This window comes from Eulemur rufifrons, chromosome 19 (genome assembly GCF_041146395.1).
Source record: "Eulemur rufifrons isolate Redbay chromosome 19, OSU_ERuf_1, whole genome shotgun sequence".
In the NCBI taxonomy this organism is placed as follows: Eukaryota; Metazoa; Chordata; class Mammalia; order Primates; family Lemuridae; genus Eulemur; species Eulemur rufifrons.
In genome coordinates this window covers 100,357,945-100,429,510 of record NC_091001.1, presented here as the reverse complement: position 1 = coordinate 100,429,510, position 71,566 = coordinate 100,357,945, and the positions used below count along the sequence as shown (strand labels likewise).

At 46.0% G+C, this 71,566-nt stretch overlaps 1 protein-coding gene across 1 annotated transcript; it reads right to left on the bottom strand.

Moving 5' to 3' along the window:
• Positions 1-16,511: 16,511 nt before the first annotated feature.
• On the bottom strand, positions 16,512-54,871 carry APOB (apolipoprotein B). The gene is made up of 29 exons (XM_069495043.1): positions 54,699-54,871; positions 54,395-54,433; positions 53,219-53,334; positions 51,848-51,993; positions 49,527-49,680; positions 48,675-48,830; positions 47,179-47,303; positions 46,450-46,535; positions 45,085-45,304; positions 44,110-44,337; positions 43,777-43,894; positions 43,519-43,665; positions 42,566-42,777; positions 42,050-42,287; positions 41,333-41,509; positions 39,780-39,971; positions 38,692-38,859; positions 38,007-38,218; positions 35,041-35,223; positions 34,308-34,429; positions 32,459-32,669; positions 31,704-31,879; positions 31,393-31,580; positions 30,767-30,912; positions 28,337-28,710; positions 20,282-27,835; positions 19,766-19,880; positions 19,503-19,662; positions 16,512-18,541 (listed from the first exon to the last, which is right to left on the bottom strand). Exons 1-29 carry the CDS (start codon positions 54,775-54,777, stop codon positions 16,949-16,951), a joined length of 13,635 nt encoding a protein of 4,544 aa, XP_069351144.1. The 5' UTR covers positions 54,778-54,871; the 3' UTR covers positions 16,512-16,948.
• Positions 54,872-71,566: the final 16,695 nt, after the last annotated feature.

The following is a 71,566-nucleotide window of genomic DNA, read 5'->3' as shown; positions in this document are numbered from 1 at the left end:
TTCACCACTTACTGGCCGTGTGTCTTTGAGCAATTTATTGAACCCGACTGAGCCTCAGTTTTCTCATTTGTCAAATGGGGATAATATTAATCACACCAGCTTCACAGGGTTGCAGTAAAGATTCAACGAAGAAAATATAGGCAAAATACTGCTCCCACGACTGCTACCCAGCATGTGCTCAGAGAACACTAGCTTTATTACTGTCAGCGTCACTGGTGCTACATTTGCTCTCTGCCTAATTCTGGCGTGGGCAGTGCACAGATGCAGGGAAAGCTAGCTGCGTGCTTTAAATAGCATCTGGGAAGAATCCGTCATGTTTTGGAGATGCCAGCCAAAGAACATCTCACTTCCAGCCAAGCACCTTGTTTGTCCAGCTCCAGAACGTGACCTATTTATCAGAGACAAATTCACCCCAGCCCCCTTTTTCTTATTTACTTCTCAAGAAGTGCAGCCAGAGGAGGAAATTAAGTTGTGGCTTGGTTGAAGCCCAAGATGCAGACGTTTTCCTTTTTGATAGGCGCGTCTGCCCTTCCAGTGGCCCCGTGAAGCGCGCAGGAACTGAGAGGCACTTATGGGCGTTGGAGGAATCGATACCCTTTGAAAGAGGGGCCGAGGGTAACACAAACGTCACGTGATCTCTGCTGCGCACAGAGCAGAAGGAACAAACCAATTAACCAATGGAATGTGGAGCATCCAGGGAAACTGCGGGGCTCTGAAAGGCCAAGAAAAGCAGCAAAATGGTCCCTCTGTGGACAAGAGTCTGCTGCTGCTGCTAAGCGTGGCTAGAACTAAAGTTCTAGTGGCTTTGACGGGCTCTGGATCATTCTCTCAAGTTCTTATTTTCTTTCCAGGATGGGCACATTCCGCTTTGATTAGATAAGTTCCTATACTGGGGCCCAGATGCCAAGCCCAATCCCTCCCTTTCTGGAACCGTGAGTCCCTGTCCACTGGCGGCTTTGCTTTCCTGCTGCCTTCTTGGCAGGTGCGCCTGGATCTGCCGGATCTGCCTCCTTTGCTGAATTGCCAGCTCGGCTGAGGACGCCAAGTCCTACCCAGATTTGAATCCCTGGAACCGGAGTAGACTTTTAGTGGGTGCCTAGCGCACCTGGTGAAGGGTCTTTGGGAAAGTTGAGCAACCATCCATTAGCAACGTCTTCCACAGCCAGGGCCACACACAGCATAGGCTGACCAAGAACTAGCGCTCAGTAAGGGGTTTAGATATGTATGTCGAGCAAACAGTCAAATAAATGAACAACAATGAGAACAGACAGGTGAGCGTCTTGCGGAAGGTCACACAGGCGGTTTGTGGTAGCGTATGGACTGGACAGCTGTCTTTGGGTTGGCAGCTATGAATCCTTTCCCCTTGTGTGGTTTGCTCTTGCTCCTGGCTCACAGGATGGGGGCTGATGGAAATCACCCACAAAAGGGGTGGGGGAGAGAATCTGGTACAGGCTGAAGTTCTTTCTCCAGCTCCTGTTTGATCTGGTCAGAAACAGATGCACAGATCTCTGCTGAAAAGAGACAGATTAGGCCAGGGAGACCCCAGGCTTCTCTACCACTCCAACAGAGTCTGATGCAAGTTTCAACCAGGGATTGTTAGTCACATGTACTCTCCATCTAGAAATCATTTGTTAATCAATGAGTGCACTTTTTTTTTTTTTTTGGTATGCTGAATCACATCTGGAAATGATCTAGCCCCCATAAATTGATGCTGGGAAGATGATTTAAAAACTCTGATTGTGCCCAAATGAGTATGGAAATGTTGAATAAGGAGCTGGGGTCTTGGGATGCCTGTGAGGCACATTCTTGCATCCTCAGGGCCTGGACCTCACTTTGGACAAAAGGGACCACGTGGAGGGTTAGGCAGGTGCTGGTTCAGTTCTGTTTCCCATTCTGGTGGAGCACGAGCCCCTGCTCCCCTGCTCGCCCTTCTCCTTTCTGTCTGGAGCAATAGTTTCTATTGCTTGTTTCCCAGGGTGGAGGGAGGGCAGGGAGAAGAGCATGTGGACGACACAGTGTTGGAATCTCACAGAAGCACCATGACAATCCTGGGACACAGGGACTGTGATTCTTCTTTGCCCTCAGAGAGGTTAAGTCATCCTCTGAATTATTGCGAGCCTAAAATCCCTTGGCTGTGACTTGTGCACGGTCACAAAACAAGCCAGAGTCATATGGACTCCTGGTGCAGTGCTTTCTGTGCACTGAGCTCTTTGGAATCCTTCATCTCCTGAGCAGGTCCCTGGGGTGGCCCTTCCTGGCATGGGACCACTCCTAGAGATTTGGAGGAAGTAGACCCAATAGCCATTGTGCTCTGGGAAGGAACCCATGGACGGGGGCCAAGAGGGAGTGTTCCCTATTATTTCAAACCCCAGAGAATGTCCAGAATGAGCCCATTCTGGAAGTCAAGGATGATTGTAATTTCTTTTCCTACAGCTGTTGAGTCGGTGGTGTCCTCAGGCAGGGACTCAGTATCCCCCATTCTCACCAATGCCCAGGGACCCAGGCTCAGGTCCTCAGTGTCCTAAGAATACCAATAAGGTGACAGCTTGTTGAGCGTTTGTGGTGCACCAGTTATTGGACTTGGTGGTTCATAAGTGTTACCTCGTTTCACCCCCACAATGATTTTATGGGGTAGTTACTACTGTGGTCCCTCTTTTACAGATGAAGAAACTGACACTCAGAGTCTCAGGAAGCTCCCAGAGTGACCAAGTCAGCTACATGGTGGAGCACACTGTCTAACTCCAGACCTGCACATGCCACTATGCTACAGTCTTCTCAGGCCCTTCCCTGACTATGTTGTAGAAGAGAAATGGGTAAAGGAAGTACCATAGAACCTTTCTGAAATTGTTATTTTTAAAAACATTTTCCAAACTGGCCCAACATGTAAACAGGAGATAAATCCCAAACATTCCAGACTTTGCTGTCCTGTGTCCTCCTCCTGACTTCGTAAAGAAAGACGAGCGGAAACCACATGGTAGAGTCTGGGTTAACGGGCTGCTTTGTTGCCACATGACTCCCTTCCAGCCGGAGAAGTGCTGGGTGTGACCTGCATGTCCCAGTTGGCTTGCTGAGTGGGCCTGGGGACGACTTGCTCATGGCAGAGCACCAGAGAGGGATGAGTAAGGGGGGCAGAGGACCATCCATGGTCTGGGCAGAGGATGGAGCTCTAGGCTAGATGAGAAGTCTCTCATCCTCGGAAAACACAGGGCTTGACAGTCCTCTTCGGATGCAGGAGGACTCCTCGGAGCTTTGCCACATGCGCTGACTTAGCAAGCCTGCATGGCCCACAGAGTTGGGTGAAAGTGCACCTGCCTGGGCCCTGCTACTTCACCTGCCTGGGTGTGGCAGGGGACGGGAGATGGGCAGGACCCATGGATGTTCACGAAAGGGCCCAAAGCAGAGACCCTGCCTTCGATGAGCGGATGCTTCTAGAGGCAAAAAAAAAAAAAAAAAAAAAAAACCAAGTCAGTAAGTTAATGGGGCTGTTTCTGCTGTGCCTGGTCCTGGGCTGGTGTGCAGATGCTGTGAGGCGCGGTCCCCGCATGCAGAGGGGGCAGAGTCTTCCCAGACTGCAGGCAGGTGGGGGGACCCAGTGGAGAGTGGAGAGTGGTCCGGGGTGGCTGCCCTGCGCATGGCTCCCAAAGCACGGAAATTTGGCTAGAAGGGTTTCCAAACAGCCCTGTTGGTCTTGGCAGTCAGGCCCTGTGCCTTCCACTCATCAGTGTCACCTCTGGAGTTCCCAGGGGCCCCTACATGGAATGAAACAGAGACAACACGTGTGCAGCTGAGAGCGAATTTCTCCAGCAGGCGGGATCCCAGACAGGCCTTCAGATGGATCTTCGGGTGGGGTGACAACTCCTTGGGGAACTCAAGCCTGGGGCCTGTGTGGGGGAGGGTGCGCTTCTCCAGCAGAGACCAGGACTGCTGTGCAGCCACCACACTCAGACACTGCAGGCCTGTCCTTGGAGGCTCAGCTGCTCTCCTGGCAACGACATCAGAGTCTCCTAAAGTTACTCTGATAAACGGTCCAAGATGGGAGGGACGTGAGCAGTCTGAGGCCGCACATGCTTTGCTGTTGGTCCACGAGAAGTCAGAGGCTGACAGCCATAATTTCACTGTGAGACAGGACTGCTCTGTAGGTAGAGCTCCTCCAGGCAGAATCAAGAGATTTGTGTTTGTTCTGTTCTCTCCTGTTTACCCAAAAGAGCACCCGGCCCCTAGTAGGTGCTCACTAAGTGTTTATCGAATGAAAGAATACGTCCATCTCCCCTACTGTGTCTGTCTCTTAGCACCAGGTGACACTGGCTGGAGCAGGAGGCAGGGCCAAGGGAGTCCCCACGCATGCTCAGAGCTGACGTGCAGATTGTTTGAGAGCAAAGTGCTGTGATGCGGTTTTGGGGGGAAGTTCTATAACTGTTCCAGGAAGCCCACCCTCCCTGGGTGTCTTGGAGCACCCCATGGAGAGCAGCAGGCCAGCTGAGGAGTGTCCGGGCCCAGAAGGCTCCTCATCTCTTTTCTGACGAGAGGCTGAATGTGTGGGCTTGCCAGGAGCTCGGAGCTGCTGGAATCCCCCCTGCCTGCCCGTGATTGGCACTTTCTCTTCTAGTTGAGGTGACATCTATCAAGCAGAGCACCAGTGTGTGCCAGCCCTGTATGGTGGCAAGGACTTGCTCTTGGCCCTTTCTCTCAAGGACTAGCCATCCGACCATGCAGCTGAGCTCCTCTCTGCCTCCAGGGCTCAGTCCTTGCTCTCACGGGAGCAGCTAAGAGGGTGCCAGGGAGCGGGACAGAGAGAGTTTCAGGGGCAGAGGCTGACAGTGAGACTGGAATGGGGTGTCTCTGGCAGCTGCCGGGAGGCACCAAGAGGGAGGATGAGCCGGGGGTATGCACGTGTGGGGTGCATCTCTTCATGTGTGTGCATGCATGCGTACATTCATGTAGATATGCGTATCTGCCTCTGTGTGTGTGTGTATGTACAAACCTATGTCTGTACATAGGCATCTCTGCATTTGTGTGTCCCATGTGTGCACATGTAGGGCCAGAAGTCAATGTAACATGTGCATCTACATGCCTGTGCCTGTGATATATGCTCAGGTTGCCATCACCAAGCGGCAATACTCAGGACGTTTAACACCCAGCGTGCCATGATCGCTGACCAATCAGAATGGACAGTCAGTAACTCAGTATTGGCTGGAGTTACGGGAGGCCCAGAGGGTCCCATGGGAGGGGCCAGAATGACTTCTGTATTGGGGGATATGTTTGGGGAGCTTGGGGAAGCCCCTATGTACCAATTGATCCAAATGTATTTCAGTATTTTAATAGCTGGTGTGGCCTTCCTTGTGCTGATGGGAAGAACATCAGTTGTGCTGTTACCAAAAGTCAGCTTGGGGTGAATAATTAGGAAAATATGTTCTGGTGAAGGTGGGTGCAATTTTCAACAAAAGGAGTGACAGGATTGGATTTCCATGTACTCTATTGGCTCTAGACAAGTTATTTAATCCCCCTGAAAAATGGGGATGCCTGTACCCACCTTTATGTAAGGCTGGTGTAAGGATGAAATGAGCTGGCGCCCCTGCAGTGTGCCAAGCACGGGGACGACGTTCATATTACTAGTGTCATCAGTTTTAGTATAAAAATGGCACAGTAAATGTCTCCAGCTACAGTTTGGGCGGCCACACAATCCTGGATTTTACAACCAATTGACTGTTTGTAAGTTGTAAAAGTGAAGCTGCTTAACTTTTCTGAGTCTCAGTTTCCCCCCCTGTGAAATAAAGACCACAGGATGTTATGGTGGCTTTGTGGCAGCAGCTCTAACACCGTCTTGCACTCAGTGATCTGCAGATGAGTTCTGGTGACGATGATGATGGTGATGATGATGGTGATGGTGGTATAGAGAGTACCTCCGCAGTCTGCCAGAATCTGAGGGCCTTTAGGACCACTTGGTTCAGCTGGTTCAGTGTACAGAGGAGATTGCTGTGGTCTGGGGGGGTGGGTCGGGGGACTGACCTCAGGCCTCCCTGGGTCTGTGTGTGAGACCTGCGGGGCCCACTGAGGCTTGAGAAGACGCCAGTGGGGGATGGGCCTTCCCCACTGTGCTGAGTCCTGGGCTCTACGCTGACTTTGGGATTTGGTGAGACACTAGTGCGGCATATACCTTTCACTACTTCTGATAGACTCGCATGATGACGTGCGCTGTGGCAGACACCCTCGGTGGAACCAGGGCTCCTAGTGACTCTAGGGAGAGGGGAGGAGGGAGGATGGGAGGAGGAAGGAAGGGAGGAGGAAGGAGGGCACCGAGCTCCTTCCCTGGTGGATGGGGCGACCGCTTGGCTAGCTTGTCCATGGCCTGCTCCCCTGAGAAACCTCCTCTCCACATTTCAAGGCCTGCATAGATGCTACCTCTAAATTAGTGGCAAGACAGAAACTCAAGGCACAAGGCCTCCTAGGACCAGGCATCAAACATTACAGAAACCTATTGTGACTTTGGTGAGTGGCAAGGGAGGTAGAACCTGATGGCTCATGAGGTATTTGGTTGGTCGTCAGGGGACAGCAAGTTTCTGGAGGCGGATCACAACATAATAACAACACCAAGCAGTTACACAGCATTTTCATCGTGTCAGACACGACTCTCAGCAATGCACCCATATGAACTCCTATAATCCTCACAAAACCGTCTGAGGTAGGTACAGTTATTATTCAGTCTTGTCGATGCAGAAAGAGAGGTGCAGAACAGCTCAGTGACCTGCCCGGGGTCCCATCCTGACATGCCAGTGCAGGAGAGAGCTGGAATTAGAACTCAGGCGACCGGCCTGGAGACTGTTCTTTCTGCATCCTCAGCTGGAGGCTGGGACGGAAGGACAAACCTCTTCTTTCCCTTTGCTGAGATTTGGGCTGAATGCTGGGAAATTGGGAGCACGGACGTTTCTCCAGGCGAAGAGAGCAGCCCGGGAGCTTGGAGGACTGCCTGGCGGCTGGGGCTGCATTCCACGGTTGCCTGGAGCCTCTGGGGAAGGCTGGGGGCGCCATTAATCACACGTGACCCCTCATGGGGACCGGCCCATGTCGCCCTGCCTCTCCTCCCTCACTTGCCATATTGTCACTGAGAAAGAGACAGGAGGGGAGCACAGTCTTCCCTTGGAGGGTGGGCTCCTGGCACCCTTGAAGCCCCAGAGTTGATCAACAGGTTTGGCTGAGCCCCCGTCGTGCGCTACGGAGGGGACCCGAGGCCTGGCCCAGGGGGTGCACAGGCCAGAGCAGCAGGAAGAGAGAGGGCTGATGGCTCAGAGCAGAGGGAGGTCCCTGTGGGGTAGAGGGCTGGGGGTCAGAGAAGGTGCCCCCAGAGGAGGACTCTGTGAGTTAGGGACAATAGGGGGCAAAAAGGTGGCGTGTCACTGGGGAAGGGAAGGGAAGGGGTCGGGGCCTGCTGGCAAAACCCTGGGAGCCACATTTGCTGAGTGCTTTTCCTCAGGGGTCAGGAGGGCTGGCTGCCACACAAGGGCACGGGCACCTGCCTGCCGGTGCTGGCTGCAGAGCCCGCCGTCCGTGCGGGGCTGGGCAGAGGGCAGAGTCTGGCTCGTTCCTTATTCATGTGTGTTCACCGAGCCCCTCCATGGGCCCCACGGGGCAAGCCCCCAAAGCACCCGGCAGGCCCTTCAGGTAGATGCATTGAGGGAACTAAAGAACAAGTGAGTAACCAGGTGTCTCCCTACCCTGACTTAGTGTCCCAGCAGTGCCCACCTGGGCAGAAGACCGGCCGAGCTTGGAGGAGTTAGGTGTGGCCTCTGCCAGCCCCCAGAGATCCCTGGATTCATGTCTGGGGGACATGGGGCTGTTCTGGTGGTGCTGCAGCAGGGGGGGAGGTCTCAGCCCTGATGGGCACCCCCTGCTCCTCAGCTCCTGGGGAGGGGACACCACGGGCCCAGCCCCGGTTTGCACTGACCTCAGCCGGGGTGGCGGCAGTGGGGAGGGCAGAAGGGCTGGTTCTCAGGGGTCTACAGGCTTGGAACTTAACCTCTCCCGGGGCTGTCTTCTACTCTCGCCTCCAGCTTTATGTTTTTCAGAACCATTCACTTGATACTTTAGTGCTTAACTCAACAGCCATAGAAAATATGCTTCTTTTACTTTTTTCATCTTTTTGACCTAAGATCATGTTGGTGCCAATTTCCTTTAAAATAATTCACTACCTGTGGGCCACTGGTGTGAAATCCCAGCGGTAGCCCCCACCGACCCTCCCTCCGTAATTCCACGGCCTCCCCTCGCTCACGCCCCACCCGGGGATCCTTGGCCTCTGTGTTTATACACTAATGTTTTTTCTCACACATTCATTGTGCAGCTTTCCTTAATTTGGTGTCCCGCCGGGCACCAGCGGGAAGCCACTCAAACATTATGTCAGTGATCTCAAAATTGAACCCCAGGGCTTTCTTCTGCCAGCAGATGTGTGGCACACTTTATTAACTCAAGTACCCACGAGTTGAAAATTTCATTAGTTTGAGGGGAGGGCTAAGTCCCATCAAGAGACCTGGTCTGGACAGATTCTTTGTGTCAACCTGACCCCTAGCAAAACGGATTATTGTTCTAAGTGAGACAAGTGACCTAATGTTCTGCCTATTATGCACACATGGTCTGTAACCTTTTAAAATACGAGTGTGGGAAAACAGCACATTCTGCCACATCCCTGACCGCAAATTCCTGACAGGTGGCAGCCGGCCTCTTAGCAACGCCACAAGGAGCCTGGAATTATCCGGGGGCCACGGTGGTTCCCTCAGGCCAGGTACAGGGTGGGGTCAGGAGACCACCTGCTGGGAGGAGGGTGCCCACAAAGGCAGAGCTCAGGCTTCAGTGCCACCCTGTGACAGGCCAGGGGACAGCCTTGGGTGGGCGGTGGCAAGCCAGAGCAGCCCACCTCCCAAGCCCCGTCAGTGCGGGTCTGGCCTGGGGCTTTCCAGAAGGACTGGGAGACTCAGGGAAGTGCTACTGTGCTTGCTGGGCAAAGAGAATTTGCCAGGCTCTGTGCTGGGTGTGGAGTGAGGCCACATCCCTGCTGAGAACACCCCGTGCAACCCTCCTGCTCACCTGGGCCCCCGCCCGATCCCCCTCTTCTGAGTGGCCTTATGTTCTGCCTGTTAAGCACACAGAACCTGTAACCGCTTAAAATACAAGGAGGGGAGAAGGGCACTTTCTGCCCCCTCCCTGACCACAAATTCCTGACAGGTGGCAGCTGGGCTCTGTGGGAAAAGGAGGAACATGCTCAGCTGGGTTCAGCGTCTCCCAGGGCCTCCACAGCAAGGCCCTGAGCAGCCTGTGGAGGACACAGGTGCCCCAGCTGCGGCCTGAGTCCGTGCAAAGGTTGGGGGTGAGAAAGGGGTGGGACTGAGGGGTCGGGCAGGGGTACACTCCCCACGTGGAGCGTGGCTGGAGCAGGATGGCAGGTCCAGCTGGGGGACAGGGAGGGCTCCTGGGAAGGAGGGCTGAGTAAGGCTGGAACAGGCCAGAGGAATGAAGTGAGGAGGAGTTCCAGAAAGGAACGGGGCAAGGTGTGGCTCCTGCATGGAGTTTCTGAGAATGCTAAGAGGTGGCTGTGATCGTCCACAGCACTCTTGCTCTGGGCCGTGTGTGGGGCTCAGACGTAGGGCGTTCCGGGGCTGAGAGAGACTCCCCCCAGAGAGTGCTAAGGCAGCCTTTCTGGTGGCACCTCGGTCTCCAGCAGGGTCTGCTGTGGGGACCCACCTTCTGACACACCCATCTCTACAAGGGTGGACGAGAACGCCTGGAGACCCAGGGGTGCAGCCTCAAAGCCCCAGCTCGGCTGTCCCCGGAGGCTCCGCGCCTGGCCTCCCAGAGAGCTGAGGGTAGGGCTGCACTAGCCCCTACCTTCTGACAGACACAAAGCAGAGCTGGTTGTAAAAACTTAATTAAATGAAATATTTTAACAAGAAATTCCAAGAACAGAATGCCCTGCTCGTAAGCGAGCCATCACAGAAATAAAAGCTGACGGGAAGCGTGTGTTCTGTCCAGCAAGAGAAAGTTTCTGCAAGAAACAAGGTGGTGCAGGGAGCCGCCTGCATTGGACAAGCGGGTGAGCGGGCTGGTCTCTGAGTCAAAGCCCAGCAGGGCTGGGGCACAGCCCCGGGTCTGGGACTCCTCAGCCAGGGAATGCATGGACTCCTGACCGTAATTCGAGCCCTCGACAAACCTTTACTGAGCACCTGCTGTGTGCTGGGCTGTGCGTGAGGCTCTGGGTGTACAATGCCTTCAGAGTTCACCAGGTGCTCCTGTGAGGAGATACTTTGCAAGATGAAGAGACGGAGGCTCAGGGAGGTGACGGGACTGGGTACTCCTGAGGCAGAACTGGGACTAGGACATAGGTCTGCCGATCCTGAAGTCCAGGCTCTTTTACCACCTGACCTACTCTCTCCACCACAGCTCAGTTAGAAGAGGCACTAAAGAGGAAACCTGACTGCGTTTGCAGTTCCACTGAATTGCAGCGGTCCCTGAGCAGGGCCACCTCCAGGCCTGGAGTGTGCCATTGTACCCTCCTGGGGGAGCACAGTCAAGTCCTGTCCTCGCAGCAGAGGACCCTCAGCCCCAACCTGAGGAGAGGGCCTGCAGACCAGAGTGTTCACACGGCTTGCCCGGTGAACTTCCTGGAGGAGGTGGCACTTGAGAGAGGCCTGAATATTTCCTGGAGTCAGGGGATGGTGTGTCTGGTGGAGAAAGGAGGGAGCCAGGCCTGGGAGTGGGGAGCACATGAGAGGTGAGAGTGGAACCTGGGTCAGGGAAACTTTCCCTCTGTAAGTGTCACAATGACGAGGTGACAGTCTGGGGCGTGTGTGAGGGAAATGCACTGCACACACAAGCCAAGGACCTTGGTTGATTTCTCTTGGTTGGTTATTTCCTGGACTAGAAGTCTTTCTGTAACTCCTGCCACCTGGTGTACCTATTGCATACCCTCTTCCAACGGCCTCCGTAGGACCTGGCTCCGTACCAGCTCTATCTAAGCAAACTCCATCAAAAACCATGAAATCTGCAAAGAAGACCCATTTTAGGTAGAATGGTTCACAAAGTAAGAGGAAACTCGGTTTTCCAAGAATATTCCCCATCAGGTTCTCTTATATTGTACATTTCAAATATTCTTTGATTTATCCAAGTGAATCCTCAAACTTTCCAGGATCTCGTGAGTGTGTAAAGTGGGGCAGGGCTGTGCTTGGCTCAGAAATCACCTTGTGAGAAGTGACTGTCTTTTGCAGCAGAAAAATTGCTTTGAATTCTATTGCCTACCGTCCCCCAAGGACGCAGTGGCCCCATGGGGAGAAGCTGGGTGGCCCCTGGAGAGGGAGAGGGGAGTTAGGGTTGGCCCGTGCTCGGCTTGGATTCTCCTCTGGCTCTGGGCTGCATGTGCACCCCATCCCAGCACTGTGGTTTTGCCCCATACACAGCTGAGGGGAGATTCTGCACTGCCAGTTTACATCTGTACCTGAAAAGAAGTCACCCCTGTATGGACAGAGGGACCTGTGAATGGGGAGGCAGGGTGCCAGGGAGGGGGGTCCTGGGGAGGAGGGTAAAACACCCAGTCCGCCAGGAAAGCGAGGACCCAGTCAGCCTCGTGGGACTTCAGCCCCTTCCTCTTCCCATCCAAACCCTTTCCTGAGAGGAAAAGCCTAGACGTGCCACTTTTGTGTTCGTTGCCAGCCAGTCAGGGGACAGCAGCCCACACAGTGCTGAGTGAGTTGTCTCAGCCACGTCCACGCAAGGGGATGAATGTTTCAGCAAACTCAGGGATCCCCCAAGAGGGAGCGCTTCGGCTACCCAGCCGCACGGTGAAACACAGGAGAAAACTGACAGGGACTTTGCGGAAGCCTTGGACAGGCCTGCTTGATTTCATTTTGGAGCAACACGGGCCAGGAAGACTAGATCACAGCAAGCACCTGGCCTGGGCTCGCTGCAGCAGAGATCAGAGGGGTCTTCAAGGACTAAGAGACATTCTTTGATGGGCCTTGAAGGATTTCCCCAGAAAAGAACCAGTCACGGAAATAAAAAAGTTCAGATAGTATAGCAGGACCCAGACTCACGCAGTTCACCTGTAGTACATTGTCATTCCTTGAGTTCCCATTCAGCAGATGAAGTAGCTGAGGATCCGAGAGGCGAAGTGACTCTCCCCGGGCCCCATAGCTAGTGAGTGGCACACTTAGAACTCACACCCAGGTCTCCCTCTCGAGTGTGGTCTGCCACCTCCTGCCCCCTCTCTCTCCATGATCCCAGGGTCCCTGGAGTCCTCCTCTTTTGGGCCCCTCCAGACTGAGGGTCACATCCAGCCTCCCGTGGCAGAGCCTTGTTCATTTCTCTGTCCTGAATGCTCAGGAGAATGCCTGGCCCAGAGAATGGGCTTAATAAACAGCTACTGAAGTCATAGTTTTCCCTTGAAAGGGGGAGTTAATTCATCCCAAAATCCCAGGTGAAGAGGGAAGGGAAGCACAAAATAATTTAAGTGCTTAATATGTGCTATGCACTTACAGGTTTTTCTTTCTGCTTTTAAAAAAATAATTAAATAAATAATATAATTAAATCCATCAGTAGCATAATAAACACCTATAAACTCAACCCCCAGCATGAGGGTCACCCGCATACATTGACCTGTGAGTCCTCCCCCTCCTTTCCCTGTCTCTCTCCACCAGACGTGACCTGTCCTGCAACTTGAGTTTATCATTCCCTTGCTTTAGAGCTGCAATTCTAGAAAACAAAGTGTTTGGTTGCGGTTGCTTTTAACTTTATTACAAGAGTATCACGCTGCATTTCATCTTCTGGGACTTGCCTTTTTAATCCCTATCCTACTGTGGCGAGTTTCCTCTCGGTAGTCGTGTGTATGATTGTAATCGCACGCCACGCATTTGACTGCTGACCATGCAACACAATCAGTGTGCCAGGCTCAATGCGCACTATCTCGTTTACTCTCTATAGCAGCTCTCTAACATGCGAGGGGACCTCTTTCATCTCCTGCTCAGGGTGGCTCAAACTATTCTTTCATAATCTCTATGTTAAAGATGAAACTGAAGGTTGGAAAAATCGAGTGACTTTCCTGAGGTTACAGAGCCCATGAATGGGGAAGCTTGAATTGGGCCCAAGAGCCAGGGCCTTCTTTTAAGAGGAGGGAAGCATGGCTGCTTTGGCCTTTCCTGCCTCAGCCCGGTAGAGCTATGAGGCAACAGTCTTCCCTCTCTCTGTTGTTCTTTTTGTGACCGTCCAGTGCACCACGTGATTATGGAAATGTTCTGAGGGCCCCAGTCCCTGTACGAGGGCTCTAGGTTTCTGGAGCTGTCCTGAGCTCCGTTACTGTACAAGGACCTAGACACCAGGCTGGATGGGCCCACTTGATGGAAGAAAAGAGAAAAGGAGAGTCCACTTGGAAGCTTAGGGGGAGCTGGTGGAGCTGGGCTGTTGACTGAGCTGTCCCTTTTCTCAGGCCACCGTTCGGTCTAAACTCTGGATGCCTTTGCTCAGTGTGGTTTGGAGTTCACTCTGCACAGCCGGCAGCCCAAGTCATAGCTTAAAAACAAGGGTGGGGGCACAGGTCTGCAGCTCAAGAAACAGGCCACCTCCAAGGCCTGAGTCATCCCTCTCACCCTAAGACTGGGCCTCAGTGGTGTCAGTTCAGGAGGTAAAATGGACGCAAGGCTCAGCGCTCAGTCCTAGTGCCCTGGGCATCACTGACCTTAAGCACTGCTCAGACCTGGGGAGGCATGCGCCAGTCTGTGCGGGAGGAACAGGGCAGGGCCCCTCTGCTCCACCAACTTTTATAAGGCCCTGGAATGCTATTTGTTGGTGACCACCCAACCATCTCGCCCACAAATGGAGCACTCTGTAGCTGACCTCTTAATGTGAAACAGCATGAGAGGAGATGAGCTAAGAGGTAGGGTCTGGTTCTGCACATTTATCTCTGGTTATTAGACACTTTTAGAGGGAACATCTGTTTGTCCACTCTGGCTCCCATATTGCAGGCCCCAATCTCTGACTGAATGGGGACTAAGTCATAAATTAGAGCCAGAAGCAGGACCTCGAATAGGACATCAGAAGGGGCTTTGCTCGACTCACCAAAAAAGGGGAATTGGGCTCCTACACTGACCAGCCTCAAGAGAACAGCAGAAGAAAATGGAGATAGCTCCAAAGGCACCTGGTAGGGCCCAGTCCCGTTGGATCCATTTCGTGCAAGTTTATCCTGGGGACAGCACCTGCCTAGAGAGGCAGGACCCGGGAGTCAAACCAAAGCACACAGCTTGATCATGATTCTGATGTTCCAGGGACCTGGGCTGGGCTCCCTTGTTTAATTTCTCCTTTGGTTTAAAACATTGGATATTTGTTTTATGGGAAGAATATCTGGTGTTTATAACAGGACATTCCACCTCACCTCATGGTATGTTCTTCGGAGATGTACATGTCCACTCACCCTCAGGATAACGGACCCATTAACTACACAAAAGGAAAAACTCTTTGTTTTCTTGTTAAGTTTCTAAAGGTACTTATAAGGACATAAAATTAATAATTGATTAACGTTCTCCTTCATCTCTTTTCCTTTGGATATTGTTTCTCTACTTCCCATCGCTAATTTGCTGGCTAGACATTTCTCTGCTTGGACATGTCACTGCAAACTGAAACTCACCCTGTGATCCCACGGGCCCACTGCAGCTGCCTGAGGCTCTTACCCTCCCCTCCGACACGTTCCTCCTGTTTCTCTTGATGCCCCATAATCTTTGAAGCTACACAGGTTCAAAATGTCCTAACTCTGACGTCAGCTCTGCCCATCCTGCTTCCTTGCTCTTCCTCTCTCCCCTGCAAGCCCTCCAGTTCCTGGCCCCAGTGCAGTTCTTGCTCCTATCCTTTGTGTTTGAAATCATCAGCCACCTGATTCTGCCAATTCTGCCTTCCTGACCTGCTTTTCCCCTACTCCTCCTCACCTTTCCTGACATCTAGGACCTGAGGAGCTTGTCTTCTGTTACTTGGACCCTGGCACAGGTGCCTGAGGGTAAGAGCCTCAGGCAGCTGCAGATTCATCCCCATTACAACTCATTATATACATGGCTGTATTGGTGTCTCTGATCCACAACTCATATCACCCTTCTGCTCAAAGACTTTCACTGGCTTCCCTTCTTCAGCAAAGAGTGCACCACCTTTTCACTCTGACATTCAAGGTCTCCACAATATTGCAAACCTGCCTTTCCAGTCCTGTTTCCCTGCTACTTTTCCTGCGCTCTAGCCAAACTAGACAATCCGGTGTCCTTGAAACACACCCACCTATCTTTCTTCACTTGTTTCTCCTCTTCCTAGACTTCCCTTTCTCCCTTCTCTGCTTATCAAAGTCTATGTATCTTTAAGATCCACTTCAATCCTTTCTATAAAAACTTTCTGATTCACAACCTTTCCTGTTTTAATCTCTCATAGTACTCGGTTTATGCCTATTATGAGACAATACATCCCACCTGTGAAAGGCAGATGGGCAGACAGACATCTAGGAACTGCACCTTACTTATCTTTGTCTCCTCTAAGGAGCCTTTTCATGGTGCTTATCATACAGAGGCATTTCACAAGCGTTTATGGAACTAGATAGGTATCCCTGACTCCATTCTTTCTCCTTGCCATAATCCCATTTCATCTAATACTAATGTCACTGTGTTTCAACATAACATTAAATGTTACAAAACTCTTTCACTTATATTATTTCAACTAATTTTCACGAATCCTGCAATGCAGGTATGATAGATATTATCCTCATTTTAGAGGTAAGAGAACTGAGGCTCACAGAAAGGAAATAAGTTACCCAAATTAAAAGCAAATAAGGAATGTAGCCATTAACTGAACTCAGAGAAGTATCCTGATATGCAGTAGAAGACCAAAGAAGGGACCAAGCAAAGTCTAAGCCCTCTCAAGGGTCCTTTCTTCTTCCAACTTTATTCAGAATGATGAAGACCTTCTAAGCCAGTCCAGGGGCACCTTGTATGAGGGATGCCAGTCAAGGAGCTGGGCAAGGGGTACTGTGTGATCATATGATCATTTTGAATTTGTGGCTATTTTTCCTTCTTCTCAGCCCCAGATATACATATCATCACATGAGCACTGGGAACCTTGGACTCCCTCTTCTGCTCCGAATTAAGCCATAATTCTGGGTCTCCTTTCTGTTATTGAAGACTTCAGAAACCCTTGCTGAACCATGCCTGGAACCACTCATGTGGTACTCTGAGATCTGGGTCAACTTTTCTCCCCTCTCTCATCCTCAGAACTGACTCCTCATTTATCCATCCATCCATCCATCCATCATCCAACAGACTTTCCTTGAGTACCAGATCCATGCACTACCATGTATTCTGCCTCCCTAGGCTCTTTCTGGCTCACACAAATGAGATGCTCCCCAGGATCAAATGATGTACAAGCCTTTGTGAGTACTTTCTCCTTCTCACTTGGCAAATACAATTCCTGAGATCAACTATATCTTTTTGTTATGTGGCAAAATATTTCCCTCCACAAACTCTCCCTTTACCCTTTTATTCTGTCACTTAAATCACAACATATATTCTTCTAGAGGCTTTGAAATGCCACAACATTTACATCAATACCCTCCTTTCGCTGTCTTTCAATATGCATGAACTACACTGAGTGGGTATGGTACACAATAAAGACTCCATTTATTGGTTCCCCCTCCCTCCAAGTTTAGCAAAATAACTAAGATCCTGATTTTCTTTAACTTGTAGAAAATGTCATTCCCCCTGAGTTCAGAGACTTTCAGAGCCCCTATGCCAGCTTCCGTGCAGGTTCAGTTCATGTGTGTTTCTGCTGGTAGTCAGCTGCCTGTTGCAGGGCTGGCTCAATGTATGGTTTTATCAGTATATACAGCTTGAATTTATTTTCCCTACCATGTGAAGGTGTAATTGGAACAGAAGAATAAATGAAGATTGCTTTTAAAAAATTAGAGGGTTACAGTAAGTTCTCCTGGAGCAAGTTGTATGTAGGGGCTCATAGCTGTGGTTGATTGCAGCTTTTTCAGTAACTCAGTGATGTATCTCAGAAACATGTGGTAGTTTTGAATGGACAGGTCAATCAATCTTTCGTACTCAGCAATGAATTTTTCATAGTAATCAGAGAGTTGGTCTGAGAAATCCTGCAGTTTATATCTAAACTGCTGGTGGTAATCAGAAATGATTTCCTTCATTGCAACAGCCGAGCTTTTAATTATTTCCTGAGCAGTGGCAGAAAGCTCTGCAATCTTCTCTTTCCCCTTTCCATCTGCATCGGTAAGGATGCTAAGATATTCCTGGACAGCTCTGTGCATACGTTGCTTAACTTGAGCTGAGAGTTGGGAAACAGAGCCAGCAGCACTGACAGTATATTTGGAATGGAAATCCTTCAGGGCGAGTACTAGGTTCTTGATCAGGTTGACTATCTTTTCTTCAAGTTCATAATATTTCACTGTCCAGCCGACTACACTTGGATCAAAATATTCTTCACGAAGAGCCTTTATGTACTGCTGGATCTGCTGTAACTCTTGGGAAGTTTCCTCAAGTTTGTTTTGAACAAGTTCATGGAACTTACCAAGGTTAAGGTCTATGGTTTCTTTCAGGAATCCAAAAACATATGGAATAATTTTGTTGAAGGTTGTGTTGATTTCCTGTTGAATATCATTAGTGAGATAAGTAAATTTCTTCTCCTTTAAACGTTTAATTTCTCCTTCTATCTCTTGAAAAACTCTTTGTAAAATGTCCTGAAGATCACTTAGCATCTTTGTGATCTTGATAGACTGGAGGTCATTCAATGCCTTTTGGATATCTTGTGATAAAGATTTTAACAATTTTCTACACCCCAGGATTATATCTGTTAGTTCATATCTCCTTAAAACAAAATCGAATTTAATCTTCAGGCCCTTGATTAATTCGGATTTCTCCACTAGGTCTTGGAAATAGGACAGCAGTATTTCTAACCCATTATGGACATTTGAATGTATCCGGGACAGTACCTCTGCTACTTCCCTCATGGCCATTGTGCCGAGTTCATCTCTAGTGTACATCCCAGCTTTCCCTGGGAGCTGGAATCTGGTGGAGTTCAGGAAAGTAATGAATGAGTCAATCAGACGTTGGACTGTCATATGATATTCTTGAGTAATTCGTAATAAACTGTCAAACATGTTATCCTTGAGGTACAAAGTCTGGACCTTGTCCTTCCACTCCTGGTAGGTTTCAGTGGTGCCATTGGCTACTTTCGAGAGCTGCGTGTGCATCTTATCAATTTGCCTCATGGCCCCTTCATAGGCCCACTCAGCTTTGTTCTGCAGACTTCTTCTTGCCTTTGAAGAAGCATCTTTCAGGGTGAGTCCCGTGTGCTCCTGGTGGTACTTGTCGACATAGTTATAAAGGGCCCCTGGGGCCTTGGGCACTTTGTCTTTCAGGGAGGTTAGCAATCTAGAAGGTGCCCCTTCTTCCCAATTAACTTTGATGTGAATTTCCTCATAGGATTCCTGGTACCTCAACTCGGTTTTGAATATGGTGAATTTTTTATCTGGAGAGGACTGAATCCAGTTTAAAAAAAAAAAAAAGATGAAAAGAACATGATGGTTTCAATTACCCTGATTACATAATATACTACACTAAAACTTCATTACCAGTTAAAAGTAAAGATCAGAGGATCTTTCATATTCTGAAGGGAATTTATCTTTCATATGTCAGTTCATGTGTTTGTTTTATGGTTAAACAAGTCTACTGTTGTTAATTCCTCTTTATGACATGCCCCAGAAAGGATAAAAAAAAAATATGCTTGGCATTTGGCATTTACACAGTGATACTTAACATTAAGGCTTTCTTGGGACTAAACATTGGAAGAGAGCAGGAGGAAAAAGAAGCAGAGGAGAAAGGGGAAGAAGAGACAGGAAAAGACAGATTCAGGGAAAGAAGTAGCAGCAAAAAGGAAAAAGTTCGGAGCTCACCCAGCAGAGCCCCAGAATCCCAGGGTTGTTACTCATTCGCCACGCCCCTGACTAACTTTAGCAATGGTAATAGAATGAGGTTAGGTCTTGTCCTCTGGTAATGGCCTCTTTGATCTGGCCCTGGCAGAGCTTGTGAAAAACATGAGAGGAATCTGATACATCTCATCCAGAAATGCTATTGTGGGGAAGAATTTGGAAGCCTTAAATATTCCAGAAACCGCTATCTGAAAAATGTCCTCTGCCTAGGGTAGAGTTTGCCTATGATTTGGATGATGAGGCACAACTCTCATCTTTCTGGATTTGCCCAGAATTAATAAAATAATAGTGTTAATATGATGTCACGGGTACATCTAATAATTAAAACCAATGAAGGACTCATGGTAATGCTTGTCGGAGAATAGTTTCTGAGAGAAGTTCAAGCTGCTCACTGCCTGTCTTTTACCTAGTTTGGGAAAGCTCTAAGAGAGTACGTTGTCTAGAATTAAATGTGTCCACCCCAACTCTCTACGTGCTTCTCGGGGTGTGTAATCCATTAGAGGGGACTCACCTGAGGGCGGTAGTACAAGTTCCATTTAAAAAACTTGTCATCTTTTTCTAAGTCTATGCCCACAGTGCCTATGGCTGGGGAGGCTGCGGCTTTCTCGTGGAGTTGGAGATCCGTGAAGGCTGGGCTGGTGATGGCAAGCTGAGCCTCTCGTTTCCATTCCCTGAAAGCAGAAAAGCAGATAAGCCACCACGAAAGGAGTATGGAGGTGGCAAAAGTCACAAGGAGTTTTGAAAAGGGGATAAGTTTCAACAAAATTTCCATACTGAAGTCCTTTATATGTGCCACCTTCTTCATACTCTGCACTGAAGTCACGGTGAGCAAATGCTCCTTTGGTCTTACAGACTAACGTGCCATTTTCAATTTTGTGTGTTCCCACAACTGTAGAGGAGAGATTTTACATTTTCATTAGATTCATAACTGTAGGAGATAGACATTTTCATTACAAAACCTGGGAGAATTCTATCTTAACCAAATATCTTACTTACCTGTTCGAAACACGCAATGTTCAGTTTACAGTTGTTTTTAAATAAATAGAAGACCTTATTAGTCCTAAAATAATTACAGAAAATCTATTTTCTTTGAGTCTGTTCCTTTTGAATGTCAGATTTTCTATACTTTGGTTTCTACACGTTGGGTATGTATGTATCTCCTCTCTTATTTTAAGTCTTACTATAGGAAGTAATTGTGCCTCTAGTCATAGCTAAATACATAATTATTTACTTATAATACTCATTGGAAACATAAGAGTATCTAGGAGAGGAGGCAGGCTATGCCCTTACCATTTAGGTCATATTCCAGGAATTGTATGGTTGAACTGCACGTGGAATCCAGGAACGTTTCAACATGATCTGCCTTATTTTTCAAACCAGCACTCCAAGTAGCATTGTACAAGGGAGAGGCCACCCCCAAGCGTGCAGTCAGTGCTCCAAAGGAAGGAATGAAAATCCCGGCCGGTATAGAGAACTCAATGGCAGGAATCTCAACAGTCTGCTCAGGCATGATGATGGTGGGCAACTCGAAGCCTGCAATCTTGCTGGCCACCTTCTTTAGATCCCAAACAGCTATTGGAAGGGTGAACCAGGACACAGTTAACTGTGATTTAGGCACAGTTATCTCAAAAAAGGGAACTGAGGAATCTTCTGGTTGAGAATATTTTGTTAACACAGGAACTTCAGGGAATTCTACTTTGGGTAGTGTTGGTAGGTTGAGGGCAAACGATGAAGTTCTTAGCTGCTTATAGATTTTTATTTCACTTAAGTCAAGTTTGTAGGATGGAACCTGAAGATCTGTAAATGGGACTTGGAAGGCAGGTGTGACAAGAACTGAATTTAGATCATTTAGTTTCAGCCCAGGGATGATGAATTCATTGTCCAAAACTTTCACGGGGATCAAGAAAGGATAGCCATTGGGGTTTTTGGTGTATACAAGGGCAGCTGAAGCACGGAGATACTGTCTCCTGTCAATGCTGGTGGTCACATCCAGCTTTAGAAGGTCCCATAAACTCTTTTCATAAACGGGTAGCATGACATATTTAAGGAAACTTAGGTGTCCTTCTAAGGCTCCTGCAATGTCAAGATGTGCCTCTTTTTGGTCATTGGAAAGCTCTATGTGGTTCTGGACAGACCCAGAATGAACCTGGACCTCGCTTTTCCAGCTGACTTTCTGGTTCTTAGTGTTGGCATTCAGGGCCACTTCCTGGCTAAGAGAAGGGACATTAAGGAGGGAAGTGGGCTGACTTGCCCGTACCTGAACAAGGGCTGACATTTTCCATGGGGAGAGTTCCAGGGTGGCTTTACTTGTATGTTCTCCATGTGAAGAAAAGAGGTCCTCTAGCTGTAAGTGGTTTTTTATATTGTGTTCCCAGACAGCATATATGCGTTGGAGAGTGGCTTCTCCAGCAAAATTTTCTTTTACTTCAAAATTCCAGATATCATCAACTTTAGAAGCCCCTTGCAGCTTCACTGAAGACCGAGTGCCCTTGGAATTCAAATACGTGCTGGCCTCACTGGCAATAGTTCCTGAATATTCCCGTGAAAGGACCGAACCCTTGACATCTCCTTTGGTAGATGACTCTATGGAAAAGTAAGAGGTGAGGCTTTCCAAGATGAGCTTGTGGTCAACTGCCCCCTGAGCAGTAGAGAACAGCTGTGGGGAATTGAAATCATACTTTAACTCAATGGAGGAAGAGACGGTAGGTTTTGACTTGGTATTTCCATTAAGTTCTTGCTTGAGATTCATTCTGAAAATTGGAACTTGGACTTTTGCAGTTGTTGTCACCGATGCTTCCATGTTTTTCTTGGTTAAGCTAATAATAGTGTTATGACTGCCTTCCATGAATTTGTTGCTCAGGGACAGACCTGTGGCTAACTTCAACCCTCGTTTTCTTGTCAAACTTGAGGTGCCTTCTAATTTGTACTGCAGTGCATCAATGACGGATGAAGAGGAAGAGAGGAAATGAGCTACGATATCTGATTGATTATAAAGTCCAGCATTGGTATTCAGTGTGATGACACTTGATTTAAAGGAGAAATCATAGGTAATATTGCCCATGGCTGGAATAAAAATATTGTTTACGGTAGCCAATTCCTTGAAATCTGGAAGAGAAAGCTTGAGAAGATTCCTAGGGACACGAAGAACTGGCAGCTCTAGGGATGGCAGGACTAATCTGTATGAAGGCACATAGAAGTCAGAACCTGGGAGGGTGAAATTAGGGGTGCCGATTGCTTTTGGGATCACATAGCCAAATGCCAACATCTCTACTGTGAACGGAGACACTTCAATATTGATGATTGGAATAGTGTATCCAGGAATTTGAAAGGTCCTAGGGAGCTTGCTGTGGGATTCTTCAACTTTGTACTTATCAAACTTAACTTTTGCTTCATTATAGGATTTGGTGAGAAAATCCAATGCATCATCTTGGGCTTTCTCAAAATGACTGTCAAAGGAATTGATGTTCTGACTGATAAACTCATAAAACACACGCAAAGGATTTGTGATGGAAAGTTGGTCTTTGTTTTTCTTATACTGAGCCTTTGCACTTAAATCAAATGATTGCTTTGTTGTTTTCAAGAATTCCTTCAAGCCTGTTTTTTCCCATAAGGAGAAATCTTTCAGTGGTGGAGTTGTGATTATTGTGTAAGGTAGAGTCATTTCTGGAATTGTTAAAGGAATGTTTAAGAAATCCAGGTTAGCTTCTCCATTTATTCCTACGTGGGCCTCGATGGTGTTCTTATTGTTCCCAGCAGAGAAGTTGTGATTGTACTTATACTGATTGAACCTAGCACTGGCTTGCCAGCGTGCTTCCTGGACACTAGGACTCAGAAACAGAGCATAGTTATTTAGGAAGTCTATCTTCCCTGTCAACTTTAATGGAAAACTAACTTTCAAATTCCCTTCATTGTTTGTGGATGCAGTAATCTCAAATGAATGGGCTGAAGCAGAAAGAGAGTTTTTCAAAGTTCCAATAACTTTTCCATTTAAATGAGCATCGTGGTTACCAGTTATCTCTGCTTTCCCTTCCCTGAACAGTGCTGTGCCTTTAGCAGTTAGAATACTGCGGCCCACGTGCTGGGATTCGATCTGTGACTGGATTTCAAATTTAGAAAAGTCAAGGAAGCCAGATTCATAAACCAAGTTTTGGTTTACTCGTAGGTGTTTGCTATTGATCCTATTGGATAATCCAAAGGAAGTCATGAGTTCTTTCACAGTGAAGTTAATTTGTGATTCATGTACTCCCTCATCCGAGAACTTGGGGCAGGCCCATTTCCACGACCCCATTCCGGAGGAAGTCCATGCCATGTGGCCAGCTTTCAACAGTGTCTTGATTTCGTTGCGTAGGTCAGCCTGACTAGAGAAGTCCAGTTTGGGGATGTTCAGTTTGTGGAAGTACTTAGTGTTGCTATCCAGGGTAAGCTGATTGTTTATCTTGACAAGCACACCATTACTAACCTCCAGCGTATTTTTTTCTGTGTGTAAACTTGCCATTGTGTCTGATTTTCCCTCAATAGCATCTCCAGAAAATAGCATTTCACTCTCATGCTCTGTTCTCAGGTACTTGCTGGAGAACGTCACAGATTCCTTCAGAACCAGTGGATTAATCTCAGGGCTCGAGAGTTGTGCCTTTGCTTGAAAATCAAAATTGAGAACTTCTAATTTGGACTCTCCTTTGGCAGCAATGGAAGCTGCAATATCTGCTTTGTTTGCCAAAGTAGTTACATTCTGTACGTCGGCATTTGCGTCCAATGTGAAAATGGGAGACTGGATTTTCAAAATGCTATATAGCTTGCCAAAAGCAGGTACGTCAATGCTGTGTGAGATGTGGGGAAGCTGGAATTCTGGTATGTGAATGTCAGGAAACTGAAAATCATTACGGTTTAGCTTTGGGATTACAAATTCTGGAATTGTGATTTCTGGTAAATAGAAATCTGGCAGGGTGACTCTACCAAAAGGAATGTCCTCCACCTTGAGATCCCTCAGATACACTTCTGGAACTGGCCACTGCAGCTCACTGTTCAGCATTTGGTCAATGGTCCTGATGATCTTTGCTTTTATTTCTACTAAGTCAATGGTAAACGAAGGAACGTGCAAGATATTGAGGATAGTAAATTCTGGCGTGGAAAACCTGGATGGGATTTTTTTATCTTTCAACTCTTTGAAGTTTATCTGAATGGATGGGATCCTTAAATCTGTTAGGGGGACTATGAAGTCAGGCGTCTGGAAGGTAGCTTCCTGAAGAGCCCGAAGACTGACTTCGAAGGCAGGCATGGTGCCAAAGACAGTCTGGATTTCGGGGACAGTGAACCCTTGTTCCACCAATGCTTTCACACTTTCAGCCAAATACGGGATAGAATACTGATCTGCAAAGTCAGTAAGGTTCTTAGCAGCAAGACTCCACCAGTCGGAAATGTAGGTGACAAGTGTGCTGTAGACCTGGCCTACCAGAGACAGGTATTGCTGAAGTTCTTGCCGAATGTCCATTTGATACATTCGGTCTCGTATATCTTCTAGGGTCTCTTGGAATTTGGCTTTGATGTGAGTCAAAGATGTTGAATCTAAAGCATCACGTAACCAATCAATGATTAAGGTTATTTTGGTGTCCTTTAGGCTTTCCAGATACTCTGAGGCCATGGTCTTGGTGTCCTCTACAAACAGTTTTAGTGTTTCAGCTTTCTGTGGTAGTTCCAGAGCCTGAATTTTACCATTGATTCTCTGGGTAACCTCCCTGATTTTGTTATTGGTTTCATCTACAAACTGGTGGTAATCAAATGACTTTAATTTCTTTACCAACATGTCAAGGAATTTGTTAACTTCTTCAATGAATTTTTTTAAAGACAGTGCATCAAGCTGCTTGACAGCATCATCAATAAACCCAACCAATTTCTCAAAGCAATCTTTTATCTCAATTTGTTGTAGGACATTACTTAGCTTCTGAACAGTCTCCTTCAACTTGTATTGGTGGGCCAACTGGACTGATTTATCCATTAAAACCTGGATTTGTCGGTCTACTTCATATGCCTTAATTAACTTGTAGACTGTGGCTCTAAAAGCATCGATTTTCTTAGTTACTTCAAAATCTCCAGTAAGATCTACAACATATTTGACATGCTCAAGAACATCATGTATTATTCTAAATGGAATTGTAGTTCTCAATTGATCTAAAAGCACTCTGACATCAATAGCCTCAACCTGTTGTTTTAACTTTCCAGCAAAGTGCTGGAGGTCTGTATTCTGAATGTGTGCCTCAAGTTTCTGCAGTTTTTCTTGTATCTGCATTCTGATTTGATACTTAGTATCCACATTTTGAATCCAAGATGCGGTACTACTTCCAGTTTTGTTAAAATCGATATTGTCAACAAACAAATATAGATCATGGATTGTTTTTTCTAAATTTACACAGATATGATAATGTTCATCAAGAATTTTTAATTTTTCAATGATTAGATCAATAATCTTAGCAATAGCTGTTTTAAAATCATGTAAATCATAATTATCTTTAATATACTGATCAAATTGTATCACATGTGTCTGCATTTGAGATAGTTTTTCATTAAAGTTGATTTTGGCATTATCCAATGTAATTTGTAGATCATTTTCTGTAATTCCATATTTTTTTGTGAAAGCAGTCAGTTTCTCCTTGGCACTTGAAACTTGACTCTCCCAGTTGAATGAATTCAGAGAATCAGTAACTTGCTGTGGGAGCTGGCTCAGGGCTGCTCTGTATTTCCTCACAAATTGATCAATATCAATGCGCTTCAATTCTTTCTGTATGACTTCCAGTATAGTTATAATTATTCTTTGATTCCTCTCAAAATATTCTGGCAGGGTTTTAAAAAACGGGAGGTTGATGGTGTGGACATCTTGGTTTTTATCATACTTCACAAAAGCAACAATTGTAAATTCTTGGGGCTTGTCAACAGCATCTCTCATCTCTAAAGCATCAATGACATTGACCGGCTCACTGAGTACAAACGGCACTTTAATTGGGTAGTCTAGTATAGTTAGGTCAGCCAGGGCTCGTCCACTAAGCTCCACACCGATTTTGTCTTTAGTGTTGTAGGCATCCAAGTCCTGGCTGTATTCATTGTTGTTAAATTGGGTCTTCAGTTTCCAGGTGCCTGTCTGCTCAGCCGGAGTAAGCAGGGCGCTGACTTTGTGATCCAGAGCCGTACTGATGCTTTTCCTAGACGTGAGATGGTGACTCGTGGATCCTTTGTAATCATGGGAGAAAGTGAGGGCCAGAGGTTCTGCTTTCAACAGGAACTGGCTGTACAGCTGCCCCGTGTGTTCTCCCCAGAGAGCTAGTTTCCCATTGCAGTTTGTATGTGCGTCGATGGCCATGGTAAACGGGGCCATTGCAGAGTGGAAGACATTGCTGAAGTGCAGTGAGTCTGAATTATAGTTTGTGCTGATGTCAAGGGCCGAAGCCAGCCCAGCAATGTCTGTGCTGAGCCGATGGCTAAACTCTGCACCCTGAATCTTAGCTATAGTGTCCGCTTTATAGCTTGCTGATAAGGCAGCATAAGAAATGGTGTAGATGTGTTTTATTTCATTATTTTGATAGGCTCCTTTTAGGTTACCACCCACATTCAGCTTCAGGGGTTCTAGCCGCAATTTCCCAGTGTTGGTCAGATCCAGAGCATTGTATTTCAGGTCATTGTTTAAAGTAGTTACCAGGGAATAGGGCAGTAGCTGTAAATTAAAATTTTGCTTATAAAACTTGTCAGAGCTATAAATGTTGTCGAGTTTTGAAGAGAAGTCCAGGGACAAGCCGGCAATGTTCAGGCTGTTCGTGTGGTCAAGTTTCATCTCAGCGTATGAGCCCATCATGTCATTTGAGAGCTTAAGTCCTTCTCGGCTGAGTTTGAAGTTGAAAATGTTTTTGCTGTCGACACCCAGAATCATGGCCTGACAAGCACTTCCCAATGACACCTCTGTTAGGGCGGCTTTTCCATCTAGACTGAATTTGGCACTGTGTTCCCTGAAGCGGCCACTTGTTGTTAATTTCATAGATGTCCCCGAGAGGCCAAGCTCTGCATTCAGCTCATTCTCCAGCACCAGGGGACTATACTTCAAGTTGGTCGTTGCGCTGGTAGATATCGCACCCTGGGCGATCCTTAGTGTTCCCTTGTGAGCACCACTATTAATTTTGTCAGTGGCCAACATGTCAGCATTTAATTCAAGACCGCGGGAATTTAGTGATCCAGAAAGCAGGGTGAAGAATCTCAGTGACTCGTAGTCGGCCTGGTACTCAGAGCGCAGCAATGCATTTTGCTCGGAGAAGGTCAGATCCACCTTGTTAGAAGTGGCAAAGTTCTTGTACTTCCCATTGGTGTCAGATTTCAGAGTCAGCTCATAGTTCTCGTATTTCAGAGAAGCAGTATTTTTAATGAGGCCACCTTGTAGATCCGAGGTAGAGGTGAGGGAGAGGGTTCCATCCTCATATCTTCCTGTTATCTGGTTGGTGCCCTGGAGGTAGGAGGAGTTAAACCTCAGGTTGGACTCTCCATTTAGGTGGCCAGTGGCAGGATCCCTCTGACAAGACAGGCCATATGTGCCTTTCGCGTAGAACGAAGAGACTTTGAACTGCCCATCGATCTTGACTTCCTTGACATACAAATGCTGTTTCTTTTTTGAGCCCAAATGGACGGAAGCAGACATCTGTGGTCCCCAGGCACTAGATGCATCAAATGTTAGTAAACCTTTCGAGACGGGGCTGTTTCCAACTTTTTCTACGTGACTGAATTTGATATTTGAATCTAGAAGTTTGTGGTGTAGAGACCCATCACATGATAGTGTGTACGTATTCCTGTGGTCATACGTTGTTTCTCCAGATCCTAACATAAAAATTAAAAGACATTGGTTAAATTAAGTAATAAACTTCCAGAACAATCTCTATGTTAAGAGTCTTTCAAAATAAAATCCCATTTATCTGGGTCAGTTGTACAATAGACTCTTCCATCTATAATGCAAACATAAAATCTGAGAGCAAAAGGCATTCCTCCAGGAAGCCTTCCCTGACCACCACAGACCTAGTTGGGTTCCCTGATTGAGTGTTTCCACTGTACCTTATACTATACACTATACCCTATCATAGCACCTCTGACACTGAATTGTAATTGCTGGTTCATCTGTTTTCTCTGTTACTGCCTAGTAGAATAATTAATACATATTATATGTTTAATAAATATTTCTATTGGTTGAACAAATGAAAAGACTTCCACGTAGCAAGGAAAATATCTGTAAGAAAGCCCAAGTCCTTTCCTCCACAGAGGAGGCTCTCCTACCAGAGCCTGCACTGAATTAGCCCGTGTGCCCTGTCCCTGAGCACGGCTCACCTTGCACACTGTAGGAAAGCAGGTCAACCACGGAGTCCGCCTTCACACGGTACCGAGCCCGAAGGCTGAAGTGTTCTGTGCTGGTGTTGCCACCCGTGTAGGAGGCGGACCAGTTGTACAAGTTGCTGTAGACATTCGTGGAAAGGTCTAGAACACCCAGGAGAGGCACTTGCAGTTGATACGACTTGGGAATGGTGAAAGCAGGAACTTGGAACTCTTGAGCTGGCAGGTGGAATCCCATGGGCTTGAAGTGGAGGGCTGGTGTCCTAACAGTCTCTAGCATCTTTAGATCTTTGGAGGATTTGCCACCAAAAGGCAAAGGAATCTCAATTTTCATACTGTTCTTGTTGAAAGTATATTTGACCCGGCCATCACTGCAATGAACAATGAAGACAGTGTCCCCACGGTCAGACATCAAGAACTCAAAGTTCTCCGCCATCTGACCTACCGAGCAATATTGCACCTGCCTCATCCCCAAACCCACTCTGCACTTTCCCTCAAGCAACTCCCTATGCTTGGATCCCTTTGCTTTTACCTCTACTTTCCAAACACTCAAACCCTCACAAAACTGTCCCAAGAGCCACTCCTTATCATTACCATCACATCTAAGCCATAGCTAATTTCTCTCATTCTTATAGTGACACAGTCCCTTACACCTCTCTCAAAGAGCATGTCATAATTCTGCTTTTATAATTGGTTATTTGTTCATTTGTTGGTGTCTACATGGTGTCTTGTTCGAGAGGCTATACCTTATCTAGTTTCTATCTTCTCATTGCACCTAACCTAGTATTTTTCACATAGGGGACACTTGATACATATTTGCTAACCCGAATTGAGGCAATTTGATATGTGGAAAAAACACAGGTGTAGAAGTCAGTAAACTTGGGTTACAGTTTTAGCTTCCATTAATCGGCAATGTTATCTTAGTGAATTAGTCTGAGTTTCAGTGCTATTATATGGATAATAATATCCTTTCTGCTGATTCACAGAGATGGCCTTGGATATCAAACGAGAAGAAATATCTAAAAGCATTTGGGAATCTTTTCAATGCTATGCACATACAATAGACTTATGATAATTTATAAAAATACAGTAGGACAGCAGGGTTTAACTGTTCTCAACAAATAATCTGTTCATTGTATTATTCCAACAGGGTCTGGATGCTGCCTGTCCAGGTTTGGTAGGAGGATAATTGATAACCACTAAGGCCCTTTCCAGGTCTAAGGTCTTGCAGCTATCTTTTCAGCACAGCACACAGAAGACTGTTGGTTAGAAACACCAGTAGTGAAGGAAGGTTCTCAAGTCCTTTGAAACTGCCACCTTTTTCTCTTCAGTAGGCTTTGTCCATATGAGTACTTTGGCAGACTTCAGCCCTTTCACAATCATCTGGTCTATGAAACTTTGCTGCTCTGCCATAGACTTATGGAAAGGTCCAAGTGACACAGGCCACTTGTTTTCTTAACCCTGAGGATAATTCAGAGGGCGGTCAATCTAGAAAAAACTATAATCTTTTCAGCATGTGCACCGGTATTTTATTTTTATGAAATAAAGCAATCAACATATAGCATGTATTTTTGTAAATACAGAAATGAACTGAACAGTTTGGAATCTGACTTTGCTGGAAGGATTAAGCTATATTGCTAAAGTGAAATACAGGCAGCCCCTCTGTACCAGAGGTTCTGCATCCATGGATTCAACCAACTGCGGATCAGAAATATTCAGAAAAAAATGTGTCTGTCCTGAACATGTACAGACTTCTTTCCTTGTCATTATTCCCTAAACAGTACAGTGTAACAACTACTTACATAGCATTTATACTGTATTAGGTATCATAAGTAACCTAGAGATGATTTAAAGTATGCAAGAGGATGTGTGTAGGTCATATGCAAATAATATGTCATTTTACATTAGGGACCTGAGCATCTTTGGAGTTTGGTATCCAAGGGAGTTCCTGGAACCAATTCCCAGTGAGTACCGAGGGAGGACTGCATTTTCTCAGAATGCTGCCTTCATTTAATTCTCAGTGGCTGTTCTGACCTGCAATAGCTCCACAGCAAGCCTGTAGTCAATAATTCCTCCAGCCACTCTCGAATTCTCCACAGTCAAAGGTGGACTATACTTACGATGGAAGAAAGTTTAAAGACTTTCAAATTCTGGTTACAGTGAATAAAATATCTTAGGGTGAAAGTACCAGAATCCTCCAGTTACTTTCTTAGGTTCTTCCTGACCGGGACGGTGTTCACATTCTAACCTCATGTTTAATAATGCAAAAATGCCACGGTGTTTATGCTAGAGTTATTAATCTCCTTAAAATGCTTAAATTATTTGCTTTGGAAATTTAAATTAAAAAAATAGCCTATAAATCACGCTACACAAAATCTTCCATTTACTTCACATGGTTCAAGAAACTTTGCTTGTTTCTTCGTTTACCTTTTTAAGAAGAGGTTTTCTGGGATGTGGAAGTCTGGCAATCCCATTTGTTGGAGGTTCAACTCCTTTAGGCTATCGAGGTGATCTTGCAAAGTCTGGGCATAAGGAAGACTCCCAGCTGCCTTCTGAAGCCATGCATTTGTTGCCTACAAAATGATAGAAGGTTTTTAGAGTGATGGGCATGAATGAGCCTCAGGATACAACGAACATTAGGTGAAAATTCAGACTTGACAGGTCAATTATTAAGCAGGACAATGTACTGAAAGTTAAAAAATAAATCACAGAAAATTATGAATTTTGGTTGCTAGTCACTGATTTCTTCCTGTGTTTGATAAAAGGAATATCTAACATAGTCAGACTCCTGGCCAGTGTCCTGAAGCTTCCTTTGATAACATTAGACACAGCAAACTGTTCTGCCAAGTAGCATTCATTTGTTATTTACCACACATGGCTTCGTGTAACTGGGTAACTACGCATGCGGCAACGGTTCTTTTCTTCCCAGGAGTTCGCTGGAGGCAGGAAGCACGCCTTATACATCTTTGGGTACCCTCCTGCACCTAACTCAGAATTGAGGATGTAATTAGCACTTACAGCCATGTATTTATGGCTGAATGATTTATACTTACAACTATTAATTTGGAACCCATGTGCCGGAAAGTCATGTCTGTCTGAGGAACTTTGCGATCCAAGAGACTATTGGCATACATGTGCAAGCTTCTAGGATAATCAGAGAGATCCACAGGGAAATTGGATGCCACTTTTTGGGTATCCACGTTGGAGCCTGTGTTCCATTCAAATTCAAACTTCTCTTCATCTGAAAATGCACACATGAAATAGCTGTGAGTGGTACTAGGTCAGCCTGTAGCCATGGCTGTTGACCCTGCGCTTGAGCACACAGTGCTGTTGGAAGTGCTCGCGTGGCGAAAGAGGCACGTACCATAACGCCACGCCACCCTCTTGGAAACTGCTGAGCCATAAGCTGTAGCAGATGAGTCCATTTGGAGGAGCAGTTTAGTGGAGGACCAGTGGGTGAGGATCTCACTCCTGGCTTCTGCTTGCAAACGGGGTATGGAAATAATGCCTTTGATTTTGCCTTCTTCCTTTGTGTCACAACTGCAGAAAGGAAAATCAGTTGGCATCAATGATTTTGTCCATTCCAAGGGGATACATGGGATTACCCAGAAGTTCCATTTGTGGTGATAAAAATGAGATACATGAATGGCTCAGGGAAACAACCAGAGGTCATACTTGTTAACTTCTGGAACCAACATTCAGCACAAATTCAGGACTTTGCAAAGAGGTATAGGTAAAAAGAGGAGCTTTTTGAAAGTTGTTTTGCATCTTGCTCTGCTATTTACTAGCTCTATGGCCTTGGGCGAGTGATTTAACCCCTCTGAGCTACCATTTCCTTATCTATAACACAGGGAAACTCGTACCTACCTTGCAGTTTATTGTGAGGACTGAGATAATTTCTTTAAAGCACCCAGCACAGTGCTTGATAAATAAATAAGTGCCTGACAAATGGTAGGAAAATATAACTGGACCTGCACAGAGGATTAAAATGTTGTATATGCCGCTCAGACTGTAGACCAGGGTCACACGTGGCTTGGTCAGATTCAAAGTGTGAGAGGATGAAGGGGAAGAGCCACCAGGGCCTGCAGCTCAGGTCAGAACCCCCTAAGCCTTCCTTACCTTAGGTGGCCCATGACAGCGACCTCAGTAATTTTCTTGTTCTGAATGTCCAAGGTGAGTTTGTAAGATATTTTGTCCTTAACAGATTCATTAATAACTCTGAGTATGGTCCCAAGGTCAACATCAAAATCTGGAATTTGGACTTCACTGGACAAAGTCACAGTCTGCCGATTATATTTGAATGTCATGGTAGCCTCAGTATGCTTCACACCTGAAAGGGTGCAAAAGAGGATCGAGAAATGTGTGGTGAGAAGCTACATTTTTTTTTTTTTTTTTTTTGAGACAGAGTCTCGCTTTGTTGCCCGGGCTAGAGTGAGTGCCGTGGCGTCAGCCTAGCTCACAGCAACCTCAAACTCCTGGGCTTAAGCGATCCTCCTGTCTCAGACTCCCGAGTAGCTGGGACTACAGGCATGCGCCACCATGCCCGGCTAATTTTTTCTATATATATTTTAGTTGGCCAGATAATTTCTTTCTATTTTTTTTAGTAGAGACGGGGTCTCGTTCTTGCTCAGGCTGGTCTCGAACTTCTGACCTTGAGCGATCCACCCGCCTCGGCCTCCCAGAGTGCTAGGATTACAGGCGTGAGCCACCGCGCCCGGCCTAGAGAAGCTACATTTTGGAAGGGAGGAGAAGAAAAGGCAGAGAAACCCCAACCACTCAATGTGCTTAAACAAAGACGCAGTTCAGTATTTCACTTGTTAACTCAGTAATGTTCATACATTTGCTCTATGTACAAATATTTATTGACTGCCCGTTATGAGTTAGGTGCTGCTCCGGGCACTGGGGCGTCCTCGCCTCCACAGAGCTGACCTTCCAGTAGGGGTGGATCACTTCTGTCAGGCGGTCATGAATGTTATGAAGGGTACGAGGATAAAGAATAGAAAGGGATAGAAGAGGTGCGATTTCGTATGTGGTGGTCAGAGAAGTTCTCTCTGGTAAGGAAATATATGGGCAGAGACCAGAATGAAGACAGGGGCTGAGCGATCTGAATTCTGAGGAGAGCACATTCCAGGAGGAGCAGATTCCTGGAGGAGCACATTCCAGGAGGAGGGGCAGAATGCAAAGGCCCCGAGGTGGGAAGCACTTGGTGTGTTTAGGGAACAGTAAGGGCTCACAGTCCTCTGGGTCAGGCAGACATGACATCTCTATGTGACTTTCCATCCAAGATGCTTGTCTTGGTTCCTGGCCACCCCTGCCCTGGGCTCCTTCGAAATACAATCATGACAACTCTCCAGTGGCTTTTATTTAATCCATAGGAAAAGCCAAACTTCTTATCATGGTCTATAAGACTATCCTTCCCCTACCTCCCTGTATCTTTCTGGCCTCATCTTTGGATACTTTCCTTCCTGGTCTCTCTGCTTCAGCCAAACTGGCTTCCTTCCTTTTCTTTAAACATGGCAGCCATGTGCCAGCCACAGGGCCTTTGCACCTGCTGGCCCCTTGCCAATAATCCTCTTTCCACATGGCCTCTCTCCTTATCTGTGCCAGCTCTCTTTTTATGCTCACTTTACCAGGGAGACTGTCCCTTACCATTCCAAATAGCACTGCCTCCCCCTACCCTCCCTCCTCTCTGCCACCCTTAGCCCTGCCTAGACCTGTCCGTGCCCTGTTTTCCTCCCCAGCACTGATATGACATTTGGAATATTGACTTGTTTGGTTTTATACCATAACCCCTATGAAGACAGAAACTTTACCGTTCAGTATTTTAGCCCCACCTCTTAGAACAGGCCCTGTCAGTTATTGGGCGCTCAGTCAATATTTATTAAATACGTTAAATGAAATGCGCTCTTGTGAGTCCTGAACCTGCGACTGACGGCAGAGACGGGGCAGGCCTGTTCTGGATACTCACCTTCTGTCTGAGTTACAAACTTCAGGGTGTCCACCAAGGCGCTGTCCTCTCTCTGGAGCTCATAGGTTGCGCTGACAGAATACTGCTCTACCTCTCCTGTAGGCTTTAGTTCCAGCTCAAATCTAAGGATATGATAATGCAGACAGTGCACAGACAGTGTTAGGGCTTTCAATGATGGTAATAACGTCCCCAAAACAATTCGGCCTCAAGTGCAACAAAAATATGGTTCTCATTTTAACATTGTCTCTTGCCCTTAACTAAGGTGATCTTTATGATCCCTTCGGTCTAAGAGCCCCAGGCAAGGGAAGAGCCCAGGATTCCCACGGCTTTTGGACAAGCAGAGCAGGAGTTGGCTGGTTGTGCCAGCAATGCTGAAAACAAGCAGTAGAACTGGGGGGTACTGAAGACAAGGGGCCCCTTAAGCACAGTGAAGGATTCCAGCATGTTGGGGGGCTCCAGGAAGCTCATACCAATGGGTCTGGAGGCTCAGAAACATGGACCCCGAATTAGGAACAAACTGAAATCTGTGTCATGATCTCCTCAAGCAATGCGTAAGGGAGCAAGAGGGGAGAAAGCATTGGCCAGGGGACTCTGCTTGAAATACCCAAAGGATGGTGCAAACCCTTAAGGCTGGTGACAGGGGCTTATGACGCATGACGTTTTTCCTGTGCCCTGCTAGGGGCCATATGCCGAAGGTGAGAAGATGCTGGGCCAGGCCCTGAGCATGTCTGACCTGGTATCCCCCGTCAGCGGGTAGTAGGAGGCAGAGTCTGTGGAGCTGGCGTTGGAGTAAGCACCTGACGTGCAGTAATTCAGGCCGGTAAAGAACGGCTTGCAAGCTGACCAGGACTGCCTGTTCTCAATCAAAGGTGGGATGGCTTCTGTTTTGGTGGTAGACACCAAATGCAACGTGTTGCTGGTGAAGCAAAGAGAAAAACTGAGTTATCTTCAAGTCATGAGTCGAAATGAACATCACAAATCCTTGCAGTGCAAATGCCCCCTTCCCCTCCTCTCTAGCTCCCCTCAGGCCATGCCCACCTCAATTTGTTTGATTTACTGAGAAATAAATAATGATAGAAGAACATCAATACGACTAACGATCATAGTGACTCTTAGGTTTCAGACATTGCACTAATTGTTTTTCATTTGTTACCAGTAATCCCCATAGCAGTAGGCGTAGGATTCTCATTTTATAGAAGAAACAGAGGCTCAGAGATGTTAAATAACTGATCATGGGGGCCTGAACTTAGCTGTGCCTCTTCCTTCACAGGATGCAGGGGAAGAGGAAACCTGTCTCTCCTTCTCTGAAATCCCTTACTCTCTGCTGGCTTCCTTCCACCAGCATTAAACCAGCTCAAGTCTCATTACTTGGAAAGACACACACACACACATACACACACACTTCTTTCTTTCCTTTCTTGCTCTTGTCTCCTTCACAATCAAGAGAGTTTTCTGTCTTTCTTTCAATGGATTTCTCACTGAACTGCGATCTGACTGCTCACCCCATCACCCTCTGAAAACGCTTTCATCAACATCTCCAGTTCCCTCCTTGCTCCTACATCCGATGAGCATATTTAGACCTTATCGCCCCTGACCTCCCAGAAGCCTTCAATAGAGTTGCTCACTTATGGCCAGATACGGTACCCTCCTCTCAAGTATGTACTTGAAAAATTAGTAAGTATAAGAAAGTTCAACTATTAGCCGGGTGTGTGGCTCACACCCACAATCCCAGCACTTTAGGAGGCTGAGGTGGGAGGATCGCTTGAGGCCAGGAGTTCAAGACCAGCCTGAGCAACACAGCAAGACCCAGTCTTTACAAAATATTTAAAGAAAACAAAAAAACAAACAAAAAAAGAAACAAAACAAAAAAACAACAACAAGAAAGTTTAACTATGTCCTGATTTCGTCTAAGGATGCTTTTTTTCAAATACCTCTTCTTCCCCCCCCAGTATTATTTCTTCATTTTGAGGGTGCCCTAAGACCAAGCTTTGCTGTTGTGCCGAAGCCCTAATGCCAGCCTCAGCCTGCCCATGGGGTGACCCACGCCTGTGGCCCTTTCTGGCCTTGGGTCTCCTGCTTCTCTGGTCACTCCTTCTCACTCTTTGCTAGTTCCTCCCCTTCTCCCTTTACATGTTTATCTCCTCCACGTTTCTGTCCTAGTCTATGTTTGATCTCGACAACCTGCGTGATGACTCCCAAATCCTTATTTCCAGCCCAAGCCTCTTCATTGGGCTCAGACACGCAGGTCCATTTGCCAGCTGGATCGTTCTAATGGGATGTTTCCTAAGACATCAAGTGCAGCATATCCAGAACCGAATTTGTCGTCTTCCTCTAAACCAGCAGTTCTCCCTTTGTAGCCCTTATTTCAACGAAGGGCGTCCCCTCCCCCCTTTCTTCTTTCTTTTTCCTCGTCCCCATATCCAGCCAATCACCCAGTGCTCATGATTCCGCCTCCTGGCAAGCTGTAGAGTGCTCACCGCGTCCTGCTCTCCTCCAGTGCGGGCCGTCATCCCCTCTCACCCATACTGGATCGTAGGAGCCTCCCAATGGGTCTACCTGCCTCCAGTTGTGCCTCCTTCCCATCTGTTTCCCACTCTGGAGTCAGAGTATTTCTCCTAAAACACCAGCCTTGTCTTATTTATGCCTCCTTTTCAACTCCTTTGCCTTCAGAAGAGTCCAAACTCCATAAGACAGCTTCGCTTACATGGCCGGGCACCGTCTGACCCCTGCCAACCTCTCCACATCATTCCTCACTTATGTTTCCTGAGAACTTTGCCATTTTGAGCTTCTTTCAGTTCCTTGACCCCTATTCTTTTTGCTTCAGGACATTACACATGCTTTTCCCTTTGCCTGGAACACTAATTTCTTTCCCATTTGCCTGGATAACCATAACTCAGCCCTCCGATGTCAGGTGACGCGTACTTGCCTTAGGAAGCCTTCCCTGACCACCCCGGGCTGCGTGATACATCATTCTGTGGTGCTCTAGTACTTTCTCTAGCTTGGCCCTTACTTTATTGTTACTGCTTGCTTAATTGCATGTCTTCTCTGTAAACCGTAAGCTCTAGAAGGTCAGGGGCATTGTGTATCTCACTTGACATTCTTGGTACATATCACGCAATTAAATACTATTTTTGAATGAACATATCTGTCTAAAATATGGAAACCAAGGTAAATCAGTGGCTGAGGATATCATTGAAAATGGAACTCTCTGGAAGAGGCTGCATCCATACTCATGAGATTAGGAGTTTCATGCTTTACCTGCTGAGCTGGCTACCCTACCACAAATCAGTATGTCCTTTGGTATTTTTCCTGGGGAAAAATGTTCATTTGCCAAAGATGATTTCTTTAGAGTTAGTGTTCCTTCATTCTCAAAATTAACAGTCAAACAAACAGGCAACAACAACAACAACAAAAAATCACAACCTAATAACAACGAATTCAGCAGTAGGTCATAATCTCAAAGCAGAAAAATATAGGACAATTTAGTAAAACGTGAAAAATGGAGGAAAAGGTAAATATTTAGTGAGTCTAGGCTAGGATAAAAATAGGCAATCCAAAACATTTCTTTCTTACTCCTCTCCCCCTTCTTTCCTGGCACCTGAGTTATCTCAATTAACTGTCTAGTCTGGCCAAATCCCGCAGATACATGCTCAATGCTCTCTTTCAAACTAGCTCAGCAGACCTGGCTGAAAGGATTACCTGCCACTGAACAGCTTGACCGGCCTCTTTGGAGAAGGAATGATAAACTTCAGCTGCCCAGCTCTGAGGGAAACATGAGCCTCCAGGCCTGACTCATGGAAGAAGTTGGTGTTCATTTGGACCCCGCTCCTAGCAAAGTCTGGAATGATCATGCCCATATTTGTTACAAACTCCACAGACACAGAGGGTTTTGTCACCAGTTCGGCCTGCATCTAGAAGTCAGAAAACAATCTATTCAGTTTCAATAAATACCTCTTCCCTGCTGGCAGTAAGATCAACCACCCTTTCCCATCTCTGGGCAAACATCTTTGGATCACTCACACCCCAGGAAACATTGCTGTGATTTGTTTGGAGGAAGAAAAGCAAGTTCTCAGTTCTCTAGAGCCAGACTGCAGTACCCAGGACTAGGAAGTACCTGAGCTAACTTTAAGCACAACCAGAGGAAAAGATGGCAGGAATACTCATTTACTGGGAGAACTGAGCACTCGTCTTACTGCGATACCCCAACTGGAGCTAGAGAGGTGGCACATTCTGGTGGAACCCGAAAGTTTTTCATAAAAATGAGGTGATTACAATGTTGATGCACTTTGTCTTGAATTAGAAACAGATTTTAAAAATATGCACCAGAAACCCACACCTGAGGAAAAGAATAACCTGAGAAATCAAAAGGCAATCGGAGCCTTACATTGGCTACTTCCAATTTCACTCCAGCCTTGGTTCCGGGAGTGATGACTCCAGAGGAAGACATCTGCAGCTGTAGTCCAGCTCCGGTGGGGAGCTCGAAGGCATTGTCCATGAAGATGTAGTGAAGGAAAAAGTCACTCTTGGCACCCTGCCTTATGGCCTCTCCAATCTATAGATCCAACAGAGGAAAGCAACTTTTAGTAAGTCTAAATGGGTTTTGTTAAATGCAACCTCCCATACATTGGACCATAATTCCTCTTTATCCAGAAAGGAAGAGACTACTATATTCTGATTAGCTGAAGAGTTTGAAAAATAAAGACCTAATGGTTACTGCTCCCAGTTAATTGGGACATAAGAAATTGCTCTGGATAGAATATCATGTTATTTTCAACCGGTGACCCAGAAGGTACTTAAGAATATTGCTGGGCTTCAGACCTTCATGAACTTTAAGTATTGTGTATGGCATGGCTTAATTCTGGTGTTTTGGAGGATTCTGAATATAAATGAGGGTATACTTGAAGTATATTATATTATTATAGTAAAATCAATTTTTTGAAACCAAGGACCTATTAAGATGACGTACCTATCAATTTACATTTTAAAAATAATATTTCCATAAAATAACTTGAAATCTGTTTTCTTAAAGCCAACATTGTTATTTATCAAATCATAAGGAGCATGTTTATATATTTTCTCATTTATTAATACATTAATAAAAATTACAACAAATATTTGGATGGTAGGTTATAGTTTGCCAAATTCTTTCATACTCATTTCTATAGTATCATTTCTATAGTAGAAGGACCTTTAGCAAAAGTAGAGGAGGGTACACTTGACATTACTTTCCGGATGAACAAATTAATTCTCTTAACAGATACAGCTAACATTATTAATAGCTTAATTTCCAAAAGATACCAGTTCTTTGTAATCTAAGAATCTCTTCATTGAAATTCAAGGCAAACCTGTCTCTTTGAAGGAAGTACAAGCACCTTCTCTAGTTTGTATGGCTGGGATTTGAAGGGAGTTTGGGACATCTAAAAAGAGCACTGTTCAACTTCGGGGCCCCTCTGACGGGGCCTGGTCACTCACCATCTGGGGGACCCCCTGCAGAGTGCGCGCCCCGAGCAGCAGCAGCTCCCTCAGGAACTTCAGGTCGCGGAGCCTGGCAAAGCCAAGCTCCTCTCCCAAGACGCGGAGGTAGGCTCTGGCTTCCGGGACGTCTTTGGATTTCAAATCTTTAATCAGCTTCTCAACACTGAGCATAATTCCATTTACCATGTCCTGAGATTTAGTGATAAAATGGCTAGTGAGATGTCATCACCGTTCAACACCTTCACATTCCTGCTGCAGCCACGTTGGGCCTGAACACAAACTCTCCCGGTGAGGCCACAGGGCAGGTGCTGAAATCTGGACTAATTCTGCTACACTGAGATGAAAAACACTGAGGTCTTGTCAGGGATAGTGGTGCTCCCAAAGCTGTTCTTAACTTGAAAATGTAGGCATAGTAAGCGGGTGGGGGGTCCCTGTTCTTTAGGATGCCAGGATTGCTTGGACTCCTCAAAACTGGAGGACCCGCAGCCCTCCACCCCTTCCTTGTGTGGCCCCCTCTCCTATGACTAGGGGAAAGTACTTGGGGTTTCTTGAGAAAATGTAGCTGCTACATAAATTGGCCAAAAGCCTAAAAAACACTCCATCCTGGACAAGTTCTTCTTAAGAGAAGGAGAATTCCATAGACTGATACCCAGGCACTGAGAAAGAAAATAGAGATTGACAAGACCCAAAGCAGATCAAAGACCCTCAGCCTCAAGTGGAGGCCAGGAAACTAGGAGATGGAGGACAGGCCACCAGTGTGCACCTAGGGGTAAATTACTGCCCGGCGTCTCCAACTTGAATGTTCATACAAGTCGCCCGAGGGCTTGTTAAAACGCAGGTTCTGATTCAGTAGATCCTGGATGGGGCCTGAGACCCTGCATTTCTAATAAGCTCTCATGTAGTGCTAATCCCCAGACCACACTTCAGGTCGCAAAAAAATTAAACAATAAGAAGCTCCAGATTATACAACCTATTTTACTCCTTAAATGTGGGCTCATTGCTAGCTTCAAAATGGATTTTTGGCCCCATTAGCTAGTGCACTGATGTGGGTGAGAGCCAAAGAAAGCAGTTAATAATAATGAAAATATTAATTTAAAACTTACCATCGTGCCTGCTCATTTGAACAATCAGTACCAGTGTCAGGCACTGTGCTTAGCATTTTAGAGACCTTATTTCATTTAGTCTTTAAGTAACCTTTTGATGTTTGGACTATTAATACTCTGGGATGTGGAAACAGATACACATAACATCAAGCAAATTGTACAGGTATGAACAGCTTCAAGACAGTGAAGTTAGAATTCAAATCCATGCCCTAGAGACCACACCTGTAATCATTATGCTAGAGTGTCCCTACCTAGGCACACTGAATTTCCAGGAGGCCCTTAACTGCAGAGGATACTGACTGATACTGACAGACCCCATAGGTCTGGCTAATAAGAGCCAAAGTTATCGCTTCAGTTTGACAGTACCTTGATGACTTCCAGGCTTAGAATAGAATGTTTTTGCACTGAGACCCAAAGCTTTCCTTGAGAGGATACTTAAATACATACCTGCTCACGTTTATCATCTTTGGTGTAGCCAAAATGGTCCTCCAAGACCTTGGAGACATGATCAGGAACTTGGCCATTAACCCAGTACAAAGCTTTGTTGACACTGTCTGGGAAAAATCCTTGCTTCCCAAAAAGGGCTTCCAGCGTTGGCTCAAAGCCTTTTCCCTCCAAGCCAATCTGAGAAAGAAAATCAGGCAAGACAATGCCATCAGGTTTCTTTGTTGTCTGTCAGCCTCCTGCTCCCTTCTTTATGTCTATTTAACTAAAAAATATTTGATGCGTATTACAGGGCAGGAGCTGAGCTTGGCACTTCACGGAAATTGTCTTATTAAAATCTCACTAGAATCTTGAACTGATTATTTGCTTTTTTTCTAGAAGAGGTAGCTAAGGTTCAGAGAGGACAAAACAATTAAACCAAAGATTCACCGTTGGAAGTCGATTTGGGGTTTGGACCAGATCTGACTAAGCAGCTTATACATTTCCTTGGATTTGGGGTTTCAGGGCTTCTCTGAGACGTCTGTATTTCCATTAACGCTAAGAAGTCATGCTTCAGGTGACCCCTAGTGGGGAGAGAGGAAGGTGAGGAAGGAGGAAAATAAGAAGGCTTCAACGTTCCAGTAGGAACGGCCTGATGGATCCTGTTCCTCCCGGCTCCCTGGACTCTTCGATTTATGGTTTACAGAACCGGCTGGAGAACTTAGGACTCCTCACACATACCTCAAAGAGGTCAGCTGCAGCAAATCCAAAGACAGTGAGGGTAGTTTTCAGCATGCTTTCTTTAGGAAGGTAATTATTTGGATCAAATATAAGATTCCCTTCTATTTTGGCAGAGGCTGAACCAAGTGACGGAAGAGAGACTGATTTGGAAATCTGATAGTTCCGGGAAAATTTTCTGAAGTCCATGAGAGTTGGAAGTTGAGATTCTTTCAGAGCTTCTTTCACTAACGTTTTCAGACTAGATAAAAAGAAGTATATTTTGAGCTGACACATTATGTGACTTATTCTTTACCTCTTGTACCCCAAGTAAATATGGATTTCCAACTGCTACCAAATATTTGGGTTTCATTTGCCCCAAGACCTTGGCTCAGTGTCTCCTGCATATTTGCACAAGTGCTTGTTCCAGGAGAAAGCACATTCTGCAAAGGGCAGGCAGTGTGGCTCTACCAGAATCCGTGCCTAGAATTCCAGCCCAGCGCCCACAATGGCCGACGGGGGAAAATTACTCTTACTTACTCTTGGACATACAATTCTTCTGAGTTCAAGATGTTGGCAATGTGGGAAGCCACAAAGTTCTTCACTTGCTCATTCTGTTCCCGTGGTAGAAGTTGGATGATTTCATTAACATCTGACTGGGAAGGGGTCCTCATCAGCATGAGATAGGCAGCCAGTCGCTTATCTCCTGGAGAAGTACCATCGAGGAAAGCCTGAAGAAGGACCCCCTGCTCCTGCAGTCAAAAGAGGAAACGGTTATCTCTGTCCTTTGGTCAGAACACAGAACATGCCTAGCAATGGCTGGCATGGTCTGCTGGTCTGCTAGCTCTTCTTAAGTACAACTTTAATATCTCTCTAGTAACTCTTCAAATGCTGGTATTGAATCTTTTTGCCAATGTCCCCTAGAGCAAACATCAAGGTAGAGTTCTCAGAAGATGCCTATCGAATGTGTCTTGAATTCAATTGCATGAAAATACAGAAATTATGGCCAAGTGATGACATGTTTGGAATATCTTCCACTAAGTGAAAATAAAGTTTTGTTTAACATAAATTATTTCAGTGTGAGGGTGGAGATGGGAAGAGACAGTGAAAGTTTGGGGTTAATCAATAGTTTCCAAAGCACTGGCGTCATTGCCACCTATGTGGGGCCATGTTGACTTATCCTAGTTTGGGATTACGGGGGGAAAATGAAGCATGTTTTCCCAAGATTAGAATAATGGTCAGTCTGGTATGAGGATAGCATGTAGGGAGAATTTTGTATTCTGCATATTGGCTTAGCAACAAAGTCAAATATTTCTCTCATGTTCACATACTGCTAGGTAGTCAAGCCAATAGGCTTGCTGAAATTTGCAATGAGGAGAGAGTAGACTAAAGTCAGCAGAATGATGACATTTAGGATCTCATTCCCCGGTGCTTTCCAAATGCCTGTTAATCTGAACAAGCTTTCAGCTTCAGACCTCCCCTGTGGACTTCACCTCATCTTTAAGTTCCATTTTCCGGAGGGCCTGGATGGCAGCTTTCTGGATCAGCAGTGATGGTTTTGTGCTTTTGATACATTTCAGGACTGAAGACTTGAGTGTTGGCGTTAACTGCTCTATGGTCTGGCCCATATTTCCAATGACCTGCATTGAAGGAAAGAAACAAGAACCCATCAGGGTGCAGGAGAGAGAAGTAAAGGGTGTCCAGGAAAAGTGCTTCTGAAATGATGCAGATCACACAAAGACTGGCAGTACCCTCAGAATCAAATCGGTGTAATCTTCGTCCCCAGTGCAGTCATTCTGAATCTGTTCCTCTAGATAACCAGCAATGTCCAGCAGGTCCTGGGTCTCTGTAGGGTGTGTCTTGTGATAGCTACAGAATAAGAGAAGAGAGTTAGGACTTAGGAAGCATAGTGAGGTTTGTCTAAAAATCCAAACTTGTGTTTGCTGATTTCTTATTTCCAGTCATTACTCCCAAAATGATCAGTGAGGAACAAAAGAGTTTGAAAGTAGAGAAACCGGCACAATTTCAGTACAGAGATAGGAGGTTTCCCCTGCTCCCAGGGGAAGCACCATGTGAAGACTCACTTGTTGACCACGTGGCTCAGTGCATACAAGGTGGCCCGGCTCCGCTGCTCCTTCGCCGTGTTGAAGATCTCCCGCAGCCTCTGTGCTGAGGGCTCTGGGACCAGGGCCACCAGGTAGGTTACAACGTCCACCAGAAGGGGTTTGGCATGCGTCTGTTTGAGCCACTGCAGGATGTGAGTGTAACACTGGGGCTGTCCACACTGAACCAAGGCTTGTAAAGTGATGGGGCTAAGAAGAAAAGCATGGAGGAAGTTTTTCAGACCACTTCCATGATGGATCAAATATCCTTTGCCCATGGAGTGCTCTTGGCCAGGAGCGTCCCCTATTACCCTCGCTCACCATCCTAATCCAGAATCCAGCTCAGAGCCCGAGAACCATGATGCCTTCCCTAGGAGTATTACACCCTGAGGAAGCACAATTGCAGAAAGTCTGAAGAAAGATGCCCCCGCCCCGTAGCTAAAAGAGGACTGTTGTCACCGTCCTTCGGTCAGGACACAGAACATGCCTAGCCAACAGTGCTGCAGTCTTATTCTTGGCCTCAGTCCCTTCTCTGGCCTTCACAGCACCTAGAGCCAGTGCGTTGAAGTGTAGAGAAATCAAATTATTATTTTCTTTGCCTGAGTTCTCATTCCCCTTGCCCATCAGCTTCTGGAGGGCACAGACTTCTTTTTCTCTCAAAACTTTCCAGGGTAGCCAGTTAGTTCTGTTTCCCTCCTATTTTAACACACACACACACACACACACACACACACACCTGCCTTGAAGGCAGTGTCTGTGTGTGTGTCTGCATATGAGTTGCTCATGGAATTCTAAGCACCTTAGCTGGTATTTCTCTATCCAGCAAATGTTAACTGATTAATTGATTAATTGGATTCAAATTTAAATGGTCCCTGAGATTCTCTGCTTGGCCAAGGTTTGAAAGTTCAGCCATTTACCATAAGTTACGTGAAAAACTGAATTGCAAGCATTAAATACCTGGACACCTGGATCAGCCGTGGCAGGAGGGACGTGACTGCCTCGTTGCTGAGGCCTCTCAGCTCCGTAACCAGCCTGTTGAAGAGATTAGCTCTCTGGGCGTTCTGCTCCGAGACAGATAGCTTTTTCAGTTCCTGCAGGGTCTTCAAGACGGCGTCAGCCTGCTTCGGCAGCGACGTGGATTTGGTGCTCTCAAAGGCGAGACCCACCTTCTCGGCACCTGGAAGAAGGAAGGTGTAAAAGGAACTCTTGCCTACGTCTTCGTCTCCACCATATCTTTGTCTACTGGGAGTTGGAAATTGGGGAGGCATCAGCACAGGGGAAATGAGAAGAAAACCGTCCTGTGCTCACGCGTATCAGGCAGCTGGCTCTGTGATGGGCGGCTGAGTTAATTGTTCTTGCTGACTCATCGTCCCTGTGGGTGAGCACATTCCCCAATTTAAGGATAAGGGAACTGAGATCCAGAGATGAGCAACTTGCTTTGCCCGAGAACTCTCTGGGTCTAAGAGGCGGAGCTGGAATGGAACCCAGGCTTGCGTGGATCTGGTATGAGATTACCCTGTGCGTGAAAGAACTGGTGAGGCGGTGCTGCCGTTGGCAGGGTCACAGCTGAGGTGTGACACGTTGGCGCTCACCACCATTTCTTCTAACTGGCCTACGGCAGCTTGTGGAGGGGGGAGGCCCTTTTGCATCCCCTGACCTATGCCAGGGAGAGGGGAGGTCAGCATGGAAGTGTAGTCCTGGTGTAGGTTAGACCTTGGTGCTCATTTGCCCCACCTCTAATATTCTGCAACCTTGGATACATCAAGGTCTAAGGCTCTCTGTGCACCACTTTCCCCTCTGCAGAATGGGTATAAAAGTGCATGACTCTACCACCTGATACCACGGGCTGCTGTGAACAAGAGAACAATGAGGTAACGCACAGGAAAGAGTTCTGACAGATTTAGACACAAAACAATGCTGGGTCAGGCTTGGACTAGAGATCTCTAAAGTCCCTTCTACCTCTAAAGACTGATTCCTGAGATTACAATCTGGCCTGGCCCGGAAGCCTCTCTCCCACCCGCCCCACCTCATCCTGGCAGCCCCAGGCCTTATCATAGGATGTGTCATGTCAGTTCTATCAAAGGGAAACTCAGGATTCTAGTTTTCTATTTACAAAAGCTGTGGAGACTTCTTCCTTTCCTTTATTCCATTGCAACTTGACATTCTGAGACAAACATGCTTTCTCACTAGACATGGCCAGAACACCAGAGTCCGCTTCACTCATTAGTCAGCAGACATTTACTAGGACCCATCAAAGAGCGAAGCCATGATTGGCACATCTTGAGCAGATTTTTTGGCAACTACGAGGATGCAAAGTCTCACCTTCACTGAAGAAGCGGCTATTGATATTAGGTGTTTCTTCCAGTTTCAGAGTCTGGGTAACATGTGCCATCATCCCATACTTATTCCTAGGAACAAAGGAAGCACATTCGTTTCATATTTGATCTCTGCTTCTACCCAAATCCTGCCCACCTTTCCAAGCATGGTTATCCAGCCATCCCCAGCCTCCTAATGATGAAGAGCACACGTCCCCTCTTGGTTGCTACTTATCCCTCCACCAGCAGGACATGTGCACCTGGCACTCTCCACTATCTGGAGAGCCCAGAGGGTGGGGACTAACACTGTGCCTTGGAATTCTTTTGTATCTTCCACAGCATGGTGCCAAGAATATAGCAGTTACTCAATAAATTTTAGTTGATTGTCAGTTTTCAAAATGGATTTGGATCTACTAGTCTCCAGGCAAACTCTCCAATCCTCCATGAAGCCTTTCTAACCAGGTCACCCTGCAATGATCCCTGGCTTTTCCAGATCTACAGCCCTCAAAGTTGGGATCTAAGATATCTTTTACTGGTCTCGAATGGTTTAGCATGCCTAGGACTTTCCTCTCAAATTTCCCGTTAGCTTGAAAAGGGGGACAGGGATGGGCTCTACTCTGTGCCCCTGCATAGCTCCCTCTGCAAGGCACAGCCTTGCTTGCCACTGGGTGCATGAGAGGCACTCAGCTCACACTGACCCTTAAATGATAAATCAGGAGTGCAGTGTGTGACCTACTTGTAGGAGAACGGCAGGAACAGGTGCTGCTCCTTGCAGATGGCTTCCGACACATGCTTCCGCCTGGAGTCCAGCGTATACTGGCAGGACTGGCTGCTGCTGATCAGAGTTGACAAAGGGCGGGACTGCGAATGAGAGGGGGGAAAAGCATTTTGATCAGTCGCTGCATCTTCAGTCATAGGCATTTACCTTCAAGGTAGATGGGAGTGGGCGTCCTGTACCACTCGATAAGCTTAGAAAAAGAATTTAACTAGGTGCTTGGCATTTAGACAAGGGGATGCAAAAAGCTGGCATAGCCAAAGCCAAGTCAAGCTACAGACTTTGGTATTCCACCCGGTGCACAAAATCTATATTTGCATCCTGCACACACCCTTCCCACCATAGAGCCCCCTCGCACGATTGCCTGGAAGCCCATCCTTATGTCTCCCTTCCATCGACACATCCTTTGTATCTTTCAGGTTCATGCTCTACATCCTCCATGAGGCTTCGCCCAATGAGCTATGTGAATGATACTTTCTCCTTCCTGGTCAGGCTGAGGACTGCTTGTCTGCACCGCTCAGTTCATCCCTTTATGGGGTACGCCATGTATCGTCCCTCAGCAGCATGTGCATGAACCTTGTTCCTGCGTTAGACTAGAAGCGCCTGAGGGGAAGGTCCGTGGTTCATCTGCCACTGTCCCTCCTGCCCAGAGTGGGGCTGAGGATACAGCAGGTGCTCAGAAAAGACACCTGAGCCAGTGCATTGTCCTCATCTGACTGCGGCCCGTGCAGTCATCAGACTCCCTGTTTTTAGTCCCAAAGATGACGACCAGGAACATCGCCAGGCATGGCATTGATTGCTCAAGATCTTCATGTTTACTGAGACAACCTGAGACTCTCGCCCAGGAAGCTGTCACCAGGGGTTAAGCAAGTTCAGGTAATATGGTGCTCTGTGACCCCAGTGAACAGCAGAGAAGTCTCGTACCCAGGGGCGCCCTGGGAAGGAGGCTGAGAGGCCAGGCTTTGGTCAGGCTGGTTCTAGGAGTGGAAGGACAGGAAGCTGGAACAGTCTCAGTCATGTCACTTCATGGGATGAGGGAAACAAAAGGAGAACACAGGTCTGGGGACTTCTTTGGGGGCCAGAGGCTTGGAGCTGGGACAGGAAGGAAGAGTAGGTGGCCTCACTGCCCCATGTCCAGCCTCAGAGCCTTCTCAGGGATGGGCAGTCATTACTCTCCAGTGATGGCAGACGGTTTGGTGCCAGTGACAGAGGGACAGCAGGAGGGACAGAGCTCTGGGCTGAGAGTCAGGAGTCTGACTCTAATCCTGGCTCAGTTAACCACAGGCCACGTAACCTGGGCAGTCCTCCCCACCTCTGCTCGGTGTCCCACCTGTCATCTATGTAAGAACAGGCTGGGCAGGCTCTTCTCAGAAGTGCCTACTAGTTGGAACATCCCAGAATTGTAGTGATGAAGAGGATGCTACCTGGTGGCATCACAAGGCTGATGCGGGACTCACCATGCCTTTGATGAGCGCGAGCGGGCTGACGCCTGTGCTGATGGGCTTGAAGTGATCGCACTGCTGCAGGTTCCTTTCCGTGGATATTTCTGTCGCCACGTTTCCCTTCCTTGTCTTAACGGTAAACTGCGTGGAGCAGTTTCCATACACGGTGTCCTGTGGGAGCGGAAGAGACAAACGGGTGTGTTCAGCGTGGGGAAACATCCTTGGGTCCTTGGGAGGGGTGGGGAAGAGCCGGGGAGAAAAGGCAGAGGATGTGGCTTTGGGAGGAGCGTCCTTTCCTCCCAGGCAGAGCGTGGCACTGCCGGCGCTGGCCAGCCTGGGCTGGGAGAGGACTCCCGTTGGGGTGGGTCTGCGGAAAGGCCTCTCGGGACACATCTCCGTCTGCTCCCAGTGGAGTGCAGTATAGACATTAGAATGGGGTAAGAGCACACACATGATCCTGGGACTGAAGTAAGTTGAATTGTCTCTCAGATTGACACCTGGAATTCTTAGAAGAGACTGGCAACATATTCCATTACTTTTGTGTTTAAAATCCATACGAGCTTTACTGTGTTATATCGGGTGGAAATTGGAGGACAAAGTCAAAGAAAAGCAGGGGTGGCTGGGCAGGGCTCCCCAGTAACTGATTTAAAATTAGACCCAACCTGCTCAGCCTGCTCGGGATGCTCTGTCACTGAGCCCAGGGGACGGGATGAGCCTCGGACATCGGTATTTCACACCGGTACAGGGTTTCCTGTGTAACCGGCCACATAGCTAGGTCAACAATCCACTTTCTACACAGTGGGACTGGTCTCCAATACAGGGAGATGCATTTAAAGGGCCACTGATCTCCGCTTTCTGAATTCTCACCAGAAACATCACTTGCTTGGCCTCTTCTGTCTCCGGGGGAACCAGGAGGGCAGAAATGATGCCTCTCTTGATGTTCAGGATGTGCTTAGGTTCACCTTGCTCCGGGTAAAGGAAAACTTGCTTCCCTTCCGGAACGGCCAGCCTGAGCTCGTACCTGTCCCAGAGAGAATGTGGTCACAGAGATGTCCTTTGTCCACGGCAAGTCTGAAGAAAGTAAGCTGGGTGGGCTTGTAGCCTCCTCCTAATTCTTTTTCATTTCACATGATGTCTTTATAGATATATTTATACATAGACATACATTTTTGAACAATTATGTATGTTTTTCGAACATGTATGTATGTTTTAGGCATTCTTTTATTTCTTTTCCTTTTTTGCTTGGTTCGTCTGGCCACTCTCTGTTCTCCACCCAAGCTGGTCTCTGTCCCCGTCCTCCCCACATGGACACCTTAGTGCGTGTTCCATTTGTTTCTCCAGACTCACAGAATCCTACGTAAATGTGGGTGGATGCAAACACAGACATATAAAGATTTTGTTATTGTTTGTTTTATACAAATGGCATTGTATTATGCACACTTTTATCTTGTCTCAATTATACTTCAGAAAAATCTTTCTGAGTCATTAGGTATAGCTCTAACAGATTCTTTTTAAAAAGCTGCATAACATTCCATGGTATGGCTAGATATAATTTATTCAGACATTGCCCCATTGGATAGTATTTACCATCTTTCTTTCTGGATTTATTTTTTTAATTTTTTGCCTCACAAACAATACTGAAATAAACATCTGTATGCATCCATCTTCACACAATACTGTTTGGGCTATAGTTCCAGACACTGAAAGTACTGTGTCAAAGGGTATAAATATTTTTAATTAAAACAGACATTGCCTAACGGTTCTTGTTTCCACCAGCAGAGCATGAAAGCTGTTTTCCCTCACTGGCCTGCCAGCAACAGGGGCTGGAGCTATTCTGAAGTTTTGCAGTCTGACGGGCATAAGGTGATAAATGTCTTGTTCTTACATTAATCTGCATTTCCTGACTACTAGTGAATTTGAGCTTCTTTTCATACACTGGTTGGACATTCACTCTTTTGTATGGTGTCAGGCCATGGCTGAAGCCTGTGTGGACTTTGGTGTTAGGGACTTGCCTTTGGAGACTCTTTGGGTTTCCAAGGACCTGGCTGCAGCAGTTCTAGTTAAATCAGAAGGAGGAAAAGGACACCAGTCTCATCTCCCACACCCTAGCCTCTCTGAAAGTTCCCAACACAAGGAAATGATAAATGTTTGAGATGATGGATATGCTAATTACCTTGATCTAATCCCTACACATGTATAGAAACATCGTTGTGTATCCCATAAATATGTACAATTACTATATGTCAAGTAAAAAAAGAGAAAGTACCAGACATGGAGATGCAGGCCTGCAAAGCCCTCCTGGGCAAGAGCAGGAGTCTCTTTTGTGTTTGGAGAAGAGCAAGGACCAAAAAGTCCTCCCTCCTGCCGCACGTCCTTCTCCCCTCATACACATCTACATCTCAGAGAAAATAAGGTGCACCGATGAAAGAAAGAAGCACGGAAGCCTGTTTTGCAGATAAAGCACTGGCATCTGAGTCTGATGTTTAGCAAACTGAAAAATGGGCAGGGGTGGATTTTCCCAATGCTACCAAATTAACAACTCCATGATTGCCTGTATTTACATGCCCAGGACCCCACAAGCTGCGATTGGGGACCAGGCAGGGGTGATGTTGAAAATATTTAACAACTGGTGCAACAGGGCACTGATCAGTTAGAGGAGATGGGGGCTATAAACACCAGTAATGTCTAATCAGCACGCCCGGCTGCGGCTGAATGCCAGCCCTGGGTGGGGAAGCCGCCATGGCCTTGGTTCTCCTCTGCCCCGTACTGAACAGACCCTGCATCGCCAGCCAGGGCTGCTGGGACCCACCTGGAGGACCACCAGGCAGCAGTCTTGTTTAATTCTTTACACAAGAATTCTTTGTTTAAACAAACCATCTCAGTTTTATTGTCTCAAGAAGTTTAATGCAGGAGATCTTTTAGAAACACATTTAAATGATAATTAAGGGAACCTAAATAGGGGAAGGTAAATAATGCTTCCCTCTTTTTGATGGTTGTGAAAAGCCAGCAATTCCCTGATGCTCGGTAAGTAGGTAAGTACAGAATACAAATACTTGTAGTCACATACGTGCCTAACATGAACACACAAGTTCATACCTTGATGGACACACACACGTGCATGCACTCACGTACAAAACTTCCAGGATGCACACAGCTCAGCAGCTGAAATACACAAGCCCATGCCTTACTTGGACATGGCAGCAGCAAACTCCTCAGAGTTCTTGGTCTTCTTCAGCAAGGCCTTGCCCTCAGGGTTGAAGCCATACACCTCCTTCAGGGTACACTGGCTGGTCTTCAGGATGAAGCTGCAGAGTTGGGGAACCTCCAGCTCAACCTGAGAGTAGCAGCACACGGAGATTCTCCATCAGGAATGAGGCACCCCCCACAGCCCAGGGCTTAATCTCTAATCAGGACACCAAGGGGAACATGACTGTCTGTTCCCCTAAACCACCTGTCTTCTAAACACACCTCGTGGGTTCTCCATGCATCAACCTAGACTTAGTCCTTTTCTCCCTCCTGGGGTAACAAGTTTCTTAACTTTGTCCCAATGCATGGGAAGGAAGACACTTCTGTTGGTTCTAAAGTTACTCGCTTTAGTTATAGGGAGGTGTGATTGGCTGGAAGAGACGCAGAGTAAGAGAGCCAAGAAGAAAAATAGCAAGCAGGAGGGGCCGTGTTGGTTTAAATAGCAAATGTTTCCTTAATGTCACCAACAAACTAGCTTGTATCCATTAGGGGCTATTTAGAGCTTCACACATAGTTGGAGTTTAAAAGATCCTTAGTTGTTAATCAGCACTATTCAAAGAAATTTATGCTGTGATGGAAATGTTCTACATTTGCATTGTCCAATATGGTAGCCACTAGCCACGGTGGCTATTGGGCACTTGAACTAGGAATCTGAATTTTTAATTTTTTTCAATTTAAACAGCCACATGTGGCTGATGCCTGCTTTATCTGATAGCACAGACAAGAGCTATAGAGCCCTCTAAAGAAGAGGCCAACTTCTCCGCCTGACGTCTCTTCCTCACACAAACCTCAATAAGAGCCCTTAGATCTGCTCCAGATACACGTGGACGTGAGTACAGCAGTCTCAATGATAAGTAAAGTTTAATTTTGGAACAAATACATGTTTACATTCTTTTCTTTTTTCCACTTGCTTTGAGCAACAGGTTCTGTTTCACTTAGATTATAAAAATTGCATTCCGTGGTGCTCTCCTGAGATGTGCCCCTCGCTTAGCTCACCCACTGGGCTTCTGTCATGCTCAAATCTACAGTTCTACACTGCTGATAATCTAGATCATGGACACCGATATCATCTTGGAAGCTAACACAAAAATAAATTTGGCTGGCAAAATTTTTGGTGGCAGACAACTTCTCAGCAATGTCGCTGACTTAGAGACTGAGGGACAGTTCCAGCACTTTGAGATCACGACAGTCCTGGCATGTGCTGGGTTTGCTCAGCACACCACCTCCCGGAAGGTGGGGTGTTAGGCTCCCGGGAGAGCAGGGCTGGGGGAAAACTGGGGGCTCTAGGTTCCTCCAACTCCCATCCTCCATACCTTGCAGTTGATCTTGGTGGCACTTCTAGAATCAGCAGTCCCAGGGACTCCACTGGAACTCTCAGCCTCATAGTTGTATACGTATTTCCGGAGGTGCTTGAATCGAGTTGCATCTTCTAAAATGAGAGGACATAAGTCAGCCACATAGCAGAAATAACTCTCCCAAGGACAGCCAGTTCAGGGCAGAGAGGGGCAGTGGCATAGATAATTAAAAAATGATAATTAAACTCAAATTATTTTTAACTGACTTTGCATTATACTTGATTTTCCTTTATAGATTTAACTTCATTATGTTTTTGCCAAGGCTAATGTCCATATTCCTTGAATATATCATCTGAGGTACAGGAAGGGGAGTGTCAAGTGTCAAGTAGTGGGGTTCAGAAAAATCTATAGAAGACACCCTCTGGTAAATGAAGAGTTGACAGCATTAAGCAAAGAGATAGTGCCATCTCTAATCCTTTTTTTTTTAGCTTGAAAACACCAATTCTGTGACTCATTTTTGATACTACAAATACATGAGGCAAAGTGCATTAAGCATTGCGGGTATCTGGATAGCTTTAAGAAACCCCCAAGAAGGAATTTCTGGAGTTTCCACTGTGCTTGAAAGGAATTTTCTGTACCATTTGAGAAAAAGAACATCTGGGTCATGTTGCAGTGACCCCGACGCAGTGACGCCAGATGCCCACCAGATGGCGGTGCTGCCTCACCAGAAGCCGGCCCTGGGGCTCGGACCGGAACACTGGGTACCACCGCATTCCCTGCAAGGCCAGCTCCTTTGACCCCAGGGGTCAGGTAAATAGGAACGGGGTGGAGGTCCGTATTTCTGCACAAAGGTTAAAGTCAGCATTTCCTCACCCTCATATGCTTTGAATCAATGATTAGTCACTGATAAACAGGACAGTGATGTCTCCTGAAAGCGTCCACAGGCCAACAGAGTGACAGTCCCTTCCCTACCCTACCCCTCGGCTGAAATTTTGGGACAGAACAGAAGGGCAGCTGGAGGTGAGCTAAGAGCCCCTGGAGGTGGGCAGAGGCTCAAAGGACTGACTTGCTTCCTGGAGTCAGAGCAATGCTCCCCAAGGGGCCATCCCAGCCCCCGGGGCGAGGGGCCCGCAGGGACAGGGGCACAGAAGGATGCGCCCTCCCTGCCCGGTGGGAGTGGGGGAAAGGCCTTACTTGTACAGACAGGGTTGACAGTTTCCAGCACTTCGTCTTCTGTAAGAAAAAGAGAAAGCGAACTGTGAGTCTCCCCGACTTGCCAGCGGGGCTTAGGGTACCCGACGGGGAGGACCGCTGCACAGGTCTCGCCCCTTGGGAGGGAGGCAGGATCTGCAGGGCCACGCGCAGCCCCTGCGTCCTGCCTCCCCCAGCAGGTCCTGCCCCGGCCCCGGCCCGGCGGGCCCTGTGGCTGCCCTGCCTCGGAGCCCGGCCCTCCGCCCCGTCCGCGCCCGCGCCGCAGCCGCCTGCCCCGCGCACTCACGCGCCCCGGCGCCCGCGCCCAGCAGCAGCAGCAGCCCCAGCGCCAGCGGCGGCAGCAGCGAGGGCCTCGGCGGGCCCATGGCCGAGCGGCGGTGCGGCGGCTCCCGGCGGCGGCCTGGCCTCGGCCTCGCGCCCGCGGGCTGCTCCTCCGGACCGGCACCCGGCAGGCGCGCGTCCTGCAGTCCAGGTGGGAATGCGCGGTCCGTGCCCGCGCGCCTTTTATAGGAGCCCGGGCTGAAAGAGCGCCGAGGTTGCAAAAGGTCCAAAGGGCGCGTCCCCGGCCTGTTTGCTTTTCCACTCAGGCCTGTCTCTGAGCCTCGAGAAGGCGCTGGGGAGGGGGCGCACTCGGACCCGCCGCCCCAGCTGGGGCCTTCCCACTGGGGTCTCAGACCGTGGGCCTGGGGGCTTAGTGCCTTGAAGCCTGCCCTGACCCGGGGGTGCCTTCAGGAGATGACCAACCACAGGGACAACACCTTCTCCCCGCTCTGACTTCGGAGCCTTTGGAGAGCGGGTCCTGCACAGTGTGTTGGTTGAGACATTTCTCACCATTGCTTTCCTGCTTTGGTGGACTTTGGATTTGCATGGACACCCCTAATCCCCATCGGTATCCGTGTCTGTGGGCCATGCACCTGGGATTCAGCCTAGCGGGAGGGAGGAGACAGAAAGGGGAGCCCGGGAGGTATGGTGAGCGACCAGGACTGGCCCTGCGGGATGGGTCCAGTGGGAGCCCAAGGGCCCAAGTCTTCAGAAACCCCAGCGAGGAGGGGGCTCTGGAGAAGACCAGCCTCCCTGGGCCCACCCTCCTGAGCAAGGTCTTCTGGGAAATTGAGACGAGGCTTTTCTCCACCTGCACCGCCTGCACCGGCTCCTGGGTTTCCCCCAATGGGGGGTTGGCAATGAGGAGAAGCAGAGTATGTTCCTCCCAAACACCCTGGAACGTTCTCTAGAAATTGTTTCCTTGTCTTCTAGGTGCTTTCCATTTCCCAAGGAAACTAGCCGGTGTTGGCTGCTCCTGCCCAGCTGTAGGAAATCAGGCCTAGGACAGACATTTTGGCAGCACCCGTTTCACTGACCCGAGATCAATCAGAAAGGGCTGCTGGTGGGGAGGCTGTGATGGGGTGGAGGGGCGTCTGTGCCTGGCCATGTCCCCGACTCGAACCCGGTTGGACAGACAACATGTGTAGACAGGAAACTGCCCTGAGCGATGTAGGTGGGCTATGAAGGGCGCTGACTGTGTGGGGTATACCTGGGGCAGGGACACACAGGAAGGAGTGAAAGCAGGAGGCAGCCAGGAGTGAGGACATAGGGCTAACAGGGATGGGATGTGGACAGCACAGAAGTCAGTGTGTGTTTATGGTTACAGTTTGTCAGTTTTGTTTGATTTATAAGATATATCCAGATGTAACAAGCTACCTGTGAAGTTGCTTAAATCTTCTGATGGCATGACTGCTGGTTCCAGGAGGGTCATCGCTGTGTGTAAAGACCCCTGTTCCCTCAGATGATATTCGAGCGATGACTTTTGCCTTGTTCCCCACACTTGGGCCTCCACCCTGTCCTCGTTCAGATACTGTTGTCTTTAGCCACGAACTCCTGTGGGCGGCTAAACTCCCTCCAGCTGTGTTGTGTCCATGGTATATTCATGTTGTGAAAGGTGGATATTACAGAATTCTCAACTCAAGGCTGGTCATCCCTGCACCACTGAATTGTGAAAGGTCTGAAAGAAGTAATTGCCCTGAAACTCCATTTCTCTGAGCATTTTATTTGGCTTACTTTACGTGGATGGACGTTCCATAGGACTCGCTGCCATTAGTATTTGAGGAAAGGGTCCTGCTCCCATGCATACTCACTTTAAGGAGAATGGGGAAGAATATTCAGGCAGAGAGGAGCCAGGCAGACATGGCTAGCCGTAATGTACAAGCACAAGTGCAGCCTTTCTCTGTTGGATGACAGATGAAGCCAGTGGCCTACGGTCAGCATCAATAGAGAACATAATGTCTACAAATTGGGAACCAAAAATGAATCTGATAACTTGGATGCAGGGAAAAACTGTGGGATGTTTGGATGAGCCTGAGCTCACCATCACCGTCTCTACAGGAGAAAACCTAAGACTGAACTGCTGGGCTCAGCTTCCCTTTCTTTGTCCACGGCCTCTGGGAAGTGTCCCTGGACTGGCCTCAGCCAGCAATGCTTGTCCTCTGACTGGGTCTAGCGTACGAGCTCCGCAGAGCAGATGTGGAACTGTTGAGCTGACTTGAGTACGCGCATGGAAATACTGTAAGGATTAATGCAGAGGTTTGTCTTAAATGACAAAATCCACTTAGATCCTTTGACAAAAGCTATTTGAAAATATGTTATTTGTGACCACAGACATCACCCTCGTTCCTTTTCCTTTAAGTAGAGACACGTTCTGGTGTCACACAGATTAATCTCGGCTAGTCACTATAACTTATCAGCTCATGAATGCAAAGTCCTGTTGGGTGAGCCATCAATCTGAGTAATCACAGGGCTCTGGGTACGCATTAGAAAGCCGCCTGACTGGTGGAATTTCAAGGAATTAGATAATGCCAAATGTCCCAGTTAAAGTCTCCAGGAGCAAAACTATCCATTTTGCCCAACTGCAGGTGACCAGAAGGATTTGGCCAAGTTCAGGGTACCATGGAAGTTACTAAAGGCCCCCCAGCTGCCCGATATTCAGTGCAGCTCACAGACTGAAGTAGGTGCTCAGAAAACCATTTGCTGACTATGAATGAATGAATGAATCCATGCCATTCGGCTGTACCCCATTGCTTCCAGGCTGTTTATGTACCGTGACCATGATGCTAAATAAATGTTTTCAGTGACATAAAACAAGGAAATATAATCTATACAAATTATTCCCAGCCATGCTGTTCCAAAAACTCATTTGGCAAATAGGGACCAGTATTGACAATGATTAATTAGTCTATCTCTTTTCTGCCTATGACAGCATTATAATTGCAAATGATGCCCAGAAGCTAGAAAGTAAACTTCAAGCATTGTAGATGGAAGCATGCCCAGTGTGGTCTGTACATGCCAACGATAAAGCAGACACACACACACACACACACACACACACGAGAAATGTCAAGAAAAAAATGGTACATTTAGGTGGAAAATGGTAGAGTGGGCTAGTGTCGACCAGGTGCAGACATTATAGATGGATTATTAACCACCTGTGAGGAAGCAAAAAGAAACTCTCCTCCTCTGTCATTCTGCAATCCAAGAGATAAGGTCAGAGTGTTGAGCAGCAGTTCCAGCAGGGAGAGAGAAGTCAGAAGTGAGCAGGGTTCACCGTGCAGTGAGGCTGTGTGTGAGTTATCACTCTCTCGCCCATGCAGATCTTGCCCATGCAGCTTTCCTCCTTCTGCCCTCCCAGGGTTGGCTCCAGCCCCACCTCCTGTGAAGAGCCTTCCTCTGGCACCAGCCCAGTTAGACTTGATGGCTTCTGACTCTGATCCCCTATCAGTCAGTTTCCAAGCAGGACAGCGATCACAAAGCGCCTTCGTACAATCCTGCTGTTCTTGCCCCCACCTTATATTTTTCTCTTATAACATTATTTAATTTTTCATGTGGTTACATATTTTCTTGCCAACGAGAGAGAGAAGCTTGGAGGGCGAGAACTGTGAGTAGTCCACAACGTTTTTCTCTCCCTTCCCTGTCCCTCGTGAGCACCTTCCTTAGGCAAGGCAGGTCGCAGTCAAGCAGTAAATTCTGTGATTATAACGTAGCATGGTCTATGCGAGACGAGTTTGTTTTGTATATGCACTTCATTTTTACTCCTGGGTGCTGCTGCACGTATTTATATATTAATTTAGAATGCCTGGTGAACTTGAAGCTGGAGGAGAGGGGGCAGGATCTGTGAACTGGGATCGTGGGACGGTTTCTAAGACTCTGGGTGTCAGTCCCCCATCTGTGTGATGGGAAGACGGGACTAGATGACCTCTTAGGCCCATTCGATCTCTGACTGCTTTGATTCTGTGGAAACTTTGGGACTTAAAAAACAAATGTATATATTATTCTGGGCTAAAGCCTCACGGCTGCTAGGACCTTCCTCATGTCTAACTTTAGGCTTCATCCTACCTTATAAACAACTTAGCATTTCCTTTGAAAGTCTTTTTGCTGGCTCTTGTTAGCTGCTCTTTCTTTTTTTTTTTTTTTTTACTTTATGTTCTCATAAGACTAAGGCCCAGAATGCACTCCTCTCAGCAGGTAGAGACCAGTGCTGATGATGACAGCTGGCTGGATAAACAAGCCTCACCATTCCCCACTCGCCCACTGATTCTCTTCAAGAATTTAGGGTGCCCCTGAGCACTGTCCTCTGCGAGCTTCCAGAGGAGGAGGGCATAATTATACATCACGGCTAGTAACGAGTGTATGTAAAGTGCCCAGTGTGGGTCTACACGGTCAGACTGCGGTGGTCCAGTGGGGTTCTCGGGGGTCCTGGAGTGGTGAGACGTGAGCTGGCTTGCATGATGGGCAGGATCTGGGTCGCTGGAAAGGGCAGCAGCACTGAGAGGGCAGTGGCAGGAAGCTGAGAACGTCTGCTGTGTCTGGCAATCTGGGAGCCAGCCACCTGGAGTCCAGGGACAGGGCTGGGGAGACGGAAGACAGGGAGATGCAGCCGGAGGCTGGGGCGGGGAGTGGGGATAGGGGTGGGGGAGGGGACACAGTTTGCTGTTCCCTGGGCCAGGGATAGAGCTTCCAGGCTAACTAAATGGCGTTCAAACTCTACATTGTATAGAAGACCATGAGTATTGGGCAGAATTCTCCTTGTCCAGAGCTGTGAAGGGAGATGTAGAAACAGGAATTCATAGAGTCTCAGACAGAGAAAAGATCTTAGAGATCTAGACTAATATTCTCATTTTATAGACAGAGAAACTGAGGCCTAAACAGCCTAAGGTGTTTTGTTTTTATTTTCTATGGTTTTTTTTTTTTTTTGTTGTTGTTGTTCTCATGACAAGGGCAGAAGAAGGACAAGAACTTGGGTCTTTAATTTATAATCTAGGTTATTCATTCTCCTCTATTTGCACTGAATCCACTTGACTACAGAAAATTGCTTGAAGATTGCTTTATAAAGATGAATCTTTGATATCAGTGCATTCCCTTATTTCTCATTAAAAGTGAAAAATTTCAGTGATTTTTTATGGGTTTGTAGTTAGAATAAATATTAATATATAACTAATTATATAGAATGATAGAGGTTCAAGGTCTCAAAGGGCCATAAGGTCATTGAATCCAACCCTTCTCTATCAGTCTGAGAATACCTGGGCAGCCATTTGTAGGCTGCCTAACTGGTGGAATTTTATGAAATTCGACAATGCTCTTGTCAGTATAGCAATTAAGCATCTCTGAAAGGGAAACAGCCTGTCTATCTACAGATGGCCAGATGGAGCCCACGTATGTGTAGCAATGCTTGGGGGGCCTATCTCAGATCTCTGCTATTTCTGTCCCCCTCTGAGTCACAGGCCCATCCATTATAGGGAAAGCAGGGAACGTTACCAGTATTGAGGTGAAGTTTTTCTGACACTGTCTTTACCTAGACTCTGAAGTCAAAGACCAAATATTTACCAGATTGCCTGATGTTTTTATCCGTATGTCCTTCCCACTATATTAGCATGGAGGAGAGCTCAGGCCATCACCAGAACCCAGCCTGCTTTGGTGACCTGGTCTCCAAAGCAGAAAGCGGGTGGAAACATTCTGATTCGTATTAGGGCTTCCTTGTCTTTTTTTAGTGGTGTGCTTAGCTTTTAATAAGGTTATTTTAAAACATATGTAATAGACACCTTTAGGTGTTCTAAGGTTCACTCTGAAAAGGGGCTTCTTTTTTTAATAGCTTTATTGAGGTACAATTCACATGGCATGAAGTATACCCATTTAAAGTGTACAATTCAATGGTTTTTTAGTATACTTAAAGAATTGTGAATATACTAATTGATTCACAACAATCAATTTTAGAACATTTTTTATCACCCCCAAAAGAAATCTGGTACCAATTAGCCATCGCCCCTTAACCTCTCTAGTCCTCCAGCCGTAGGCAACCACAAAGTTACTTTGTGTCTCTACAGATTTGCCTTTTTTGGACATTTCATGTACATGGTATCATATAATGTGTGGTGTTTTATGACTGGCTTTTTTCACTTGGATAATATTTTCAAGAGTCTCACATCTAACAGCATTTTATTTATTTTTATTACCAAATAATATTCTATTGTGTAGATATACCACATTTTATTTATTTATCAATTGATGTACATTTGTATTGTTTCCACTTAATGGCTACTATGAATGCTTCTATGAACATTTGTGTTCCAGTTTTTGCATGGACATATGCTTTCATTTCTCTTAGGTATATACCTAGGAGTGAAAGTGCTGGGTCATTTGGTAATTCTCTGTTTAATCATTTGAAGAACTGCCAGATTATTTTCCAAAGTGGCTCAACCATTTTCCATTCCCACTAGCAGTGTATAAAGGTTCCAGTCTTTCCACATCTTTGCTAACACTTGTTATCATGTTCTCTTTTTGATTATACTCATTCTACTGGGTGTGAAGTGGTATCTCATTGTGGTTTCAATTTACATTTCCATGATGGCTAATGATGTAGAGCAGTGGTCCCCAACCCTTTTGGCACCAGGAACGGGTTTCGTGGAAGACTCTTTTTCCATGGACCAGGGTGGGGGGGATGGTTTTGGGATGACTCAAGCACATTACATTTGTTGTGCAGTCGAACCTCTCTGCTAGTGGTAATCTGTATTTGCAGCCACTCCCTAGTGCTAGCATAACTGCCTCAGCTCCACCTCAGATCATCAGGCATTAGATTCTCATAAGGAACAGGCAACCTAGATCCCTCGCATGCACAGTTTACAGTAGGTTTCATGCTTCTGTGAGAATCTAATGCCTCCACTGATCTGGCAGAAGCTTATGTCGTGATGCAAGCAATGGGGAGCAGCTGTAAATACAGATGAAGCTTCATTTGCTCGAGTGCTGCTCACCTCCTGCCATGTGGCCTGTTTCCTAACAGGCCATGGACCTGTACCTGTCTGTGGCCCGGTGGTTGGGGACCACAGATGGAGAGCATCTTTTTGTGTTCTTACTGGCAATTTGTATATCTCCTTTGGAGAAATGTCTGTTCAAATCCTTTGGATTTTGAATTTTTCAATTGGATTGTTTGGACTTTTTTTTTTATGAAGTTGTAAGTGTTCTTTATATATCCTAGATACAGGTCCCTTATCAGATATAGGATTTACAAATATTTTCCCTCATTATGTGGGTTGTCTTTCCACTTTTCTTTGAAGTACAAAAGTTTTAATTTTCATAAACTTTAATTTTTTTTCCTTTCTTGCTTGTCCTTGTGATGTCACATCTAAGAAACCATTGCCTAAAACAAGGTCAAGAAAATTTACTCCTGTGTTTCTTCTAGGAGGTTTATAGTTTTAGGTTTTACATTTAAGGCTGTGATCCATTTTGAGTTAATTTTTGTGTATAGAGGATTCCTTTTGATCCTTGCTTTTAGAAATTTCTAGGTTTCTGTGAGCCTGTAAGTGGCCCTGAGTTACCTCTTCTGTCTCCCTGCCAATAGGGCGTGACTGTTCCCAATGAGGGTGACATCAGTCCTATTGCTCAACGAGGAGGATCAGACCTTATCAGGATCTGCTCTGCCCTAGTGCTTTCCAAAGCTGTGACCAGTCACCTGGGATGAAAGCTAAGTCACTTAGGGGACAAGCCTGCAACCCTTACCTTTTCAGAAGGAAACCAGAGATGTTCTTGGTCTCTGAAGGTTAAATCTCAAGCTCCTTTTGGAGTCCATGATGCCCTGATAAGCACTCTTCCCTTTTCCTTCAGAAAGTATCCACTGGTTAGAGACATAGAGCTTGCTGTGCACCCAACACAGCTCAATGTGTTTTACAAGGAAACGCACAAAACTAGTAACAAAAAAAATTTTAAAGAAGGATGAATTAATGTCTTTGGCAACAATTTTCAAAAGGAACTGGAGACCATTATCCTAAGTGAAGTATCTAAAGAATGAAAAAACAAACATCACATGTACTTGCTATTAAATTGGAGCTAACTGATGAGCACATGTGTGCACAGAGGGAAGTAAAACTCAGTGGAAATCTAGCAGGAGGCAGGAAGAAGGGGAAGGGCAAAAACCTACCTAACGGGCATAATGAACACGATTTTGGTGATGGTCACATTTATAGCTGTGACTCAAGCACTACAAAAGTGAGCCATGTAACCAAAAACATTTGTACCTCCTTAATGTTTTGAAATTAAAAAAAATTAAAAAAATAAAGTGACACCTTAATATAGTCACTTTTGGTGTTAATCAGGAGAAGAAGAGTTGAGAGGGGGAATGAGGAGTAAGGATGGAGAATTAACAAACCTTCACACACGGGCAGTAACAGTGTTCCAGATGTTGAGGAGAGTGTTCATTTCTTTGCTCCCTAGTGGCAACAGAAAAATAGTCATATCATTGTAAATATTTTCTTTAAAATCCTAATCAAACAGCAAAAATGGACAAATCATTGTGATAGTTAACTTTCATAAGTTACCTCATTTAACATTCAAAAAACCTGGAAAAGAGATATTTTAACCACATTAGATCTTACAAATGAGGAAGCCACGGCTAAGTTCTACAGAACTAACCAAATTCTATTGTCCTCCTTATCCAAGTACAGGTGCCTAGAAGGGGGCACTCACGAACATGTACGAAGATCAAATGGCAACATAAGATTGCTTCTCAGTGACTTTGATGTACACACACGAGTTGCCCCGTCTGGAGAAATGAGCTAGTGTGTTATTAGCAAGACCTGAAATTATACAATGCTTTAAGGTTTGTAAAGGGCTTTGGTATCCATCATTTCTTTTATTCTAATAATTCTGTGGGTTTTATGTTATACATTACAAGTGAGGCACCTGAAGCTCCCTGGAGTTAAAAGCCTTCCCAGGATCACCTGGTATATAAATAACTGAGCCGGAACTCAAACTCAGATGTCCTGACTTTATATCCCATGCAGTTGATACTCCACCATTCTGAATCTCAATGAGAGGATTAGGAAACCTGAGACTCCTCATGGCAGTTGTTAGAGAAATAAGGCAGGGGGTTCTGAGCCTCCGCTGGCTCCCAGGAAGGACAGAGAGGCAACATGAAAATACCGTAGCCACCCGCTGCCAGAGAAAGAGGTGGGAATTAGAGGCATTTCCTAGGGTCTGCCTTTGATAATGTCCAGATTTCTGATGCAATGGGCATGGGGAGAGGCATGAACATGCTGAAACACCTGCAGTTGCTGTTCTGTGGATGCATTCTTATTGTAAATGCTGTTTATTGCAATTTTTCCTTGCTAAATGTCTGCATGTATTTTTCCCAAGTAGATAAACAAGAAGCTGGGCTAAGCCATCTCAGTTTTTTCCATGCTTATCCTGGACATGTCCAATAATGCTTTTACATGGCTAATCCTAATGGATTAACAGCCTGGAATGTGAGATGCCATATCACACCCAGAAAATACCTCTGAAAATGCATCAGTGTGAAATGACATGGCTGTCCTCTCAATCTGGACCAGGTCCTGGCACTGGAACCCCTTGGGAGACCCTGGCTGACAGCAGTTTCCGTCATTGGCTGACCCTGGCAAGGCTAGAGGCCAGCTATGTCACTTAATTTGGACACTGCTAAAATAAAAATGGTAAATTGAGGCAGTTTATTAAAATCAATCTATTCCTTTTGACTCTTGTGCCTTTTCTGCCTGGGCACTTTAATGGAAAGTGGTGATGGATGCCTGAATTATCCAGATAATAATTTCATTCTCGCTTCATTAATAACATAGCCATGTCTCCTTGTTAGAGGGCAGATGAGCTATTTGCTCCCTGACTGGGCAGAGAAGCCAGAGCCTTCCTGAAGGGAGTGGTCAGCGAGGTGGGAGAGTCAGATAGCTCTGGCAGCTTCTAAGCCCACCCACTGATACTGTCCCATCTGTCATCTGTCAGGGTAGCTGGGCAGCTGCTCTTCTCTCTGCCCCGACTCCCCTCCCTACAGTGCTTCCATGGAGGGAGGGAAAGTGCGCCTGGATGTGACTTGCTTCCCTCCTTCTATCTCTCCGGGCACACACTCTCCTGCCCTGGTCACCAAACCTCAGCTCTAATCTCCACTCTTTTTATGAAGTTCTTCCCCCTCTTTCACAATCTCTTTATCATCCCCACCATTTGGTGCCCTGGTATCTCTGAATTAATTTGTTTTCTGAGCTACTATGTGGGCTGTGATGCTGGCACTTGTGGAATGTGCCACATTGACTCCCAGCATAGCCTGTGGGTTAGTCTGCTCGGGCTGCCATGACAAAGTACTGCAGACCGAGCAGCTTAAACAATGGAAATCCATTTCTTCATACCTCTGGATTCTGGAAGTTCAAGATCAAGGTACTGGCAGAATTGGTTTCTGTTGAGGCCTCTCTCCTTGGCTTGTAGATGGCTGTCTTCTCCCTGAGTCTTTACATGGTCTCTCCTTTGCATGTCTGTGTCCTAATCACCTCCTCTTACAAGGACAACAGTTGCATTGGATCAGGGCCCATCCTAACCACCTCCTTTAACTTGAGGCCAGGAATTTGAGACCAGCCCGGGCAACATAGCAAGATCTCATCTCTACAAAAAATAAAACAATTAGCTGGGCATGGTGGCATGTGCCTATAGAGGCTGAGGCAGCGGATTGTTTGAATTTAGGAGTTTGAAGTTACAGTGAGCTATGATTACACCACTGTACCTAGGCAACAGAGTGAGACCCTGTCTCTAAAAACAAAAAAAAAAAAAAAAAATTAGTGAATACTGAAGGAAAAAATTCCACATGTCTTAATGTAGTGGATGGTTTTTAGCAATTTTTACTATCTGTCTGGCCAGTCTTAACATAGAGAATGTTTGCTCTTTGTGTTTTGTGAAGTCCCTTGTAGCTCTATGCTTTCAAAAACATTGTTATACTCTGAGAAAAAGCACAGAGTTCAGTTTTTAATTCTTTTTTATGATTCAGTAATGAGATACAATTTTTCACGTTGATAAAATTTTTTGGGATTCAGAAAAATGTAGTTTAGAATTGGAAATATAAACTCTCTGGTACATGGACCACTAGCTCACTTCTTTAGGAAAAGAACCTATCGGTTAATAACAATGAAACATAAAGCTGTGAAGGGTAGAATTTATTTCTCCTTTCTCAGCTATCTGAAAAATGCCACTGGGCCAACTTTAATCATCTTTCCCATTATCCTCCAAATGTATATTTGAAGTACAGCATCATAAACTAAATGAATATTTGTAAATTATTGTGTTAGATTTTCACTGGTCATAAAGCTCACTGATATTATTTTTTATTATCTTAGTGGTCAATCAGAGTTTACTTTGTACAAATCTTATACAATTATCCAAAATCAACATTACTTAACTAAAGGTACATGCTGTGGTTAACTGTTAACTTTCCCCATCCCTTATTACTCCGTGAGTAATGACCCAGTTATGGCAGAGATAGTTGTTGATTTAGAATGTGAAGAAGAATGAATAGAGGCCAATGTCCTTTCTCGAAAGCCCAACTTTTTCATCTGTTGTCAGATCACTGCTTTTAGTAAATGAATTAATTTTGCTAATATTAATTATCCACCAGAAACTTATTACTCTAAATAATTAGGATTAAAAGAAGCCCATGGTGTGGCTTTGTTTTTTAGGTGAGGTATCATACAAAGAAAATGAAGCAATTTCAAATTAGGTATGGAATTAATTTTCCTTGGATTTGGGAAAGCTACAAGCTGGGAAATTAGGCTACATTTAATCTTCTGATAAAAACACCTGGATTTAGATTGCATAATTGTTTAAAAGTTATTTGGTAATTTAGAGGACAATTCCTGCAGGTAAGCTTTTTCCCCCAGTTCCTCAGCAATAGCGTTATTCTGAGGTTTAGGAAAAAAACTGTCTCCCCTACAACAAAAGAGAAGAGAAACAGTCTAATAATTTCAAAGAATAAATTTTAGATTTGCTTAGATTCAAACTTTTAAAAATCAGATTATATATACACAATATGATCAAATATACAATTAGCCAAGATGATCTTCTGAATTGCAGTATGCCAATTCAAAAAGAAACATCATGGCCCAGCTGGATATGGTATATCCTTTTCTCTCTATATTTCAATAGCAACAATCATAGTGACATAATCCACCATGGTAATCTATACTCTTCACACTGATGACAGGAGGGGGATTGGCTGCATTACACAACCAATGGGTGTTTTCAACTTACTTGTCTTTGGACGTGCTGCTCTAGTAGGATGGAAATTGAAATGCTAACATAAATGTTATAATCAGGAGTGACACATGGCACTGCATTTTTTAGGAATTCTAGGTCACCCTTAGATTTGGCTAAAGCACTTCTAATGGATCTTCCACAGGGTATATATTCCCATTGAAATGGTAATATTCTGATTCCAAGAATCTGCTCTGACCACTTGTTCAGTATATATTGGACAGTAAACCAGAGAGAAGCCAGCTTCTGTTGCTTTAAAGACCCCTCCCCGCCCTCCCTTTTATCCAGGGTTATAGGACTGGTCTTCTTACTATGAAGATACATAAAAATTACAGTGGAAGAAGCTAATAATTCTTAAATTTTTTTGACCACTGAGTGCTTTCATAATCTGGTAAGAGCTAGCATCCTCTTATTATAAAAATCTACAAATGCCCAGAAAATACTGCACAGAACTTTAAGAGGTTATAAAGCCCCTGAAAACCACCCATGGACCTCAAGAACTCCAGTTAAGATGTTCCCTGTGACAACTAGGGGATCTTGTTCATACTTAATTCATCTCTGTGGCTGTGACATGACTTTTAGCCCTGACTCAGGGCCTTTGGTATTGTCCCAGAGACTTATGTTGCCTTAGTCCCTTGATAGTGGAGCCACACCAAGTCCCACGGTCAGATGTGTCACCCATGGGTCATCAGTGCAGATATTGACGTTTCTGTAAGAATGTCCTGGTGGCAAAAGTTCACTCCAAGCACAGTATATCAAGAACACAAAATGGCAAGTCTGGGATGACATATTTTTCTACATTGTTCTACTTCCTGCCTCCCGTCCCTTCCTGGTCTGAAGTTACTGTGCATAGTGACTGGCCAGGGTCAGGGCTGAGGGAAGATGATCCAAGGGAGGGAAGATCCAGGTTATGCTTGTGAGAGCTTGTAGTTAGGGTCAATCAGGCAAGCAGAGCTCAGGGACACTGGACATTGGCAAGATGTTTACCCTAATGGTATGGGGCTTGCCTCTGAGCCCCCGTCAAGCAGCTCCTCACTGGTTCAGGTAGACTGTTCAGACAGACCACACCCTCCCCAGCTTGGCTCTGGTCTGTCCTCTACTCTGATTCCTTCTCTTTTGTTTCTCCATGAGCCAAATCCTACCCTTTTTTTAGAGATTGCTCTGAATGGACCTCCTGGAAATCTCTAAGATCCCAGCCCCACCTCCCCTTCTGTGATCTCCTGTTACTAAAGAGTAATTAATGATTAGCTGGTGTGGCAGTTAACTATTCTGTTTTCTCTAGTTGTCTCTGGTCATTCTCCTTCTGAAGCTAGGTGCTTGGGAACAAGATGTCTACAAGCACCACCCTAAAGAGCTAAGAAAATATAACAATCAAGATATACTAGAGTGAGTGAGTTAAGAATCCAACTATTGAATCATTAGACCAGTAGCAAGGCTGAATCCAAATAATTTTATGAACATTGGAATAGAGAGGGCATGCAGACTTCTCAGCATTTTTCCAACTTTTTGAAAGTGACCCATACTAAGAAATCTTTTTCCCACCACAATAGAGTATATGCAAATATGCATATTAGAGACAAAATTTGCTTGAAACAAAACTTACCTGTATTACATGTGATACACTCTATTTTCTATTCTGGTCCACTTCATTAAAAAAACAAAACAAAACAAATTCTGGTCACGACCAATTAAACTGATTTCATGACCCTACTAATAGGTGGTAGCTTGTTTGCAAAACACCGGCCTATCCCATGGGATTGTATCAAACCTTACAAGGAATTCTACCCTGCTTTGCATTCATTCTTCTCTAAAAACCATAAAAAGTTTTTCTATTTATTAATTTATATAATATCCAAAGTGAATGCTTACAACAGTTTTGAACTGAGTTTTACCAGGTTTCACAGATGACGTGGTGAAACTCAGAGCCATAACCGGTTTTAAGATTCCAAAGTGAGGGCTATTTCCACTTTACCATGCTGCATCTACCAGGCTGCATCTATTACCTGACTTTTGCCTTTCTAGCCTTCCCAGCTTGGTTGGAAGTGCCCAAAGGGTGAGGAATGTACCCAATACCATGCTGGGTACTCAGGAGATGCTTAATGAATTTATGATAAACAGAATGGAATAATACTTTTGGCCAAAAGCCATGTCTTGACATGATGCTTTGACATGACATCTTTATGCCAAAGACATAATAATTGGGAGCTAATCAGTGGGTATACACGGGCACAGGGTGATGTAAAGGTCACTGGAAATCAAGAAGCCGGGGGAAGGGGGGTAAAAAGCTACCTATCGGGTATAATGTACACTATTCAGAAAGCCCCGACTTAAGCACTGTAAAAGATATCCATGTAACAAAAACATTTGTACCCCCTTAATATTTTGAAAATTAAAAAACCCAACAAAAACATTATATAATGCTTTATGATTATGCTTTTTTCCTACTCTATGAGCCATTCATTAATGGTTTGGCACTGGAAAAGTTTCCTAAGCTTATAGGGATTTCTTTAGTGAGCACGATTTGGTCCCTGCCTGTGTTTGAGCTTTTCCCAGAGCTCAAAGAGAGAGTTTCAGAAAGGCCAATAAAAGCACCGAACAGGAAGGTTTTTGTTTCTGCTAGTTTCCCCAAACAGCTGGTTTCCCTAAGGCTGTAATTTAGAGACCTGGTTTCTACCAGACTCTGAATCCATAATCAATGATAAACTATCAAACATAAGCCCTTGGGCCTTTCCAGCCAAATCCAATAGCCGTGGGGAAACAGCAAAATACATTTGTCCTAAGGTATGTACCTTGTGCGTGGGGAGGTAGGGTACCCATAGCTAGGACTTGGTACTGAACATGCACTAAATAATTTTCTGATGAATCAATGAATGAGTATATGGATAACAAAATCAAAGTGTGAATGCAGGCTATATATATGTAGGTATTCAGGATTTTTTAATATGCATCTATATGAGGCTTTTTGCCTCGATGACCCAGGGGGAGTGAAGATGACAATAACAGTCCCATGGTACTTGGGAAAGAAAGGCCAGGTGGAAAGAGGAGCAGAGGGGAGAAAAGGGAAGGTAAGAGGAGAAAAAAAAGAATGAGAGGGAAACATCTGGCTGGAAGAGCAGGAAGAAGCCCAGCAACTCTGAATATCGATCACGATCTTTGTTAGCACTGGAATCATTTTTATCTTACCTGTTACTCTGTTGGACTCAAAGTACATGTTTCATATGATTGAAGTTCCCTTGTTTACTTATTCTTCCTGACTCAGTTTTTAAAGGCCTGTCTAAGCATCCCAGTATGTTTCTTGCAGCTGATATACCTGTTAGCTGGGGTAGGGAATGGGGAAGCAGTGCCCTGGTGGCTCCTAAATCCAGTTCTTGAGAAAGAACTGGTAGATAGAGGACACCTGCTCTAATATGGCATTGAGCGGAACCCTTTGGGCAGGAGGAAAACAGGCGATGTTGCAATGACAGGGCTAACCTTTCTACCTTGTGTCTGATAAGGTTTTGAGAAAAGAACAACATTCTTTCTAAAAGTGAGGTCAGAAGCCTCTCTACACTTTGATTTCCCAATCCATCCCCTTAATGTCAAATAAAACGAAGGCCCTTGTCCCAAATGAAGCCATCAGCAAATACCTCTGCTCTCCTGGGGATTGTGTTCTCTCACAACATCTTTCTGAATTTATCACTTCATGATGAAGCAAGGGCTTCATCTTTCAATGAGGTACATGGCAATGGGATTGAGGACAGTGGGCCTGAGGGCAGAAGAGAAGGCAGGTGCTACTCGTGTACCCTGGAGAAGCAGTAAGATGAAGAGTACAGCCTTTGGAGCCAGACTGCTTGGGTCTGAAACTGCCTCTGCCAACAGGTATGTAAGTTGCATGACTGTTTTATACCTCATATGTGAAAATGGAAGAAAATAATCTTATCTCATAGGAATATGTAAGTTATTAGAGGTGATGCACTTAAAACAGTGCCTATATATAGCAGGCATGCCATAAAAGTGCTAGCTATTATTAGGATGTAAGAAAAGAAATATCCATTTGCCAAATTCAGTGTTTATTTTGGTAGTTTGTTTCTTCATTGTGATAAGGGCCACTGGTTTCAGGAACTCTTGAATTTTAGAACTGAAAGAATATGTAAATGAGGCCCAGAGAGCTGAGCTCTCCAAGGCCACACGGCTACCTGGAGCTAGATCTAAGGCTTCCTGATTCTAGACACTCACCGCTGCACCACACTCCAGGTCCATGTCCAGGACCCAGAAGGTGCTGTTAGAGCAATGGTAACAACTGGAGCTGCAGTAGCACCTCCAAGGGCCCCCTTGTCCCTACGGAGACAATTTGAAGCTGGTTCATTCATTCATTCACTCACTCAGCACTGATTTAGGCTATCCACAGGTAGCACAGAAAAGTAAAACATAGTCCTTGCTCTTGAAGAATTTCAATGGAAAGTGGAGCAATAAGATATGGAGATAAAATTATACAATAATACAATCATTTATATGAGGTAAAAAATATGAGGAAGGTTAGATATCTGCTATCTATCTAATCTGACACCAGTAAAAGTGTTTATGATAAGGTTAGTAAATTTATAA

Bases quoted from the DNA above. Each gene is read 5' to 3' on its own strand.
- APOB (XM_069495043.1), bottom strand. From the start codon at position 54,777: ATGGGCCCGCCGAGGCCCTCGCTGCTGCCGCCGCTGGCGCTGGGGCTG. The intron at 43,895-44,109 runs GTGAGTCTTCAC...CTTATTCTGTAG, and splicing joins CTGAGCCACGTGGTCAACAA to CTATCACAAGACACACCCTA. The intron at 30,913-31,392 runs GTAAGTATAAAT...ATCATTTTGTAG, and splicing joins TGGGTTCCAAATTAATAGTT to GCAACAAATGCATGGCTTCA.